Genomic DNA, 72,089 nt, shown 5'->3' with positions numbered 1-72,089 from the left:
TAGAGATTTATTATAGTATAGATTATTATTATTATTATTATAGTATAGATAGAAGAAGATAGATAGTATAATTAAAAGTAGTTTAATTATAGCTTAAACAACTATATCTTTTTGGTTTCTCACGCGATTTTAATGAAATAAGTTCTAGATTCCCTTCTGGATTACAGGCTATCCATCTGTGAAAGTCTGATAAAAATCCATTCGTTAGTTTCCGAGATTATCGATATCATACAGACAAACAGACAAACAGAAAAAAGTGGTGCCGATGGATCCTACGACATTCCAAACGTCATGTACAGTCATTTTTTTTAGAAATCTTGGATGTACAGACACGATTTTCTAGAGATTTATTATAGTATAGATATATAGATAGATATATAGAAGATATATAGATAGATAGATAGATTGTAGGTAAATTTATAGATTTTGGAGCAAATACATTTTGACCGACAACTCAGTTATCGATTAATTCATCGAAATATCACAAAATTCAAATGAAACCTGTGATCTTCCTCTATTGTTTGATGCCCATATTGTACGCATATTTAGAGGTTTTAGGTAACCTCATTTTAACCGATTATCGTAATATGGGAGCGTAAAATAATTTTTTTTTTGGTACGCCACTGTATCTATTCATGAATTTGATTTTTAATTTATATGAAATTGAAAAAAAACTTTGCAAAGGCATTCTTTGATATTTGTTTGGAAACTAAGTGCATTTTCCTTCGTTTTTCAAAAAATAAATACTTAAAAGTAGCTTAATTATAGCTTAAACTACTATATCTTTTTTGTTTCTCACGCGATTTTAATGAAATAAGTTCTAGATTCCCTTCTGGATTACAAGCTATCCATCTGTGAAAGTCTCATAAAAATCCATTCGTTAGTTTCCGAGATTATCGATATCATACAGACAAACAGACAAACCGACAAACAGACAAACAGAAAAAAGTGGTGCCGATGGATTCTACGACATTCCAAACGTCAAGTACACTCATTTTTTTTTAGAAATCTTGGATGTACAGACACGATTTTCTAGAGATTTATTATAGTATAGATTATTATTATTATTATTATAGTATAGATAGAAGAAGATAGATAGTATAATTAAAAGTAGCTTAATTATAGCTTAAACAACTATATCTTTTTTGTTTCTCACGCGATTTTAATGAAATAAGTTCTAGATTCCCTTCTGGATTACAGGCTATCCATCTGTGAAAGTCTCATAAAAATCCATTCGTAAGTTTCCGAGATTATCGATATCATACATACAAACAGACAAACCGACAAACAGACAACCAGAAAAAAGTGGTGCCGATGGATTCTACGATATTCCAAACGTCTAGTACACTCATTTTTTTAGAAATCTTGGATGTACAGACACGATTTTCTAGAGATTTATTATAGTATAGATAGATAGATTGATGGATAGATAGAAGATAGATAGATAGATAGAAGATAGATAGATAGATTGTAGGTAAATTTATAGATTTTGGAGCAAATACATTTTGACCGATAACTCAGTTTACGATTAATTTATCGAAATATCACAAAATTCAAATGAAACCTGTGACCTTCCTCTATTGTTTGATGCCCATATTGTACGCATATTTAGAAGTTTTAGGTAACCTCATTTTAACCGATTATCGTAATATGGGAGCGTAAAATAATTTTTTTTGGTAGGCCACTGTATCTATTCATGAATTTGATTTTTAATTTATATGAAATTGAAAAAAAGCTCTTCAAAGGCATTATTTGATATTTGTTTGGAAACTAGGTGCATTTTCCTTCGTTTTTCAAAAAAAAATTCTTAAAAGTAGCTTAATTATAGCTTAAACAACTATATCTTTTTTGTTTCTCACGCGATCTTAATGAAATAAGTTCTAGATTCCCTTCTGGATTACAGGCTATCCATCTGTGAAAGTCTCATAAAAATGCATTCGTTAGTTTCCGAGATTATCGATATCATACAGACAAACAGACAAACAGAAAAAAGTGGTGCCGATGGATTCTACGACATTCCAAACGTCAAGTACACTCATTTTTTTTTTAGAAATCTTGGATGTACAGACACGATTTTCTAGAGATTTATTATAGTATAGTTATAAGCTCTAGATTCCCTTCTGGATTACAGGCTATCCATCTGTGAAAGTCTCATAAAAATCCATTCGTTAGTTTCCGAGATTATCGATTTCATACAGACAAACAGACAAACAGAAAAAAGTGGCGCTGATGGATTCTACGACATTTCAAACGTCAAGTACACTCATTTTTTTTTAGAAATCTTGGATGTACAGACACGATTTTCTAGAGATTTATTATAGTATAGAAGATAGATTTCCTTCGTTTTTCAAAAAAAAATCTTTAAAAGTAGCTTAATTATAGCTTAAACAACTATATCTTTTTTGTTTCTCACGCGATTTTAATGAAATAAGTTCTAGATTCCCTTCTGGATTACAGGCTATCCATCTGCGAAAGTCTCATAAAAATCCATTCGTAAGTTTCCGAGATTATCGATATCATACAGACAAACAGACAAACCGACAAACAGACAAACAGACAAACAGAAAAAAGTGGTGCCGATGGATTCTACGACATTCCAAACGTCAAGTACACAAATTTTTTTTTTAGAAATCTTGGATGTACAGACACGATTTTCTAGAGATTTATTATAGTATAGATTATTATTATTATTATTATAGTATAGATAGAAGAAGATAGATAGTATAATTAAAAGTAGTTTAATTATAGCTTAAACAACTATATCTTTTTGGTTTCTCACGCGATTTTAATGAAATAAGTTCTAGATTCCCTTCTGGATTACAGGCTATCCACCTGTGAAAGTCTGATAAAAATCCATTCGTTAGTTTCCGAGATTATCGATATCATACAGACAAACAGAAAAAAGTGGTGCCGATGGATCCTACGACATTCCAAACGTCATGTACAGTCATTTTTTTTAGAAATCTTGGATGTACAGACACGATTTTCTAGAGATTTATTATAGTATAGATATATAGATAGATATATAGAAGATATATAGATAGATAGATAGATTGTAGGTAAATTTATAGATTTTGGAGCAAATACATTTTGACCGACAACTCAGTTATCGATTAATTCATCGAAATATCACAAAATTCAAATGAAACCTGTGATTTTCCTCTATTGTTTGATGCCCATATTGTACGCATATTTAGAGGTTTTAGGTAACCTCATTTTAACCGATTATCGTAATATGGGAGCGTAAAATAATTTTTTTTTTGGTACGCCACTGTATCTACTCATGAATTTGATTTTTAATTTATATGAAATTGAAAAAAAACTTTGCAAAGGCATTCTTTGATATTTGTTTGGAAACTAAGTGCATTTTCCTTCGTTTTTCAAAAAATAAATACTTAAAAGTAGCTTAATTATAGCTTAAACTACTATATCTTTTTTGTTTCTCACGCGATTTTAATGAAATAAGTTCTAGATTCCCTTCTGGATTACAAGCTATCCATCTGTGAAAGTCTCATAAAAATCCATTCGTTAGTTTCCGAGATTATCGATATCATACAGACAAACAGACAAACCGACAAACAGACAAACAGAAAAAAGTGGTGCCGATGGATTCTACGACATTCCAAACGTCAAGTACACTCATTTTTTTTTTAGAAATCTTGGATGTACAGACACGATTTTCTAGAGATTTATTATAGTATAGATTATTATTATTATTATTATAGTATAGATAGAAGAAGATAGATAGTATAATTAAAAGTAGCTTAATTATAGCTTAAACAACTATATCTTTTTTGTTTCTCACGCGATTTTAATGAAATAAGTTCTAGATTCCCTTCTGGATTACAGGCTATCCATCTGTGAAAGTCTCATAAAAATCCATTCGTAAGTTTCCGAGATTATCGATATCATACATACAAACAGACAAACCGACAAACAGACAACCAGAAAAAAGTGGTGCCGATGGATTCTACGATATTCCAAACGTCTAGTACACTCATTTTTTTAGAAATCTTGGATGTACAGACACGATTTTCTAGAGATTTATTATAGTATAGATAGATAGATTGATGGGTAGATAGAAGATAGATAGATAGATAGAAGATAGATAGATAGATTGTAGGTAAATTTATAGATTTTGGAGCAAATACATTTTGACCGATAACTCAGTTTACGATTAATTTATCGAAATATCACAAAATTCAAATGAAACCTGTGACCTTCCTCTATTGTTTGATGCCCATATTGTACGCATATTTAGAAGTTTTAGGTAACCTCATTTTAACCGATTATCGTAATATGGGAGCGTAAAATAATTTTTTTTTGGTAGGCCACTGTATCTATTCATGAATTTGATTTTTAATTTATATGAAATTGAAAAAAAGCTCTTCAAAGGCATTCTTTGATATTTGTTTGGAAACTAAGTGCATTTTCCTTCGTTTTTCAAAAAAAAATTCTTAAAAGTAGCTTAATTATAGCTTAAACAACTATATCTTTTTTGTTTCTCACGCGATCTTAATGAAATAAGTTCTAGATTCCCTTCTGGATTACAGGCTATCCATCTGTCAAAGTCTCATAAAAATCCATTCGTTAGTTTCCGAGATTATCGATATCATACAGACAAACAAACAGACAAACCGACAAACAGACAACCAGAAAAAAGTGGTGCCGATGGATTCTACGACATTCCAAACGTCCTTATTATTATTATTATTATTATTGTTATTATTATTATAGTATAGATAGAAGAAGATAGATTTCCTTCGTTTTTCAAAAAAAAAAATCCTTAAAAGCAGCTTAATTATAGCATAAACAACTATATCTTTTTTGTTTCTCACGCAATTTTAATGAAATTAGTTCTAGATTCCCTTCTGGATTACAGGCTATCCATCTGTGAAAGTCTGTTAAAAATCCATTCGTTAGTTTCCGAGATTATCGATATCATACAGACAAACAGACAAACCGACAAACAGAAAAAAGTGATGCCGATGGATTCTACGACATTCCAAACGTCTAGTACACTCATTTTTTTAGAAATCTTGGATGTACAGACACGATTTTCTAGAGATTTATTATAGTATAGATAGATAGATTGATGGGTAGATAGAAGATAGATAGATAGATAGAAGATAGATAGATAGATTGTAGGTAAATTTATAGATTTTGGAGCAAATACATTTTGACCGATACTCAGTTTACGATTAATTTATCGAAATATCACAAAATTCAAATGAAACCTGTGACCTTCCTCTATTGTTTGATGCCCATATTGTACGCATATTTAGAAGTTTTAGGTAACCTCATTTTAACCGATTATCGTAATATGGGAGCGTAAAATAATTTTTTTTTGGTAGGCCACTGTATCTATTCATGAATTTGATTTTTAATTTATATGAAATTGAAAAAAAGCTCTTCAAAGGCATTCTTTGATATTTGTTTGGAAACTAAGTGCATTTTCCTTCGTTTTTCAAAAAAAAATTCTTAAAAGTAGCTTAATTATAGCTTAAACAACTATATCTTTTTTGTTTCTCACGCGATCTTAATGAAATAAGTTCTAGATTCCCTTCTGGATTACAGGCTATCCATCTGTCAAAGTCTCATAAAAATCCATTCGTTAGTTTCCGAGATTATCGATATCATACAGACAAACAGACAAACAGAAAAAAGTGGTGCCGATGGATTCTACGACATTCCAAACGTCAAGTACACTCATTTTTTTTTTAGAAATCTTGGATGTACAGACACGATTTTCTAGAGATTTATTATAGTATAGATTATTATTATTATTATTATAGTATAGATAGAAGAAGATAGATAGTATAATTAAAAGTAGCTTAATTATAGCTTGAACAACTATATCTTTTTTGTTTCTCACGCGATTTTAATGAAATAAGCTCTAGATTCCCTTCTGGATTACAGGCTATCCATCTGTGAAAGTCTCATAAAAATACATTCGTTAGTTTCCGAGATTATCGATATCATACAGACAAACAGACAAACAGACAAACCGACAAACAGACAACCAGAAAAAAATGGTGCCGATGGATTCTACGACATTCCAAACGTCATTATTATTATTATTATTATTATTGTTATTATTATTATAGTATAGATAGAAGAAGATAGATTTCCTTCGTTTTTCAAAAAAAAAATCCTTAAAAGCAGCTTAATTATAGCATAAACAACTATATCTTTTTTGTTTCTCACGCAATTTTAATGAAATTAGTTCTAGATTCCCTTCTGGATTACAGGCTATCCATCTGTGAAAGTCTGTTAAAAATCCATTTGTTAGTTTCCGAGATTATCGATATCATACAGACAAACAGACAAACCGACAAACAGACAAACAGAAAAAAGTGATGCCGATGGATTCTACGACATTCCAAACGTCAAGTACACTCATTTTTTTTTTAGAAATCTTGGATGTACAGACACGATTTTCTAGAGATTTATTATAGTGTAGATAGAAGATAGATTTCCTTCGTTTTTCAAAAAAAAAAAATCCTTAAAAGTAGCTTAATTATAGCTTAAACAACTATATCTTTTTTGTTTCTCACGCGATTTTAATGAAATAAGTTCTAGATTCCCTTCTGGATTACAGGATATCCATCTGTGAAAGTCTCATAAAAATCCATTCGTTAGTTTCCGAGATTATCGATATCATACAGACAAACAGACAAACCGACAAACACACAAACAGACAACCAGAAAAAAGTGGTGCCGATGGATTCTACGACATTCCAAACGTCAAGTACACTCATTTTTTTTTAGAAATCTTGGATGTACAGACACGATTTTCTAGATATTATTATAGTATAGATAGATAGATAGATAGAAGATAGATAGATAGATAGATTTTAGGTAAATTTATAGATTTTGGAGCAAATACATTTTGATCGATAACTCAGTTATCGATTAATTTATCGAAATATCACAAAATTCAAATGAAACCTGTGATGTTGTTGTTGTTGTTGTTGTTGTAGCGATTAGTTACTCCCCGAAGGCTTTGGGGAGTGTTATCGATGTGATGGTCCTTTGTCGGATACAGATCCGATACGCTCCGGTAACACAGCACCATTAAGGTGCTGGCCCGACCATCTCGGGAACGATTTATATGGCCACATTAAATATTCAGGCCATCCCCCCTCCCCACCCCCAAGTTCCATGAGGAGCTTGGGGTCGCCAGAGCCTCGTCTGTTAGTGAAACGGGATTCGCCGCTCGAAGGTGAGGTTGACAATTGGGTTGGAGAAGCTATATATTGCGCTACACAACCCCTTGAATCCCGAAACCTGTGATCTTCCTCTATTGTATGATGCCCATATTGTTCGCATATTTAGAGGTTTTAGGTAACCTCATTTTAACCGATTATCGTAATATGGGAGCGTAAAATATTTTTTTTTGGTACGGCACTGTATCTATTCATAAATTTGATTTTTAATTTATATGAAATCGAAAAAAAACTTTGCAAAGGCATTCTTTGATATTTGTTTGGAAACAAAGTGCATTTTCCTTCGTTTTTCAAAAAAAAATCCTTAAAAGTAGCTCTTAATTATAGCTTAAACAACTATATCTTTTTTGTTTCTCACGCGATTTTAATGAAATAAGTTCTAGATTCCCTTCTGGATTACAGGCTATCCATCTGTGAAAGTCTCATAAAAATCATTCGTTAGTTTCCGAGATTATCGATATCATACAGACAAACAGACAAACCGACAAACAGACAAACAGAAAAAAGTGATGCCGATGGATTCTACGACATTCCAAACGTCAAGTACACTCATTTTTTTTTTAGAAATCTTGGATGTACAGACACGATTTTCTAGAGATTTATTATAGTGTAGATAGAAGATAGATTTCCTTCGTTTTTCAAAAAAAAAATCCTTAAAAGTAGCTTAATTATAGATTAAACAACTATATCTTTTTTGTTTCTCACGCGATTTTAATGAAATAAGTTCTAGATTCCCTTCTGGATTACAGGCTATCCATCTGTGAAAGTCTCATAAAAATCCATTCATTAGTTTCCGAGATTAGCGATATCATACAGACAAACAGACAAACCGACAAACACACAAACAGACAACCAGAAAAAAGTGGTGCCGATGGATTCTACGACATTCCAAACGTCAAGTACACTCATTTTTTTTTAGAAATCTTGGATGTACAGACACGATTTTCTAGATATTATTATAGTATAGATAGATAGATAGATAGAAGATAGATAGATAGATAGATTTTAGGTAAATTTATAGATTTTGGAGCAAATACATTTTGATCGATAACTCAGTTATCGATTAATTTATCGAAATATCACAAAATTCAAATGAAACCTGTGATGTTGTTGTTGTTGTTGTTGTTGTAGCGATTAGTTACTCCCCGAAGGCTTTGGGGAGTGTTATCGATGTGATGGTCCTTTGTCGGATACAGATCCGATACGCTCCGGTAACACAGCACCATTAAGGTGCTGGCCCGACCATCTCGGGAACGATTTATATGGCCACATTAAACATTCAGGCCATCCCCCCTCCCCACCCCCAAGTTCCATGAGGAGCTTGGGGTCGCCAGAGCCTCGTCTGTTAGTGAAACGGGATTCGCCGCTCGAAGGTGAGGTCGACAATTGGGTTGGAGAAGCTATATATTGCGCTACACAACCCCTTGAATCCCGAAACCTGTGATCTTCCTCTATTGTATGATGCCCATATTGTTCGCATATTTAGAGGTTTTAGGTAACCTCATTTTAACCGATTATCGTAATATGGGAGCGTAAAATATTTTTTTTTTGGTACGGCACTGTATCTATTCATAAATTTGATTTTTAATTTATATGAAATTGAAAAAAAACTTTGCAAAGGCATTCTTTGATATTTGTTTGGAAACAAAGTGCATTTTCCTTCGTTTTTCAAAAAAAAATCCTTAAAAGTAGCTCTTAATTATAGCTTAAACAACTATATCTTTTTTGTTTCTCACGCGATTTTTATGAAATAAGTTCTAGATTCCCTTCTGGATTACAGGCTATCCACCTGTGAAAGTCTCATAAAAATCCATTCGTTAGTTTCCGAGATTATCGATATCATACAGACAAACAGACAAACCGACAAACAGACAAACAGAAAAAAGTGGTGCCGATGGATTCTACGACATTCCAAACGTCAAGTACACTCATTTTTTTTTTAGAAATCTTGGATGTACAGACACGATTTTCTAGAGATTTATTATAGTATAGATTATTATTATTATTATTATAGTATAGATAGAAGAAGATAGATAGTATAATTAAAAGTAGCTTAATTATAGCTTAAACAACTATATCTTTTTTGTTTCTCACGCGATTTTAATGAAATAAGCTCTAGATTTCCTTCTGGATTACAGGCTATCCATCTGTGAAAGTCTCATAAAAATCCATTCGTTAGTTTCCGAGATTATCGATATCATACAGACAAACAAACAGACAAACCGACAAACAGACAACCAGAAAAAAGTGGTGCCGATGGATTCTACGACATTCCAAACGTCCTTATTATTATTATTATTATTATTGTTATTATTATTATAGTATAGATAGAAGAAGATAGATTTCCTTCGTTTTTCAAAAAAAAAAAATCCTTAAAAGCAGCTTAATTATAGCATAAACAACTATATCTTTTTTGTTTCTCACGCAATTTTAATGAAATTAGTTCTAGATTCCCTTCTGGATTACAGGCTATCCATCTGTGAAAGTCTGTTAAAAATCCATTCGTTAGTTTCCGAGATTATCGATATCATACAGACAAACAGACAAACCGACAAACAGAAAAAAGTGATGCCGATGGATTCTACGACATTCCAAACGTCAAGTACATTCATTTTTTTTTTAGAAATCTTGGATGTATAGACGCGATTTTCTAGAGATTTGTTATAGTGTAGATAGAAGATAGATTTCCTTCGTTTTTCAAAAAAAAAATCCTTAAAAGTAGCTTAGTTATAGCTTAAACAACTATATCTTTTTTGTTTCTCACGCGATTTTAATGAAATAAGTTCTAGATTCCCTTCTGGATTACAGTCTATCCATCTGTGAAAGTCTCATAAAAATCCATTCGCTAGTTTCCGAGATTATCGATATCATATAGACAAACAGACAAACAAAAAAACCGACAAACAGACAAACAGAAAAAAGTGGTGCCGATGGATTCTACGACATTCCAAACGTCAAGTACACCCATTTTTTTTTAGAAATCTTGGATGTACAGACACGATTTTCTAGAGATTTATTATAGTATAGATAGATAGATAGATAGAAGATAGATAGATAGATTTTAGGTAAATTTATAGATTTTGGAGCAAATACATTTTGATCGATAACTCAGTTATCGATTAATTTATCGAAATATCACAAAATTCAAATGAAACCTGTGATCTTCCTCTATTGTATGATGCCCATATTGTTCGCATATTTAGAGGTTTTATGTAACCTCATTTTAACCGATTATCGTAATATGGGAGCGTAAAATATTTTTTTTTTGGTACGGCACTGTATCTATTCATATTCAGACAAACCGATAAACAGACAAACAGAAAAAAGTGATGCCGATGGATTCTACGACATTCCAAACGTCAAGTACACTCAGTTTTTTTTAGAAATCTTGGATGTACAGACACGATTTTCTAGAGATTTATTATAGTATAGATTGAAGATAGAAGATAGATTTCCTTCGTTTTTCAAAAAAAAATCCTTAAAAGTAGCTTAATTATAACTTAAACAACTATATCTTTTTTGTTTCTCACGCGATTTTAATGAAATAAGTTCTAGATTCCCTTCTGGATTACAGGCTATCCATCTGTGAAAGTCTCATAAAAATCCATTCGTTAGTTTCCGAGATTATCAATATCATACAGACAAACAGACAATCAGACAAACCGACAAAAAGACAAACAGAAAAAAGTGGTGCCGATGGATTCTACGACATTCCAAACGTCAAGCACACACCTTTTTTTTTTAGAAATCTTAGATGTACAGACACGATTTTCTAGAGATTTATTATAGTATAGATTGAAGATAGAAGATAGATTTCCTTCGTTTTTCAAAAAAAAAATCCTTAAAAGTAGCTTAATTATAGCTTAAACAACTATATCTTTTTTGTTTCTCACGCGATTTTAATGAAATAAGTTCTAGATTCCCTTCTGGATTACAGGCTATCCATCTGTGAAAGTCTCATAAAAATCCATTTGTTAGTTTCCGAGATTATCGATATCATACAGACAAACAGACAAACAGACAAACCGACAAACACACAAACAGACAACCAGAAAAAAGTGGTGCCGATGGATTCTACGACATTCCAAACGTCAAGTACAGTCATTTTTTTAGAAATCTTGGATGTACAGACACGATTTTTTAGAGATTTATTATAGTGTAGATAGCAGATAGATTTCCTTCGTTTTTAAAAAAAAAAAATCTTTAAAAGTAACTTAATTATAGCTTAAACAACTATATCTTTTTTGTTTCTCACGCGATTTTAATGAAATAAGTTCTAGATTCCCTTCTGGATTACAGGCTATCCATCTGTGAAAGTCTCATAAAAATCCATTCGTTAGTTTCCGAGATTATCGATATCATACAGACAAACAGACAAACCGACAAACACACAAACAGATAACCAGAAAAAAGTGGTGCCGATGGATTCTACGACATTCCAAACGTCAAGTACACCCATTTTTTTTAGAAATCTTGGATGTACAGACACGATTTTCTAGAGATTTATTATAGTATAGATAGATAGATAGATAGAAGATAGATAGATAGATAGATAGATTGTAGGTAAATTTATAGATTTTGGAGCAAATACATTTTGACCGATAACTCAGTTATCGATTAATTTATCTAAATATCACAAAATTCAAATGAAACCTGTGATCTTCCTCTATTGTTTGATGCCCATGTTGATTTTTAATTTATATGAAATTGAAAAAAAACTTTGCAAAGGCACTCTTTGATATTTGTTTGGAAACTGAGTTCATTTTTCTTCGTTTTTCAAAGAAAAAATCCTTAAAAGTAGCTTAAACAACTATATCTTTTTTGTTTCTCACGCGATTTTAATGAAATAAGTTCTAGATTCCTTTCTGGATTACAGGCTATCCATCTGTGAAAGTCTCATAAAAATCCATTCGTTAGTTTCCGAGATTATCGTTATCATACAGACAAACAGACAATCAGACAAACCGACAAACAGACAAACAGAAAAAAGTGGTGCCGATGGATTCTACGACATTCCAAACGTCAAGTACACTCATTTTTTATTTTAGAAATCTTAGATGAACAGACACGATTTTCTAGAGATTTATTATAGTATGGATTGAAGATTGATGATAGATTTCCTTCGTTTTTCAAAAAAAAAAATCCTTAAAAGTAGCTTAATTATAGCATAAACAACTATATCTTTTTTGTTTTTCACGCGCTTTTAATGAAATAAGTTCTAGATTCCCTTCTGGATTACAGGCTATCCATCTGTGAAAGTCTCATAAAAATCCATTCCTTAATTTCCGAGATTATCGATATCATACAGACAAATAGACAATCAGACAAACCGACAAAAAGACAAACAGAAAAAAGTGGTGCTGATGGATTCTACGACATTCCAAACGTCAAGCACACACCTTTTTTTTTTTAGAAATCTTAGATGTACAGACACGATTTTCTAGAGATTTATTATAGTATAGATTGAAGATAGAAGATAGATTTTCTTCGTTTTTCAAAAAAAAATCCTTAAAAGTAGCTTAATTATAACTTAAACAACTATATCTTTTTTGTTTCTCACGCGATTTTAATGAAATAAGTTCTAGATTCCCTTCTGGATTACAGGCTATCCATCTGTGAAAGTCTCATAAAAATCCATTCGTTAGTTTCCGAGATTATCGATATCATATAGACAAACAGACAAACAAAAAAACCGACAAACAGACAAACAGAAAAAAGTGGTGCCGATGGATTCTACGACATTCCAAACGTCAAGTACACCCATTTTTTTTTAGAAATCTTAGATGTACAGACACGATTTTCTAGAGATTTATTATAGTATAGATTGAAGATAGAAGATAGATTTCCTTCGTTTTTCAAAAAAAAAAATCCTTAAAAGTAGCTTAATTATAGCTTAAACAACTATATCTTTTTTGTTTCTCACGCGATTTTAATGAAATAAGTTCTAGATTCCCTTCTGGATTACAGGCTATCCATCTGTGAAAGTCTCATAAAAATCCATTCGTTAGTTTCCGAGATTATCGATATCATACAGACAAACAGACAAACAGACAAACCGACAAACACACAAACAGACAACCAGAAAAAAGTGGTGCCGATGGATTCTACGACATTCCAAACGTCAAGTACAGTCATTTTTTTAGAAATCTTGGATGTACAGACACGATTTTCTAGAGATTTATTATAGTGTAGATAGAAGATAGATTTCCTTCGTTTTTAAAAAAAAAAAATCTTTAAAAGTAACTTAATTATAGCTTAAACAACTATATCTTTTTTGTTTCTCACGCGATTTTAATGAAATAAGTTCTAGATTCCCTTCTGGATTACAGGCTATCCATCTGTGAAAGTCTCATAAAAATCCATTCGTTAGTTTCCGAGATTATCGATATCATACAGACAAACAGACAAACCGACAAACACACAAACAGATAACCAGAAAAAAGTGGTGCCGATGGATTCTACGACATTCCAAACGTCAAGTACACCCATTTTTTTTAGAAATCTTGGATGTACAGACACGATTTTCTAGAGATTTATTATAGTATAGATAGATAGATAGATAGAAGATAGATAGATAGATAGATAGATTGTAGGTAAATTTATAGATTTTGGAGCAAATACATTTTGACCGATAACTCAGTTATCGATTAATTTATCTAAATATCACAAAATTCAAATGAAACCTGTGATCTTCCTCTATTGTTTGATGCCCATGTTGATTTTTAATTTATATGAAATTGAAAAAAAACTTTGCAAAGGCACTCTTTGATATTTGTTTGGAAACTGAGTTCATTTTTCTTCGTTTTTCAAAGAAAAAATCCTTAAAAGTAGCTTAAACAACTATATCTTTTTTGTTTCTCACGCGATTTTAATGAAATAAGTTCTAGATTCCTTTCTGGATTACAGGCTATCCATCTGTGAAAGTCTCATAAAAATCCATTCGTTAGTTTCCGAGATTATCGTTATCATACAGACAAACAGACAATCAGACAAACCGACAAACAGACAAACAGAAAAAAGTGGTGCCGATGGATTCTACGACATTCCAAACGTCAAGTACACTCATTTTTTATTTTAGAAATCTTAGATGAACAGACACGATTTTCTAGAGATTTATTATAGTATAGATTGAAGATTGATGATAGATTTCCTTCGTTTTTCAAAAAAAAAATCCTTAAAAGTAGCTTAATTATAGCATAAACAACTATATCTTTTTTGTTTTTCACGCGCTTTTAATGAAATAAGTTCTAGATTCCCTTCTGGATTACAGGCTATCCATCTGTGAAAGTCTCATAAAAATCCATTCCTTAGTTTCCGAGATTATCGATATCATACAGACAAATAGACAATCAGACAAACCGACAAAAAGACAAACAGAAAAAAGTGGTGCCGATGGATTCTACGACATTCCAAACGTCAAGCACACACCTTTTTTTTTTTAGAAATCTTAGATGTACAGACACGATTTTCTAGAGATTTATTATAGTATAGATTGAAGATAGAAGATAGATTTTCTTCGTATTTCAAAAAAAAATCCTTAAAAGTAGCTTAATTATAACTTAAACAACTATATCTTTTTTGTTTCTCACGCGATTTTAATGAAATAAGTTCTAGATTCCCTTCTGGATTACAGGCTATCCATCTGTGAAAGTCTCATAAAAATCCATTCGTTAGTTTCCGAGTTTATCGATATCATACAGACAAACAGACAATCAGACAAACCGACAAACAGACAAACAGAAAAAAGTGGTGCCGATGGATTCTACGACATTCCAAACGTCAAGTACACTCATTTTTTTTTTAGAAATCTTAGATGTACAGACACGATTTTCTAGAGATTTATTATAGTATAGATTGAAGATAGAAGATAGATTTCCTTCGTTTTTCAAAAAAAAATCCTTAAAAGTAGCTTAATTATAGCTTAAACAACTATATCTTTTTTGTTTCTCACGCGATTTTAATGAAATAAGTTCTAGATTCCCTTCTGGATTACAGGCTATCCATCTGTGGAAGTCTCATAAAAATCCATTCGTTAGTTTCCGAGATTATCGATATCATATAGACAAACAGACAAACAGAAAAAGGTGGTGCCGATGGATTCTACGACATTCCAAACGTCAAGTACACTCATTTTTTTTTTAGAAATCTTGGATGTACAGACACGATTTTCTAGAGATTTATTATAGTATAGATTATTATTATTATTATTATAGTATAGATAGAAGAAAAAAATTTCCTTCGTTTTTCAAAAAAAAGCCTTAAAAGTAGCTTAATTATAGCTTAAACAACTGTATCTATTTTGTTTTTCACGCGATTTTAATGAAATAAGTTCTAGATTCCCTTCTGAATTACAGGCTATCCATCTGTGGAAGTCTCATAAAAATCCATTCGTTAGTTTCCGAGATTATCGATATCATACAGACAAACAGACAAACAGAAAAAAGTGGTGCCGATGGATTCTACGACATTCCAAACGTCAAGTACACTCATTTTTTTAGAAATCTTGGATGTACAGACACGATTTTCTACAGATTTATTATAGTATAGAAGATAGATTTCCTTCGTTTTTCAAAAAAAGCCTTAAAAGTAGCTTAATTATAGCTTAAACAACTATATCTTTTTTGTTTTTCACGCGATTTTAATGAAATAAGTTCTAGATTCCCTTCTGGATTACAGGCTATCCATCTGTGAAAGTCTCATAAAAATCCATTCGTTAGTTTCCGAGATTAGCGATATCATACAGACAAACCGACAAACAGACAAACAGAAAAAAGTGGTGCCGATGGATTCTACGACATTCCAAACGTCAAGTACACTCATTTTTTTTTAGAAATCTTGGATGTACAGACACGATTTTCTAGAGATTTATTATGGTATGGATAGATAGAAGATAGATAGATAGATTGTAGGTAAATTTATAGATTTTAGAGCAAATACATTTTGACCGATAACTCAGTTATCGGTTAATTTATCTAAATATCACAAAATTCAAATGAAAACTGTGATCTTCCTCTATTGTTTGATGCCCATATTGTACGCATATTTAGAGGTTTTAGGTAATCTCATTTTAACCGATTATCGTAATATGGCAGCGTGAAATAATTTTTTTTTTTGGTACGCCACTGTATCTATTCATGAATTTGATTTTTAAGTTATATGAAATTGAAAAAAAACTTTGCAAAGGCATTCTTTGATATTTGTTTGGAAACTAAGTGCATTTTTCTTCGTTTTTAAAAAAAATCCTTAAAAGTAGCTTAATTATAGCTTAAACAACTATATCTTTTTTGTTTCTCGCGCGATTTTAATGAAATAAGTTCTAGATTCCCTTCTGGATTACAGGCCATCCATCCGTGAAAGTCCCATAAAATCCATTCGTTAGTTTCCGAGATTATCGATATCATACAGACAAACAGACAAACAGAAAAAGTGGTGCCGATGGATTCTACGACATCCCAAACGTCAAGTACACTCATTTTTTTTTAGAAATCTTGGATGTACAGACACGATTTTCTAGAGATTTATTATAGTATAGATAGATAGATAGAAGATAGATAGATAGATTGTAGGTAAATTTATAGATTTTGGAGCAAATACGTTTTGACCGATAACTCAGTTATCGATTAATTTATCTAAATATAACAAAATTCAAATGAAACCTTTGATCTTCCTCTATTGTTCGATGCCCATATTGTACGCATATTTAGAGGTTTTAGGTAACCTCATTTTAACCGATTATCGTAATATGGCAGCGTGAAATAATTTTTTTTTGGTACGCCACTGTATCTATTCATGAATTTGATTTTTAATTTATATGAAATTGAAAAAAAACTTTGCAAAGGTATTCCTTGATATTTGTTTGGAAAATAAGTGCATTTTCCTTCGTTTTTCAAAAAAAAAATCTTATAAGTAGCTTAATTATAGCTTAAGCAACTATATCTTTTATGTTTCTCACGCGATTTTAATGAAATAAGTTCTAGATTCCCTTCTGGAGTACAGGCTATCCATCTGTGAAAGTCTCATAAAAATACATTCGTTAGTTTCCGAGATTATCGATATCATACAGACAAACAGACAAAACGACAAAAACACAAACAGAAAAAAGTGGTGCCGATGGATTCTACGACATTCCAAACGTCAAGTACACTCATTTTTTTTTTTAGAAATCTTGGATGTACAGACACGATTTTCTAGAGATTTATTATAGTGTAGATAGATAGATAGATTGTAGGTAAATTTATAGATTTTGGAGCAAATACATTTTGACCGATAACTCAGTTATCGATTAATTTATCTAAATATCACAAAATTCAAATGAAACCTGTGATCTTCCTCTATTGTTTGATGCCCATATTGTACGCATATTTAGAGGTTTTAGGTAACCTCATTTTAACCGATTATCGTAATATGGCAGCGTGAAATAATTTTTTTGTTACGCCACTGAATCTATTCATGAATTTGATTTTTAATCTATATGAAATTGAAAAAAAACTTTGCAAAGGCATTCTTTGATATTTGTTTGGAAACTGAGTTCATTTTTCTTCGTTTTTCAAAGAAAAAATCCTTAAAGTAGCTAAATTATAGCTTGAACAACTATATCTTTTTTGTTTCTCACGCGATTTTAATGAAATAAATTCTAGATTCCCTTCTGGATTACAGGCTATCCATCTGTGAAAGTCTCATAAAAATCCATTCGTTAGTTTCCGAGATTATCGATATCATACAGACAAACAGACAATCAGACAAACCGACAAACAGACAAACAGAAAAAAGTGGTGCCGATGGATTCTACGACATTCCAAACGTCAATTACACTCGTTTTTTTTTTAGAAATCTTGGATGTACAGACACGATTTTCTAGAGATTTGTTATAGTATAGATAGAAGATAGATTTCCTTCGTTTTTGAAAAAAAAAACCTTAAAAGTAGCTTAATTATAGCTTAAACAACTATATCTTTTTTGTTTCTCACGCGATTTTAATGAAATAAGTTCTAGAATTCCTTATGGATTACAGGCTATCCATCTGTGAAAGTCTTTTAAAAATCCATTCGTTAGTTTCCGAGATTATCGATATCATATAGACAAACAGACAAACAGAAAAAGGTGGTACCGATGGATTCTACGACATTCCAAACGTCAAGTACACTCATTTTTTTTTTAAGAAATCTTGGATGTACAGACACGATTTTCTAGAGATTTATTATAGTATAGATTATTATTATTATTATTATTATTATAGTATAGATAGAAGAAGATAGATTTCCTTCGTTTTTCAAAAAAAATCCTTAAAAGTAGCTTAATTATAGCTTAAACAACTATATCTTTTTTGTTTTTCACGCGATTTTAATGAAATAAGTTCTAGATTCCCTTCTGGATTACAGGCTATCCATCTGTGAAAGTCTCATAAAAATCCATTCGTTAGTTTCCGAGATTATCGATATCATACAGACAAACAGACAAACAGAAAAAAGTGGTGCCGATGGATTCTACGACATTCCAAACGTCAAGTACACTCATTTTTTTTTCGAAATCTTGGATGTACAGACACGATTTTCTAAAGATTTATTATAGTATAGAAGATAGATTTCCTTCGTTTTTCAAAAAAAAAAATCCTTAAAAGTAGCTTAATTATAGCTTAAACAACTATATCTTTTTTGCTTCTCACGCGATTTTAATGAAATAAGTTCTAGATTCCCTTCTGGATTACAGGCTATCCATCTGTGAAAGTCTCATAAAAATCCATTCGTTAGTTTCCGAGATTATCGATATCATACAGACAAACAGACAATCAGACAAACCGACAAACAGACAAACAGAAAAAAGTGGTGCCGATGGATTCTACGACATTCCAAACGTCAAGTACACTCGTTTTTTTTAGAAATCTTGGATGTACAGACACGATTTTCTAGAGATTTATTATAGTATAGATAGAAGATAGAAGATAGAAGATAGATTTCCTTCGTTTTTGAAAAAAAAAACCTTAAAAGTAGCTTAATTATAGCTTAAACAACTATATCTTTTTTGTTTCTCACGCGATTTTAATGAAATAAGTTCTAGAATTCCTTATGGATTACAGGCTATCCATCTGTGAAAGTCTCATAAAAATCCATTCGTTAGTTTCCGAGATTATCGATATCATACAGACAAACAGACAAACCGACAAACAGACAAACAGAAAAAAGTGGTGCCGTTGGATTCTACGACATTCAAACGTCAAGTACACTAATTTTTTTTTTAGAAATCTTGGATGTACAGACATGATTTTCTAGAGATTTATTATGGTATAGATAGATAGAAGATAGATAGATAGATTGTAGGTAAATTTATAGATTTTGGAGCAAATACATTTTGACCGATAACTCAGTTATCGATTAATTTATCTAAATATCACAAAATTCAAATGAAACCTGTGATCTTCCTCTATTGTTTGATGCCCATATTGTACGCATATTTAGAGGTTTTAAGTAACCTCATTTTAACCGATTATCGTAATATGGCAGCGTGAAATAATTTTTTTTTGGTACGCCACTGTATCTATTCATGAATTTGATTTTTAATTTATATAAAATTGAAAAAAAACTTTGCAAAGGCATTCTTTGATATTTGTTTGGAAACTAAGTGCATTTTTCTTCGTTTTTAAAAAAAATCCTTAAAAGTAGCTTAATTATAGCTTAAACAACTATATCTTTTTTGTTTCTCGCGCGATTTTAATGAAATAAGTTCTAGATTCCCTTCTGGATTACAGGCCATCCATCCGTGAAAGTCCCATAAAATCCATTCGTTAGTTTCCGAGATTATCGATATCATACAGACAAACAGACAAACAGAAAAAGTGGTGCCGATGGATTCTACGACATCCCAAACGTCAAGTACACTCATTTTTTTTTAGAAATCTTGGATGTACAGACACGATTTTCTAGAGATTTATTATAGTATAGATAGATAGATAGAAGATAGATAGATAGATTGTAGGTAAATTTATAGATTTTGGAGCAAATACGTTTTGACCGATAACTCAGTTATCGATTAATTTATCTAAATATAACAAAATTCAAATGAAACCTTTGATCTTCCTCTATTGTTCGATGCCCATATTGTACGCATATTTAGAGGTTTTAGGTAACCTCATTTTAACCGATTATCGTAATATGGCAGCGTGAAATAATTTTTTTTTGGTACGCCACTGTATCTATTCATGAATTTGATTTTTAATTTATATGAAATTGAAAAAAAACTTTGCAAAGGTATTCCTTGATATTTGTTTGGAAAATAAGTGCATTTTCCTTCGTTTTTCAAAAAAAAAATCCTTATAAGTAGCTTAATTATAGCTTAAGCAACTATATCTTTTATGTTTCTCACGCGATTTTAATGAAATAAGTTCTAGATTCCCTTCTGGAGTACAGGCTATCCATCTGTGAAAGTCTCATAAAAATACATTCGTTAGTTTCCGAGATTATCGATATCATACAGACAAACAGACAAAACGACAAAAACACAAACAGAAAAAAGTGGTGCCGATGGATTCTACGACATTCCAAACGTCAAGTACACTCATTTTTTTTTTTAGAAATCTTGGATGTACAGACACGATTTTCTAGAGATTTATTATAGTGTAGATAGATAGATAGATTGTAGGTAAATTTATAGATTTTGGAGCAAATACATTTTGACCGATAACTCAGTTATCGATTAATTTATCTAAATATCACAAAATTCAAATGAAACCTGTGATCTTCCTCTATTGTTTGATGCCCATATTGTACGCATATTTAGAGGTTTTAGGTAACCTCATTTTAACCGATTATCGTAATATGGCAGCGTGAAATAATTTTTTTTGTTACGCCACTGAATCTATTCATGAATTTGATTTTTAATCTATATGAAATTGAAAAAAAACTTTGCAAAGGCATTCTTTGATATTTGTTTGGAAACTGAGTTCATTTTTCTTCGTTTTTCAAAGAAAAAATCCTTAAAGTAGCTAAATTATAGCTTGAACAACTATATCTTTTTTGTTTCTCACGCGATTTTAATGAAATAAATTCTAGATTCCCTTCTGGATTACAGGCTATCCATCTGTGAAAGTCTCATAAAAATCCATTCGTTAGTTTCCGAGATTATCGATATCATACAGACAAACAGACAATCAGACAAACCGACAAACAGACAAACAGAAAAAAGTGGTGCCGATGGATTCTACGACATTCCAAACGTCAATTACACTCGTTTTTTTTTTAGAAATCTTGGATGTACAGACACGATTTTCTAGAGATTTGTTATAGTATAGATAGAAGATAGATTTCCTTCGTTTTTGAAAAAAAAAACCTTAAAAGTAGCTTAATTATAGCTTAAACAACTATATCTTTTTTGTTTCTCACGCGATTTTAATGAAATAAGTTCTAGAATTCCTTATGGATTACAGGCTATCCATCTGTGAAAGTCTTTTAAAAATCCATTCGTTAGTTTCCGAGATTATCGATATCATATAGACAAACAGACAAACAGAAAAAGGTGGTACCGATGGATTCTACGACATTCCAAACGTCAAGTACACTCATTTTTTTTTTAAGAAATCTTGGATGTACAGACACGATTTTCTAGAGATTTATTATAGTATAGATTATTATTATTATTATTATTATTATAGTATAGATAGAAGAAGATAGATTTCCTTCGTTTTTCAAAAAAAATCCTTAAAAGTAGCTTAATTATAGCTTAAACAACTATATCTTTTTTGTTTTTCACGCGATTTTAATGAAATAAGTTCTAGATTCCCTTCTGGATTACAGGCTATCCATCTGTGAAAGTCTCGTAAAAATCCATTCGTTAGTTTCCGAGATTATCGATATCATACAGACAAACAGACAAACAGAAAAAAGTGGTGCCGATGGATTCTACGACATTCCAAACGTCAAGTACACTCATTTTTTTTCGAAATCTTGGATGTACAGACACGATTTTCTAAAGATTTATTATAGTATAGAAGATAGATTTCCTTCGTTTTTCAAAAAAAAAAATCCTTAAAAGTAGCTTAATTATAGCTTAAACAACTATATCTTTTTTGCTTCTCACGCGATTTTAATGAAATAAGTTCTAGATTCCCTTCTGGATTACAGGCTATCCATCTGTGAAAGTCTCATAAAAATCCATTCGTTAGTTTCCGAGATTATCGATATCATACAGACAAACAGACAATCAGACAAACCGACAAACAGACAAACAGAAAAAAGTGGTGCCGATGGATTCTACGACATTCCAAACGTCAAGTACACTCGTTTTTTTTAGAAATCTTGGATGTACAGACACGATTTTCTAGAGATTTATTATAGTATAGATAGAAGATAGAAGATAGAAGATAGATTTCCTTCGTTTTTGAAAAAAAAAACCTTAAAAGTAGCTTAATTATAGCTTAAACAACTATATCTTTTTTGTTTCTCACGCGATTTTAATGAAATAAGTTCTAGAATTCCTTATGGATTACAGGCTATCCATCTGTGAAAGTCTCATAAAAATCCATTCGTTAGTTTCCGAGATTATCGATATCATACAGACAAACAGACAAACCGACAAACAGACAAACAGAAAAAAGTGGTGCCGTTGGATTCTACGACATTCCAAACGTCAAGTACACTAATTTTTTTTTTAGAAATCTTGGATGTACAGACACGATTTTCTAGAGATTTATTATGGTATAGATAGATAGAAGATAGATAGATAGATTGTAGGTAAATTTATAGATTTTGGAGCAAATACATTTTGACCGATAACTCAGTTATCGATTAATTTATCTAAATATCACAAAATTCAAATGAAACCTGTGATCTTCCTCTATTGTTTGATGCCCATATTGTACGCATATTTAGAGGTTTTAAGTAACCTCATTTTAACCGATTATCGTAATATGGCAGCGTGAAATAATTTTTTTTTGGTACGCCACTGTATCTATTCATGAATTTGATTTTTAATTTATATAAAATTGAAAAAAAACTTTGCAAAGGCATTCTTTGATATTTGTTTGGAAACTAAGTGCATTTTTCTTCGTTTAAACAAAAAAATCCTTAAAAGTAGCTTAATTATAGCTTAAACAACTATATCTTTTTTGTTTCTCGCGCGATTTTAATGAAATAAGTTCTAGATTCCCTTCTGGATTACAGGCCATCCATCCGTGAAAGTCCCATAAAAATCCATTCGTTAGTTTCCGAGATTATCGATATCATACAGACAAAAGGACAAACAGAAAAAAGTGGTGCCGATGGATTCTACGACATCCCAAACGTCAAGTACACTCGTTTTTTTTTAGAAATCTTGGATGTACAGACACGATATTCTAGAGATTTATTATAGTATAGATAGATAGATAGAAGATAGATAGATAGATTGTAGGTAAATTTATAGATTTTGGAGCAAATACGTTTTGACCGATAACTCAGTTTTCGATTAATTTATCTAAATATAACAAAATTCAAATGAAACCTTTGATCTTCCTCTATTGTTCGATGCCCATATTGTACGCATATTTAGAGGTTTTAGGTAACCTCATTTTAACCGATTATCGTAATATGCCAGCGTGAAATAATTTTTTTTTGGTTCGCCACTGTATCTATTCATGAATTTGATTTTTAATTTATATGAAATTGAAAAAAAACTTTGCAAAGGCATTCCTTGATATTTGTTTGGAAAATAGGTGCATTTTCCTTCGTTTTTCAAAAAAAAATATCCTTAAAAGTAGCTTAATTATAGCTTAAACAACTATAACTTTTATGTTTCTCACGCGATTTTAATGAAATAAGTTCTAGATTCCCTTCTGGAGTACAGGCTATCCATCTGTGAAAGTCTTATAAAAATCCATTCGTTAGTTTCCGAGATTATCGATATTATACAGACAAACAGAAAAACAGACAAACAGAAAAAAGTGGTGCCGATGGATTCTACGACATTCCAAACGTCAAGTACACTCATTTTTTTAGAAATCTTGGATGTACATACACGATTTTCTAGAGATTTATTATAGTATAGATAGATAGATAGATAGATAGAAGATAGATAGATAGATAGAAGATAGATATACAGATTTTATAGATTTTGGAGCAAATACATTTTGACCGATAACTCAGTTATCGATTAATTTATCGAAATATCACAAAATTCAAATGAAACCTGTGATCTTCCTCTTGTTTGATGCCCATATTATACGCATATTTAGAGGTTTTAGGTAACCTCATTTTAACCGATTATCGTAATATGGGAGCGTAAAATAATTTTTTTTTGGTACGCCACTGTATCTGTTCATGAATTTGATTTTTAATTTATATGAAATTGAAAAAAAAAACTTTGCAAAGGCATTCTTTGATATTTGTTTGGAAACTAACTGCATTTTCCTTCGTTTTTCAAAAAAAATCCTTAAAAGTAGCTTAATTATAGCTTAAACAACGATATCTTTTTTGTTTCTCACGCGATTTTAATGAAATAAGTTCTAGATTCCCTTCTGGATTACAGGCTATACATCTGTGAAAGTCTCATAAAAATTCATTCGTTAGTTTCTGAGATTATCGATATCATACAGACAGACAAACAGAAAAAAGTGGTGCCGATGGATTCTACGATATTCCAAACGTCAAGTACACTCATTTTTTTTTAGAAATCTTGGATGTACAGACACGATTTTCTAGAGATTTATTTTAGTATAGATAGATAGAAGATAGATAGCTAGATAGATTGTAGGTAAATTTATAGATTTTGGAGCAAATACATTTTGAACGATAACTCAGTTATCGATTAGTTTATCTAAATATCACAAAATTCAAATGAAACCTGTGATCTTCCTCTATTGTTTGATGCACATATTGTACGCATATTTAGAGGTTTTAGGTAACCTCATTTTAACCGGTTATCGTAATATGCCAGCGTGAAAGAATTTTTTTTTGGTACGCCACTGTATCTATTCATGAATTTGATTTTTAATTTATATGAAATTGAAAAAAAACTTTGCAAAGGCATTCTTTGATATTTGTTTGGAAACTAAGTGCATTTTCCTTCGTTTTAAAAAAAAAAAAATCCTTAAAAGTAGCTTAATTATAGCTTAAACAACTATATCTTTTTTGTTTCTCACGCGATTTTAATGAAATAAGTTCTAGATTCCCTTCTGGATTACAGGCTATCCATCTGTGAGAGTCTCATAAAAAACCATTCGTTAGTTTCCGAGATTATCGATATCATACAGACAAACAGACAAACCGACAAACAACAAACAGAAAAAAAGTGGTGCCGATTGATTCTACGACATTCCAAACGTCAAGTACACTCATTTTTTTTTTAGAAATCTTGGATGTACAGACACGATTTTCTAGAGATTTATTATAGTATAGATTATTATTATTATTGTAATTGATATTAGAGAAAAATTGTAAGTTTACAAACGGCGATGGTTACTAGGACATGTTTCTGAATTTCACTTCTTCATCAGCTAGCTTTTCGGGAGCTGAGCGTTGAACTCGAATCTCCAACATTCATATCAGTGCAAGCCTGTTTTAGCTGATTCACCATGTAGGCACATACACTCTTTATGTAGTTTATTCCTAATGGTGTGGATATGATTTTTAGGCGCGCTTTTGAAAGCTTAGTAACATTTGTTCGGATTTTTACAGTATTTGTTTTTAATACTTCCGCTGTTACTATTATATCAATAAGATCATATGTATTTAATTAGCGAGCTTTGCTCATATTGCTTTATACAATGGTTTTTGTAATTGATATTAGAGAAAAATTGTAGATAGATAGATAGATAGACTGTAGGTAAATTTATAGATTTTGGAGCAAATAAATTTTGACCGATAACTTAGTTATCGATTAATTTATCTAAATATCACAAAATTCGAATGAAACCTGTGATCTTCCTCTATTGTTTGATGCCCATATTGTACGCTTATTTAGGGGTTTTAGGTAACCTCATTTTAACAGATTATCGTAATATGGCAGCGTGAAATAATTTTTTTTTGGTACGCCACTGTATCTATTCATGAATTTGATTTTTAATTTATATGAAATTGGAAAAAAAAAACTTTGCAAAGGCATTCTTTGATATTTGGTAGGAAACTAAGTGCATTTTTCTTCGTTTTTCAAAAAAAAAAAAATCCTTAAAAGTAGCTTAATTATAGATTAAACAACTATATATTTTTTGTTTCTCACGCGATTTTAATGAAATAAGTTCTAGATTTCCTTCTGGATTACAGGCTGTCCATCTGTGAAAGTCTCATAAAAATCCATTCGTTAGTTTCCGAGATTATCGATATCATACAGACAAACAGAAAAAAGTGGTGCCGATGGATTCTACGACATTCCAAACGTCAAGTACACTCATTTTTTTTTTTAGAAATCTTGGATGTACAGACATGATTTTCTAGAGATTTATTATAGTATAGATAGATAGATAGATAAAAGATAGATAGATAGATAGGTAGATAGATAGATTGTAGGTAAATTTATAGATTTTGGAGCAAATACATTTTGACCGATAACTCAGTTATCGATTAATTTATCGAAATATCACAAAATTCAAATTAAACCTGTGATCTTCCTCTATTGTCTGATGCCCATATTGTACGCATATTTAGAGGTTTTAGGTAACCTAATTTATCCCATTATCGTAATATGCGAGCGTAAAATAATTTTTTTTTGGTACGCCACTGTATCTATTCATGAATTTGATTTTTAATTTATATGAAATTGAAAAAAAACTTTGCAAAGGCATTCTTTGATATTTGTTTGGAAACTAAGTGCATTTTCCTTCGTTTTTCAAAAAAAAAAAATCCTTAAAAGTAGTTTAAGTATAGCTTAAACAACTATATATTTTTTGTTTCTCACGCGATTTTAATGAAATAAGTTCTAGATTCCCTTCTAGATTACAGGCTATCCACCTGTGAAAGTCTCATAAAAATCCATTCGTTAGTTTCCGAGATTATCGATATCATACAGACAAACAGACAATCAGACAAACCGACAAACAGACAAACAGAAAAAAGTGGTGCCGATGGATTCTACGACATTCCAAACGTCAAGTACACTCATTTTTTTTTTAGAAATCTTAGATGTATAGACACGATTTTCTAGAGATTTATTATAGTATAGATTGAAGATAGAAGATAGATTTCCTTCGTTTTTCAAAAAAAAATCCTTAAAAGTAGCTTAATTATAGCTAAAACAACTATATCTTTTTTGTTTCTCACGCGATTTTAATGAAATAAGTTCTAGATTCCCTTCTGGATTACAGGCTATCCATCTGTGGAAGTCTCATAAAAATCCATTCGTTAGTTTCCGAGATTATCGATATCATACAGACAAACAGACAAACAGAAAAAAGTGGTGCCGATGGATTCTACGACATTCCAAATGTCAAGTACACTCATTTTTTTTAGAAATCTTGGATGTACAGACACGATTTTCTAGAGATTTATTATAGTATAGAAGATAGATTTCCTTCGTTTTTCAAAAAAAGCCTTAAAAGTAGCTTAATTATAGCTTAAACAACAATATCTTTTTTGTTTTTCACGCGATTTTAATGAAATAAGTTCTAGATTCCCTTCTGGATTACAGGCTATCCATCTGTGAAAGTCTCATAAAAATCCATTCGTTAGTTTCCGAGATTAGCGATATCATACAGACAAACCGACAAACAGACAAACAGAAAAAAGTGGTGCCGATGGATTCTACGACATTCCAAACGTCAAGTACACTCATTTTTTTTTTAGAAATCTTGGATGTACAGACACGATTTTCTAGAGATTTATTATAGCATAGATTATTATTATTATTATTATAGTATAGATAGAAGAAAAAAATGTCCTTCGTTTTTCAAAAAAAAGCCTTAAAAGTAGCTTAATTATAGCTTAAACAACTATATATTTTTTGTTTCTCACGCGATTTTAATGAAATAAGTTCTAGATTCCCTTATAGATTACAGGCTATCCACCTGTGAAAGTCTCATACAAATCCATTCGTTAGTTTCCGAGATTATAGATATCATATAGACAAACAGACAAACAGAAAAAGGTGGTGCCGATGGATTCTACGACATTCCAAACGTCAAGTACACTCATTTTTTTTTTGGAAATCTTGGATGTACAGACACGATTTTCTAGAGATTTATTATATCATAGATTATTATTATTATTATTATAGTATAGATAGAAGAAAAAAATTTCCTTCGTTTTTCAAAAAAAAGCCTTAAAAGTAGCTTAATTATAGCTTAAACAACTATATCTTTTTTGTTTTTCACGCGATTTTAATGAAATAAGTTCTAGATTCCCTTCTGGATTACAGGCTATCCATCTGTGGAAGTCTCATAAAAATCCATTCGTTAGTTTCCGAGATTATCGATATCATACAGACAAACAGACAAACAGAAAAAAGTGGTGCCGATGGATTCTACGACATTCCAAATGTCAAGTACACTCATTTTTTTTAGAAATCTTGGATGTACAGACACGATTTTCTAGAGATTTATTATAGTATAGAAGATAGATTTCCTTCGTTTTTCAAAAAAAGCCTTAAAAGTAGCTTAATTATAGCTTAAACAACAATATCTTTTTTGTTTTTCACGCGATTTTAATGAAATAAGTTCTAGATTCCCTTCTGGATTACAGGCTATCCATCTGTGAAAGTCTCATAAAAATCCATTCGTTAGTTTCCGAGATTAGCGATATCATACAGACAAACCGACAAACAGACAAACAGAAAAAAGTGGTGCCGATGGATTCTACGACATTCCAAACGTCAAGTACACTCATTTTTTTTTTAGAAATCTTGGATGTACAGACACGATTTTCTAGAGATTTATTATGGTATGGATAGATAGAAGATAGATAGATAGATTGTAGGTAAATTTATAGATTTTAGAGCAAATACATTTTGACCGATAACTCAGTTATCGGTTAATTTATCTAAATATCACAAAATTCAAATGAAACCTGTGATCTTCCTCCATTGTTTGATGCCCATATTGTACGCATATTTAGAGGTTTTAGGTAACCTCATTTTAACCGATTATCGTAATATGGCAGCGTGAAATAATTTTTTTTTGGTACGCCACTGTATCTATTCATGAATTTGATTTTTAATTTATATGAAATTGAAAAAAAACTTTGCAAAGGCATTCTTCGATATTTGTTTGGAAACTAAGTGCATTTTTCTTCGTTTTTAAAAAAAATCCTTAAAAGTAGCTTAATTATAGCTTAAACAACTATATCTTTTTTGTTTCTCGCGCGATTTTAATGAAATAAGTTCTAGATTCCCTTCTGGATTACAGGCCATCCATCCGTGAAAGTCCCATAAAATCCATTCGTTAGTTTCTGAGATTATCGATATCATACAGACAAACAGACAAACAGAAAAAGTGGTGCCGATGGATTCTACGACATCCCAAACGTCAAGTACACTCATTTTTTTTTAGAAATCTTGGATGTACAGACACGATTTTCTAGAGATTTATTATAGTATAGATAGATAGATAGAAGATAGATAGATAGATTGTAGGTAAATTTATAGATTTTGGAGCAAATACGTTTTGACCGATAACTCAGTTATCGATTAATTTATCTAAATATAACAAAATTCAAATGAAACCTTTGATCTTCCTCTATTGTTCGATGCCCATATTGTACGCATATTTAGAGGTTTTAGGTAATCTCATTTTAACCGATTATCGTAATATGGCAGCGTGAAATAATTTTTTTTTGGTACGCCACTGTATCTATTCATGAATTTGATTTTTAATTTATATGAAATTGAAAAAAAACTTTGCAAAGGCATTCCTTGATATTTGTTTGGAAAATAAGTGCATTTTCCTTCGTTTTTCAAAAAAAAAAAATCCTTATAAGTAGCTTAATTATAGCTTAAACAACTATATCTTTTATGTTTCTCACGCGATTTTAATGAAATAAGTTCTAGATTCCCTTCTGGAGTACAGGCTATCCATCTGTGAAAGTCTCATAAAAATACATTCGTTAGTTTCCGAGATTATCGATATCATACAGACAAACAGACAATCAGACAAAACGACAAAAAGACAAACAGAAAAAAGTGGTGCCGATGGATTCTACGACATTCCAAACGTCAAGTACACTCATTTTTTTTTTAGAAATCTTGGATGTACAGACACGATTTTCTAGAGATTTATTATAGTGTAGATAGATAGATAGATTGTAGGTAAATTTATAGATTTTGGAGCAAATACATTTTGACCGATAACTCAGTTATCGATTAATTTATCTAAATATCACAAAATTCAAATGAAACCTGTGATCTTCCTCTATTGTTTGATGCCCATATTGTACGCATATTTAGAGGTTTTAGGTAACCTCATTTTAACCGATTATCGTAATATGGCAGCGTGAAATAATTTTTTTTGTTACGCCACTGAATCTATTCATGAATTTGATTTTTAATCTATATGAAATTGAAAAAAAAAAACTTTGCAAAGGCATTCTTTGATATTTGTTTGGAAACTGAGTTCATTTTTCTTCGTTTTTCAAAGAAAAAATCCTTCAAAGTAGCTAAATTATAGCTTGAACAACTATATCTTTTTTGTTTCTCACGCGATTTTAATGAAATAAATTCTAGATTCCCTTCTGGATTACAGGCTATCCATCTGTGAAAGTCTCATAAAAATCCATTCGTTAGTTTCCGAGATTATCGATATCATACAGACAAACAGACAATCAGACAAACCGACAAACAGACAAACAGAAAAAAGTGGTGCCGATGGATTCTACGACATTCCAAACGTCAAGTACACTCGTTTTTTTTTTAGAAATCTTGGATGTACAGACACGATTTTCTAGAGATTTGTTATAGTATAGATAGAAGATAGATTTCCTTCGTTTTTCAAAAAAAAGCCTTAAAAGTAGCTTAATTATAGCTTAAACAACTATATCTTTTTCGTTTTTCACGCGATTTTAATGAAATAAGTTCTAGATTCCCTTCTGGATTACAGGCTATCCATCTGTGAAAGTCTCATAAAAATCCATTCGTTAGTTTCCGAGATTATCGATATCATACAGACAAACAGACAAACAGAAAAAAGTGGTGCCGATGGATTCTACGACATTCCAAACGTCAAGTACACTCGTTTTTTTTTTAGAAATCTTGGATGTACAGACACGATTTTCTAGAGATTTATTATAGTATAGATAGAAGATAGAATATAGATTTCCTTCGTTTTTGAAAAAAAAAACCTTAAAAGTAGCTTAATTATAGCTTAAACAACTATATCTTTTTTGTTTCTCACGCGATTTTAATGAAATAAGTTCTAGAATTCCTTATGGATTACAGGCTATCCATCTGTGAAAGTCTCATAAAAATCCATTCGTTAGTTTCCGAGATTATCGATATCATACAGACAAACAGACAATCAGACAAACCGACAAAGAGACAAACAGAAAAAGTGGTGCCGATGGATTCTACGACATTCCAAACGTCAAGTACACTCGTTTTTTTTTTAGAAATCTTGGATGTACAGACACGATTTTCTAGAGATTTATTATAGTATAGATAGAAGATAGAAGATAGATTTCCTTCGTTTTTCAAAAAAAAAATCCTTAAAAGTAGCTTAATTATAGCTAAACAACTATATCTTTTTTGCTTCTCACGCGATTTTAATGAAATAAGTTCTAGATTCCCTTCTGGATTACAGGCTATCCATCTGTGAAAGTCTCATAAAAATCCATTCGTTAGTTTCCGAGATTATCGATATCATACAGACAAACAGACAATCAGACAAACCGACAAAGAGACAAACAGAAAAAGTGGTGCCGATGGATTCTACGACATTCCAAACGTCAAGTACACTCGTTTTTTTTTTAGAAATCTTGGATGTACAGACACGATTTTCTAGAGATTTATTATAGTATAGATAGAAGATAGAATATAGATTTCCTTCGTTTTTGAAAAAAAAAACCTTAAAAGTAGCTTAATTATAGCTTAAACAACTATATCTTTTTTGTTTCTCACGCGATTTTAATGAAATAAGTTCTAGAATTCCTTATGGATTACAGGCTGTCCATCTGTGAAAGTCTCATAAAAATCCATTCGTTAGTTTCCGAGATTATCGATATCATACAGACAAATAGACAAACCGACAAACAGACAAACAGAAAAAAGTGGTGCCGTTGGATTCTACGACATTCCAAACGTCAAGTACACTCATTTTTTTTTTTAGAAATCTTGGATGTACAGACACGATTTTCTAGAGATTTATTATGGTATAGATAGATAGAAGATAGATAGATAGATTGTAGGTAAATTTATAGATTTTGGAGCAAATACGTTTTGACCGATAACTCAGTTATCGATTAATTTATCTAAATATAACAAAATTCAAATGAAACCTTTGATCTTCCTCTATTGTTCGATGCCCATATTGTACGCATATTTAGAGGTTTTAGGTAATCTCATTTTAACCGATTATCGTAATATGGCAGCGTGAAATAATTTTTTTTTGGTACGCCACTGTATCTATTCATGAATTTGATTTTTAATTTATATGAAATTGAAAAAAAACTTTGCAAAGGCATTCCTTGATATTTGTTTGGAAAATAAGTGCATTTTCCTTCGTTTTTCAAAAAAAAAAATCCTTATAAGTAGCTTAATTATAGCTTAAACAACTATATCTTTTATGATTCTCACGCGATTTTAATGAAATAAGTTCTAGATTCCCTTCTGGAGTACAGGCTATCCATCTGTGAAAGTCTCATAAAAATACATTCGTTAGTTTCCGAGATTATCGATATCATACAGACAAACAGACAATCAGACAAAACGACAAAAAGACAAACAGAAAAAAGTGGTGCCGATGGATTCTACGACATTCCAAACGTCAAGTACACTCATTTTTTTTTTAGAAATCTTGGATGTACAGACACGATTTTCTAGAGATTTATTATAGTGTAGATAGATAGATAGATTGTAGGTAAATTTATAGATTTTGGAGCAAATACATTTTGACCGATAACTCAGTTATCGATTAATTTATCTAAATATCACAAAATTCAAATGAAACCTGTGATCTTCCTCTATTGTTTGATGCCCATATTGTACGCATATTTAGAGGTTTTAGGTAACCTCATTTTAACCGATTATCGTAATATGGCAGCGTGAAATAATTTTTTTTGTTACGCCACTGAATCTATTCATGAATTTGATTTTTAATCTATATGAAATTGAAAAAAAAAAACTTTGCAAAGGCATTCTTTGATATTTGTTTGGAAACTGAGTTCATTTTTCTTCGTTTTTCAAAGAAAAAATCCTTCAAAGTAGCTAAATTATAGCTTGAACAACTATATCTTTTTTGTTTCTCACGCGATTTTAATGAAATAAATTCTAGATTCCCTTCTGGATTACAGGCTATCCATCTGTGAAAGTCTCATAAAAATCCATTCGTTAGTTTCCGAGATTATCGATATCATACAGACAAACAGACAATCAGACAAACCGACAAACAGACAAACAGAAAAAAGTGGTGCCGATGGATTCTACGACATTCCAAACGTCAAGTACACTCGTTTTTTTTTTAGAAATCTTGGATGTACAGACACGATTTTCTAGAGATTTGTTATAGTATAGATAGAAGATAGATTTCCTTCGTTTTTGAAAAAAAAACCTTAAAAGTAGCTTAATTATAGCTTAAACAACTATATCTTTTTTGTTTCTCACGCGATTTTAATGAAATAAGTTCTAGAATTCCTTATGGATTACAGGCTATCCATCTGTGAAAGTCTTTTAAAAATCCATTCGTTAGTTTCCGAGATTATCGATATCATATAGACAAACAGACAAACAGAAAAAGGTGGTGCCGATGGATTCTACGACATTCCAAACGTCAAGTACACTCATTTTTTTTTTTTTAGAAATCTTGGATGTACAGACACGATTTTCTAGAGATTTATTATAGTATAGATTATTATTATTATTATAGTATAGATAGAAGAAGATAGATTTCCTTCGTTTTTCAAAAAAAAGCCTTAAAAGTAGCTTAATTATAGCTTAAACAACTATATCTTTTTCGTTTTTCACGCGATTTTAATGAAATAAGTTCTAGATTCCCTTCTGGATTACAGGCTATCCATCTGTGAAAGTCTCATAAAAATCCATTCGTTAGTTTCCGAGATTATCGATATCATACAGACAAACAGACAAACAGAAAAAAGTGGTGCCGATGGATTCTACGACATTCCAAACGTCAAGTACACTCGTTTTTTTTTTAGAAATCTTGGATGTACAGACACGATTTTCTAGAGATTTATTATAGTATAGATAGAAGATAGAATATAGATTTCCTTCGTTTTTGAAAAAAAAAAACCTTAAAAGTAGCTTAATTATAGCTTAAACAACTATATCTTTTTTGTTTCTCACGCGATTTTAATGAAATAAGTTCTAGAATTCCTTATGGATTACAGGCTATCCATCTGTGAAAGTCTCATAAAAATCCATTCGTTAGTTTCCGAGATTATCGATATCATACAGACAAACAGACAATCAGACAAACCGACAAAGAGACAAACAGAAAAAGTGGTGCCGATGGATTCTACGACATTCCAAACGTCAAGTACACTCGTTTTTTTTTTAGAAATCTTGGATGTACAGACACGATTTTCTAGAGATTTATTATAGTATAGATAGAAGATAGAAGATAGATTTCCTTCGTTTTTCAAAAAAAAAATCCTTAAAAGTAGCTTAATTATAGCTAAACAACTATATCTTTTTTGCTTCTCACGCGATTTTAATGAAATAAGTTCTAGATTCCCTTCTGGATTACAGGCTATCCATCTGTGAAAGTCTCATAAAAATCCATTCGTTAGTTTCCGAGATTATCGATATCATACAGACAAACAGACAATCAGACAAACCGACAAAGAGACAAACAGAAAAAGTGGTGCCGATGGATTCTACGACATTCCAAACGTCAAGTACACTCGTTTTTTTTTTAGAAATCTTGGATGTACAGACACGATTTTCTAGAGATTTATTATAGTATAGATAGAAGATAGAATATAGATTTCCTTCGTTTTTGAAAAAAAAAACCTTAAAAGTAGCTTAATTATAGCTTAAACAACTATATCTTTTTTGTTTCTCACGCGATTTTAATGAAATAAGTTCTAGAATTCCTTATGGATTACAGGCTGTCCATCTGTGAAAGTCTCATAAAAATCCATTCGTTAGTTTCCGAGATTATCGATATCATACAGACAAATAGACAAACCGACAAACAGACAAACAGAAAAAAGTGGTGCCGTTGGATTCTACGACATTCCAAACGTCAAGTACACTCATTTTTTTTTTAGAAATCTTGGATGTACAGACACGATTTTCTAGAGATTTATTATGGTATAGATAGATAGAAGATAGATAGATAGATTGTAGGTAAATTTATAGATTTTGGAGCAAATACATTTTGACCGATAACTCAGTTATCGATTAATTTATCTAAATATCACAAAATTCAAATGAAACCTGTGATCTTCCTCTATTGTTTGATGCCCATATTGTACGCATATTTAGAGGTTTTAGGTAACCTCATTTTAACCGATTATCGTAATATGGCAGCGTGAAATAATTTTTTTTTGGTACGCCACTGTATCTATTCATGAATTTGATTTTTAATTTATATAAAATTGAAAAAAAACTTTGCAAAGGCATTCTTTGATATTTGTTTGGAAACTAAGTGCATTTTTCTTCGTTTAAAAAAAAAAATCCTTAAAAGTAGCTTAATTATAGCTTAAACAACTATATCTTTTTTGTTTCTCGCGCGATTTTAATGAAATAAGTTCTAGATTCCCTTCTGGATTACAGGCCATCCATCCGTGAAAGTCCCATAAAAATCCATTCGTTAGTTTCCGAGATTATCGATATCATACAGAAAAAAGGACAAACAGAAAAAAGTGGTGCCGATGGATTCTACGACATCCCAAACGTCAAGTACACTCGTTTTTTTTTTAGAAATCTTGGATGTACAGACACGATTTTCTAGAGATTTATTATAGTATAGATAGATAGATAGATTGTAGGTAAATTTATAGATTTTGGAGCAAATACGTTTTGACCGATAACTCAGTTATCGATTAATTTATCTAAATATAACAAAATTCAAATGAAACCTTTGATCTTCCTCTATTGTTCGATGCCCATATTGTACGCATATGTAGAGGTTTTAGGTAACCTCATTTTAACCGATTATCGTAATATGGCAGCGTGAAATAATTTTTTTTTGGTACGCCACTGTATCTATTCATGAATTTGATTTTTAATTTATATGAAATTAAAAAAAAACTTTGCAAAGGCATTCCTTGATATTTGTTTGGAAAATAAGTGCATTTTCCTTCGTTTTTCAAAAAAAAAAATCCTTATAAGTAGCTTAATTATAGCTTAAACAACTATATCTTTTATGTTTCTCACGCGATTTTAATGAAATAAGTTCTAGATTCCCTTCTGGAGTACAGGCTATCCATCTGTGAAAGTCTCATAAAAATACATTCGTTAGTTTCCGAGATTATCGATATCATACAGACAAACAGACAATCAGACAAAACGACAAAAAGACAAACAGAAAAAAGTGGTGCAGATGGATTCTACGACATTCCAAACGTCAAGTACACTCATTTTTTTTTTAGAAATCTTGGATGTACAGACACGATTTTCTAGAGATTTATTATAGTGTAGATAGATAGATAGATTGTAGGTAAATTTATAGATTTTGGAGCAAATACATTTTGACCGATAACTCAGTTATCGATTAATTTATCTAAATATCACAAAATTCAAATGAAACCTGTGATCTTCCTCTATTGTTTGATGCCCATATTGTACGCATATTTAGAGGTTTTAGGTAACCTCATTTTAACCGATTATCGTAATATGGCAGCGTGAAATAATTTTTTTTGTTACGCCACTGAATCTATTCATGAATTTGATTTTTAATCTATATGAAATTGAAAAAAAAAAACTTTGCAAAGGCATTCTTTGATATTTGTTTGGAAACTGAGTTCATTTTTCTTCGTTTTTCAAAGAAAAAATCCTTCAAAGTAGCTAAATTATAGCTTGAACAACTATATCTTTTTTGTTTCTCACGCGATTTTAATGAAATAAATTCTAGATTCCCTTCTGGATTACAGGCTATCCATCTGTGAAAGTCTCATAAAAATCCATTCGTTAGTTTCCGAGATTATCGATATCATACAGACAAACAGACAATCAGACAAACCGACAAACAGACAAACAGAAAAAAGTGGTGCCGATGGATTCTACGACATTCCAAACGTCAAGTACACTCGTTTTTTTTTTAGAAATCTTGGATGTACAGACACGATTTTCTAGAGATTTGTTATAGTATAGATAGAAGATAGATTTCCTTCGTTTTTGAAAAAAAAACCTTAAAAGTAGCTTAATTATAGCTTAAACAACTATATCTTTTTTGTTTCTCACGCGATTTTAATGAAATAAGTTCTAGAATTCCTTATGGATTACAGGCTATCCATCTGTGAAAGTCTTTTAAAAATCCATTCGTTAGTTTCCGAGATTATCGATATCATATAGACAAACAGACAAACAGAAAAAGGTGGTGCCGATGGATTCTACGACATTCCAAACGTCAAGTACACTCATTTTTTTTTTTTTAGAAATCTTGGATGTACAGACACGATTTTCTAGAGATTTATTATAGTATAGATTATTATTATTATTATAGTATAGATAGAAGAAGATAGATTTCCTTCGTTTTTCAAAAAAAAGCCTTAAAAGTAGCTTAATTATAGCTTAAACAACTATATCTTTTTCGTTTTTCACGCGATTTTAATGAAATAAGTTCTAGATTCCCTTCTGGATTACAGGCTATCCATCTGTGAAAGTCTCATAAAAATCCATTCGTTAGTTTCCGAGGTTATCGATATCATACAGACAAACAGACAAACAGAAAAAAGTGGTGCCGATGGATTCTACGACATTCCAAACGTCAAGTACACTCGTTTTTTTTTTAGAAATCTTGGATGTACAGACACGATTTTCTAGAGATTTATTATAGTATAGATAGAAGATAGAATATAGATTTCCTTCGTTTTTGAAAAAAAAAACCTTAAAAGTAGCTTAATTATAGCTTAAACAACTATATCTTTTTTGTTTCTCACGCGATTTTAATGAAATAAGTTCTAGAATTCCTTATGGATTACAGGCTATCCATCTGTGAAAGTCTCATAAAAATCCATTCGTTAGTTTCCGAGATTATCGATATCATACAGACAAACAGACAATCAGACAAACCGACAAAGAGACAAACAGAAAAAGTGGTGCCGATGGATTCTACGACATTCCAAACGTCAAGTACACTCGTTTTTTTTTTAGAAATCTTGGATGTACAGACACGATTTTCTAGAGATTTATTATAGTATAGATAGAAGATAGAAGATAGATTTCCTTCGTTTTTCAAAAAAAAAATCCTTAAAAGTAGCTTAATTATAGCTAAACAACTATATCTTTTTTGCTTCTCACGCGATTTTAATGAAATAAGTTCTAGATTCCCTTCTGGATTACAGGCTATCCATAAAAATCCATTCGTTAGTTTCCGAGATTATCGATATCATACAGACAAACAGACAATCAGACAAACCGACAAAGAGACAAACAGAAAAAGTGGTGCCGATGGATTCTACGACATTCCAAACGTCAAGTACACTCGTTTTTTTTTTAGAAATCTTGGATGTACAGACACGATTTTCTAGAGATTTATTATAGTATAGATAGAAGATAGAATATAGATTTCCTTCGTTTTTGAAAAAAAAAACCTTAAAAGTAGCTTAATTATAGCTTAAACAACTATATCTTTTTTGTTTCTCACGCGATTTTAATGAAATAAGTTCTAGAATTCCTTATGGATTACAGGCTGTCCATCTGTGAAAGTCTCATAAAAATCCATTCGTTAGTTTCCGAGATTATCGATATCATACAGACAAATAGACAAACCGACAAACAGACAAACAGAAAAAAGTGGTGCCGTTGGATTCTACGACATTCCAAACGTCAAGTACACTCATTTTTTTTTTAGAAATCTTGGATGTACAGACACGATTTTCTAGAGATTTATTATGGTATAGATAGATAGAAGATAGATAGATAGATTGTAGGTAAATTTATAGATTTTGGAGCAAATACATTTTGACCGATAACTCAGTTATCGATTAATTTATCTAAATATCACAAAATTCAAATGAAACCTGTGATCTTCCTCTATTGTTTGATGCCCATATTGTACGCATATTTAGAGGTTTTAGGTAACCTCATTTTAACCGATTATCGTAATATGGCAGCGTGAAATAATTTTTTTTTGGTACGCCACTGTATCTATTCATGAATTTGATTTTTAATTTATATAAAATTGAAAAAAAACTTTGCAAAGGCATTCTTTGATATTTGTTTGGAAACTAAGTGCATTTTTCTTCGTTTAAAAAAAAAAAATCCTTAAAAGTAGCTTAATTATAGCTTAAACAACTATATCTTTTTTGTTTCTCGCGCGATTTTAATGAAATAAGTTCTAGATTCCCTTCTGGATTACAGGCCATCCATCCGTGAAAGTCCCATAAAAATCCATTCGTTAGTTTCCGAGATTATCGATATCATACAGAAAAAAGGACAAACAGAAAAAAGTGGTGCCGATGGATTCTACGACATCCCAAACGTCAAGTACACTCGTTTTTTTTTTAGAAATCTTGGATGTACAGACACGATTTTCTAGAGATTTATTATAGTATAGATAGATAGATAGATTGTAGGTAAATTTATAGATTTTGGAGCAAATACGTTTTGACCGATAACTCAGTTATCGATTAATTTATCTAAATATAACAAAATTCAAATGAAACCTTTGATCTTCCTCTATTGTTCGATGCCCATATTGTACGCATATGTAGAGGTTTTAGGTAACCTCATTTTAACCGATTATCGTAATATGGCAGCGTGAAATAATTTTTTTTTGGTACGCCACTGTATCTATTCATGAATTTGATTTTTAATTTATATGAAATTAAAAAAAAACTTTGCAAAGGCATTCCTTGATATTTGTTTGGAAAATAAGTGCATTTTCCTTCGTTTTTCAAAAAAAAAAATCCTTATAAGTAGCTTAATTATAGCTTAAACAACTATATCTTTTATGTTTCTCACGCGATTTTAATGAAATAAGTTCTAGATTCCCTTCTGGAGTACAGGCTATCCATCTGTGAAAGTCTCATAAAAATACATTCGTTAGTTTCCGAGATTATCGATATCATACAGACAAACAGACAATCAGACAAAACGACAAAAAGACAAACAGAAAAAAGTGGTGCAGATGGATTCTACGACATTCCAAACGTCAAGTACACTCATTTTTTTTTTAGAAATCTTGGATGTACAGACACGATTTTCTAGAGATTTATTATAGTGTAGATAGATAGATAGATTGTAGGTAAATTTATAGATTTTGGAGCAAATACATTTTGACCGATAACTCAGTTATCGATTAATTTATCTAAATATCACAAAATTCAAATGAAACCTGTGATCTTCCTCTATTGTTTGATGCCCATATTGTACGCATATTTAGAGGTTTTAGGTAACCTCATTTTAACCGATTATCGTAATATGGCAGCGTGAAATAATTTTTTTTGTTACGCCACTGAATCTATTCATGAATTTGATTTTTAATCTATATGGAATTGAAAAAAAAAACTTTGCAAAGGCATTCTTTGATATTTGTTTGGAAACTGAGTTAATTTTTCTTCGTTTTTCAAAGAAAAAATCCTTCAAAGTAGCTAAATTATAGCTTGAACAACTATATCTTTTTTGTTTCTCACGCGATTTTAATGAAATAAATTCTAGATTCCCTTCTGGATTACAGGCTATCCATCTGTGAAAGTCTCATAAAAATCCATTAGTTTGTTTCCGAGATTATCGATATCATACAGACAAACAGACAATCAGACAAACCGACAAACAGACAAACAGAAAAAAGTGGTGCCGATGGATTCTACGACATTCCAAACGTCAAGTACACTCGTTTTTTTTTTAGAAATCTTGGATGTACAGACACGATTTTCTAGAGATTTGTTATAGTATAGATAGAAGATAGATTTCCTTCGTTTTTGAAAAAAAAAACCTTAAAAGTAGCTTAATTATAGCTTAAACAACTATATCTTTTTTGTTTCTCACGCGATTTTAATGAAATAAGTTCTAGAATTCCTTATGGATTACAGGCTATCCATCTGTGAAAGTCTTTTAACAATCCATTCGTTAGTTTCCGAGATTATCGATATCATATAGACAAACAGACAAACAGAAAAAGGTGGTGCCGATGGATTCTACGACATTCCAAACGTCAAGTACACTCATTTTTTTTTTTTTAGAAATCTTGGATGTACAGACACGATTTTCTAGAGATTTATTATAGTATAGATTATTTTTATTATTATTATTATTATAGTATAGATAGAAGAAGATAGATTTCCTTCGTTTTTCAAAAAAAAGCCTTAAAAGTAGCTTAATTATAGCTTAAACAACTATATCTTTTTTGTTTTTCACGCGATTTTAATGAAATAAGTTCTAGATTCCCTTCTGGATTACAGGCTATCCATCTGTGAAAGTCTCATAAAAATCCATTCGTTAGTTTGCGAGATTATCGATATCATACAGACAAACAGACAAACAGAAAAAAGTGGTGCCGATGGATTCTACGACATTCCAAACGTCAAGTACACTCATTTTTTTTTTTTTAGAAATCTTGGATGTACAGACACGATTTTCTAGAGATTTATTATAGTATAGATTATTATTATTATTATTATTATTATAGTATAGATAGAAGAAGATAGATTTCCTTCGTTTTTGAAAAAAAAACCTTAAAAGTAGCTTAATTATAGCTTAAACAACTATATCTTTTTTGTTTCTCACGCGATTTTAATGAAATAAGTTCTAGAATTCCTTATGGATTACAGGCTGTCCATCTGTGAAAGTCTCATAAAAATCCATTCTTTAGTTTCCGAGATTATCGATATCATACAGACAAACAGACAAACCGACAAACAGACAAACAGAAAAAAGTGGTGCCGTTGGATTCTACGACATTCCAAACGTCAAGTACACTAATTTTTTTTTAGAAATCTTGGATGTACAGACACGATTTTCTAGAGATTTATTATGGTACAGATAGATAGAAGATAGATAGATAGATTGTAGGTAAATTTATAGATTTGGGAGCAAATACATTTTGACCGATAACTCAGTTATCGATTAATTTATCTAAATATCACAAAATTCAAATGAAACCTGTGATCTTCCTCTATTGTTTGATGCCCATATTGTACGCATATTTAGAGGTTTTAGGTAACCTCATTTTAACCGATTATCGTAATATGGCAGCGTGAAATAATTTTTTTTTGGTACGCCACTGTATCTATTCATGAATTTGATTTTTAATTTATATAAAATTGAAAAAAAACTTTGCAAAGGCATTCTTTGATTTTTTTTTGGAAACTAAGTGCATTTTTCTTCGTTTAAAAAAAAAATCCTTAAAAGTAGCTTAATTATAGCTTAAACAACTATATCTTTTTTGTTTCTCGCGCGATTTTAATGAAATAAGTTCTAGATTCTCTTCTGGATTACAGGCCATCCATCCGTGAAAGTCCCATAAAAATCCATTCGTTAGTTTCCGAGATTATCGATATCATACAGACAAAGGGACAAACAGAAAAAAGTGGTGCCGATGGATTCTACGACATCCCAAACGTCAAGTACACTCGTTTTTTTTTTAGAAATCTTGGATGTACAGACACGATTTTCTAGAGATTTATTATAGTATAGATAGATAGATAGAAGATAGATAGATAGATTGTAGGTAAATTTATAGATTTTGGAGCAAATACGTTTTGACCGATAACTCAGTTATCGATTAATTTATCTAAATATAACAAAATTCAAATGAAACCTTTGATCTTCCTCTATTGTTCGATGCCCATATTGTACGCATATTTAGAGGTTTTAGGCAACCTCATTTTAACCGATTATCGTAATATGCCAGCGTGAAATAATTTTTTTTTGGTTCGCCACTGTATCTATTCATGAATTTGATTTTTAATTTATATGAAATTGAAAAAAAACTTTGCAAAGGCATTCCTTGATATTTGTTTGGAAAATAGGTGCATTTTCCTTCGTTTTTCAAAAAAAAAAATCCTTAAAAGTAGCTTAATTATAGCTTAAACAACTATAACTTTTATGTTTCTCACGCGATTTTAATGAAATAAGTTCTAGATTCCCTTCTGGAGTACAGGCTATCCATCTGTGAAAGTCTCATAAAAATTCATTCGTTAGTTTCTGAGATTATCGATATCATACAGACAGACAAACAGAAAAAAGTGGTGCCGATGGATTCTACGACATTCCAAACGTCAAGTACACTCATTTTTTTTTAGAAATCTTGGATGTACAGACACGATTTTCTAGAGATTTATTTTAGTATAGATAGATAGAAGATAGATAGCTAGATAGATTGTAGGTAAATTTATAGATTTTGGAGCAAATACATTTTGAACGATAACTCAGTTATCGATTAGTTTATCTAAATATCACAAAATTCAAATGAAACCTGTGATCTTCCTCTATTGTTTGATGCACATATTGTACGCATATTTAGAGGTTTTAGGTAACCTCATTTTAACCGGTTATCGTAATATGCCAGCGTGAAATAATTTTTTTTTGGTACGCCACTGTATCTATTCATGAATTTGATTTTTAATTTATATGAAATTGAAAAAAAACTTTGCAAAGGCATTCTTTGATATTTGTTTGGAAACTAAGTGCATTTTCCTTCGTTTTAAAAAAAAAAAAATCCTTAAAAGTAGCTTAATTATAGCTTAAACAACTATATCTTTTTTGTTTCTCACGCGATTTTAATGAAATAAGTTCTAGATTCCCTTCTGGATTACAGGCTATCCATCTGTGAGAGTCTCATAAAAAACCATTCGTTAGTTTCCGAGATTATCGATATCATACAGACAAACAGACAAACCGACAAACAACAAACAGAAAAAAAGTGGTGCCGATTGATTCTACGACATTCCAAACGTCAAGTACACTCATTTTTTTTTTTAGAAATCTTGGATGTACAGACACGATTTTCTAGAGATTTATTATAGTATAGATTATTATTATTATTGTAATTGATATCAGAGAAAAATTGTAAGTTTACAAACGGCGATGGTTACTAGGACATGTTTCTGAATTTCACTTCTTCATCAGCTAGCTTTTCGGGAGCTGAGCGTTGAACTCGAATCTCCAACATTCATATCAGTGCAAGCCTGTTTTAGCTGATTCACCATGTAGGCACATACACTCTGTATGTAGTTTATTCCTAATGGTGTGGATATGATTTTTAGGCGCGCTTTTGAAAGCTTAGTAATATTTGTTCGGATTTTTACAGTATTTGTTTTTAATACTTCCGCTGTTACTATTATATCAATAAGGTCATATGTATTTAATTAGCGAGCTTTGCTCATATTGCTTTATACAATGGTTTTTGTAATTGATATTAGAGAAAAATTGTAGATAGATAGATAGATAGACTGTAGGTAAATTTATAGATTTTGGAGCAAATAAATTTTGACCGATAACTTAGTTATCGATTAATTTATTTAAATATCACAAAATTCGAATGAAACCTGTGATCTTCCTCTATTGTTTGATGCCCATATTGTACGCTTATTTAGAGGTTTTAGGTAACCTCATTTTAACAGATTATCGTAATATGGCAGCGTGAAATAATTTTTTTTTGGTACGCCACTGTATCTATTCATGAATTTGATTTTTAATTTATATGAAATTGGAAAAAAAAAACTTTGCAAAGGTATTCTTTGATATTTGGTAGGAAACTAAGTGCATTTTTCTTCGTTTTTCAAAAAAAAAAAATCCTTAAAAGTAGCTTAATTATAGATTAAACAACTATATCTTTTTTGTTTCTCACGCGATTTTAATGAAATAAGTTCTAGATCCCCTTCTGGATTACAGGCTATCCATCTGTGAAAGTCTCATAAAAATCCATTCGTTAGTTTCCGAGATTATCGATATCATACAGACAAACAGAAAAAAGTGGTGCCGATGGATTCTACGACATTCCAAACGTCAAGTACACTCATTTTTTTTTTAGAAATCTTGGATGTACAGACATGATTTTCTAGAGATTTATTATAGTATAGATAGATAGATAGATAAAAGATAGATAGATAGATAGGTAGATAGATAGATTGTAGGTAAATTTATAGATTTTGGAGCAAATACATTTTGACCGATAACTCAGTTATCGATTAATTTATCGAAATATCACAAAATTCAAATTAAACCTGTGATCTTCCTCTATTGTTTGATGCCCATATTGTACGCATATTTAGAGGTTTTAGGTAACCTAATTTATCCGATTATCGTAATATGGGAGCGTAAAATATATTTTTTTTTTGGTACGCCACTGTATCTATTCATGAATTTGATTTTTAATTTATATGAAATTGAAAAAAAACTTTGCAAAGGCATTCTTTGATATTTGTTTGGAAACTAAGTGCATTTTCCTTCGTTTTTCAAAAAAAAAAATCCTTAAAAGTAGCTTAATTATAGCTTAAACAACTATATTTTTTTTTTCTCACATGATTTTAATGAAATAAATTCTAGATTCCCTTCTGGATTACAGGCTATCCATCTGTGAAAGTCTCATAAAAATCCATTCGTTAGTTTCCGAGATTACAGATATCATACAGACAAACAGACAAACAGACAAACCGACAAACAGAAAAAAGTGGTGCTGATGGATTCTACGACATTCCAAACGTCAAGTACACTCATTTTTTTTTAGAAATCTAGAGATTTATTATAGTATAGAAGATAGATTTCCTTCGTTTTTCAAAAAAAAGCCTTAAAGGTAGCTTAATTATAGCTTAAACAACTATATCTTTTTTGTTTTTCTCGCGATTTTAATGAAATAAGTTCTAGATTCCCTTCTGGATTGCAGGCTATCCATCTGTGAAAGTCCCATAAAAATCCATTCGTTAGTTTCCGAGGTTACCGATATCATACAGACAAACAGACAATCAGATATCATATAGACAAACAGAAAAAAGTGGTGCCGATGGATTCTACGACATTCCAAACGTCAAGTACACTCATTTTTTTTTTAGAAATCTTGGATGTACAGACACGATTTTGTAGAGATTTATTATAGTATAGATAGAAGATAGATTTCCTTCGTTTTTGAAAAAAAAACCTTAAAAGTAGCTTAATTATAGCTTAAACAACTATATCTTTTTTGTTTCTCACGCGATTTTAATGAAATAAGTTCTAGACTTCCTTATGGATTACAGGCTATCCATCTGTGAAAGTCTCATAAAAATCCATTCGTTAGTTTCCGAGATTATCGATATCATACAGACAAACAGACAATCAGATATCATATAGACAAACAGAAAAAAGTGGTGCCGATGGATTCTACGACATTCCAAACGTCAAGTACACTCATTTTTTTTTTAGAAATCTTGGATGTACAGACACGATTTTGTAGAGATTTATTATAGTATAGATAGAAGATAGAGTTCCTTCGTTTTTGAAAAAAAAAAACCTTAAAAGTAGCTTAATTATAGCTTAAACAACTATATCTTTTTTGTTTCTCACGCGATTTTAATGAAATAAGTTCTAGAATTCCTTATGGATTACAGGCTATCCATCTGTGAAAGTCTCATAAAAATCCATTCGTTAGTTTCCGAGATTATCGATATCATACAGACAAACAGACAAACCGACAAACAGACAAACAGAAAAAAGTGGTGCCGATGGATTCTACGACATTCCAAACGTCAAGTACACTCATTTTTTTTTTTAGAAATCTTGGATGTACAGACACGATTTTCTAGAGATTTATTATAGTATAGATAGATAGAAGATAGATAGATAGATAAAAGATAGGTTGGTAAATTTATAGATTTTGGAGCAAATACATTTTGACCGACAACTCAGTTATCGATTAATTTATCGAAATATCACAAAATTCAAATGAAACCTATGATCTTCCTCTATTGTTTGATGCCCATATTGTGTGCATATTTAGAGGTTTTAGGTAACCTCATCTTAACCGATTATCGTAATATGGGAGCGTAAAATAATTTTTCTTTTGGTACGCCACTGTATCTATTCATGAATTTGATTTTTAATTTATATGAAATTGAAAAAAAACTTTGCAAAGGCATTCTTTGATATTTGTTTGGAAACTAAGTGCATTTTTCTTCGCTTTTCAAAAAAAAAAAAAAATCCTTAGAAGTAGCTTAATTATAGCTTAAACAACTATATATTTTTTATTTCTCACGCGATTTTAATGAAATAAGTTCTAGATTCCCTTATAGATTACAGGCTATCCACCTGTGAAAGTCTCATAAAAATCCATTCGTTAGTTTCCGAGATTATCGATATCATACAGACAAACAGACAAACAGGAAAAAGTGGTGCCGATGGATTCTACGACATTCCAAACGTCAAGTACACTCATTTTTTTTTTTTAGAAATCTTGGATGTACAGACACGATTTTCTAGAGATTTATTATAGTATAGATAGATAGAAGATAGATAGATAGATTGTAGGTAAATTTATAGATTTTGGAGCAAGTACATTTTGACCGATAACTCAGTTATCGATTAATTTATCGAAATATCCCAAAATTCAAATGAAACCTGTGATCTTCCTCTATTGTTTGAGGCACATATTGTACGCATATTTAGAGGTTTTAGGTAACCTCATTTTAACCGATTATCGTAATATGGGAGCGTCAAATAATTTTTTTTTTGGTACGCCACTGTATCTATTCATGAATTATTATTTTTAATTTATATGAAATTGAAAAAAAACTTTGCAAAGGCATTCTTTGATATTTGTTTGGAAACTAAGTGCATTTTCCTTCGTTTTTCAAAAAAAAAATCCTTAAAAGTAGCTTAATTATAGCTTAAACAAATATATCTTTTTTGTTTCTCACGCGATTTTAATGAAATAAGTTCTAGATTCCCTTCTGGAGTACAGGCTATCCATCTGTGAAAGTCTCATAAAAATTCATTCGTTAGTTTCCGAGATTATAGATATCATACAGACAAACAGAAAAAAGTGGTGCCGATGGATTCTACGACATTCCAAACGTCAAGTACACTCCTTTTTTTTTAGAAATATTGGATGTACAGACACGATTTTCTAGAGATTTATTATAGTATAGATTGTGATAACAACTTATTTAAGAAAAGATTATATTCTCATGCGAAATCAATGAATATAAAATAAATATTACGATTCGAATGAATTTGTGTTACATGTTTCAAATTCAAAGTCATGTTTCAAATTCAAATACTAATTTAAGTTCAATTTCATACATAGTACATATTGTTAATTAATGGAATAACGCTTTTAAGAGTTGATCTAGGCTCTAAGAGTAGTAATAAATAAATAAATAAATATGTAAATAATAATGAGATTCGCTTTGCAGAAGCATCTAGATCGGGGACGAGACTGTACTTGAATCCTACGGGGTAGGCTGATATCAAGTGATATCTCTAGCGTATGGTGAAGAGGGTCTTCTGGCAGGGATAAAGGTGGGATTTGTGTAAGGGCAGTACCCACCGAGCCATCCACAAATACTAAATCCAGCATTTTATTTCCACTATTTGGAACATTGTTAATCTGTAAAAGAGATGACTCTAACAGGCAATTGAGAAACTCATGTTGAGCAGTGGGAGTTAAAAAGTTTGAATCACTTATAGTAACCCAACTAACTGCTGGCGAGTTAAAGTCACCAACAACAACAAGTCGATCCTTATCTCCTAACTGCCAATGCAAATCGCAGATGGTCGAGCTATGACTAGCATAAACATAGGGTAGATGTACCAGTAACCGGCCACTTAACTTTTTTTTTGTTTTGGAACCCTTCTTGGTTACATTTTATAAGTGATATTAAAAAACTTTGAATTTTCAAATGACTATTGCTTAATTTTAAATCTAATAAAATCAGTCACTTCGAAAGAAAACGCTCTATTTTTTTGTAAAAATTATTGCTTTGGTACAAGTCAGAATTGTCAGTAACCGGACAATTTTTTCAGAAACCGGACAGTAAAATTCCAGTTACCGGACGCTTATGATCTAAAATAAAAATAATTGTTTTGTAATGTTTTACAACGTTTATTTTTATTTAATATTTAAACCAAATAAATACAACAACAAAAAATAAACTTTTTCGCATTCTTCATTAATTTCATTGACTTGCATAGGTACTTATTATTTAAACATTCAGAAAAACAAACGAAAACATTCTTTCGTTTTCAGTTAAAATATACTTTGATAAAAAAGAAAAACAAAAAACTCCCATAAATAAGAAATTAAAATATAAATATTTCATTAATTTCAATACATTTTAGCTGAAAACATACCTACGTAGTAATTAAACATTATACAAATGCCACAGTCAGAGACTGCTTCGCAACTTCGCTCATCTTCTTCCCGGTGAAAACTGGAGTCTCAGCGTTAGCTCCCTTTAGTATCATCGATTAAGCTGGCGTCTATTCTTTATCTCCCTTGTCCCTTCTCAAGCCATTATTGTCTTCCTCTTCCTGTATTACAGCTTTTGAGGTAAATGGCTTTCCAGTACTTATATTTCCCTCTTCGAACCGAATTTTTAGGTTTGGTTCCTGTCATTCCGGCTAGGTTAGGTTAGGTTAGAGTGGCTGCCTCCGCTGTCCGAGCGGAGACTCACATAGGCCGTTGTGGCCCGTTGTGCTACCACGCGGGGGCCCCTATTTCCTGTTACCCTACTTTCGAAGAAGAAGAAAGTTTAGACCCCAGTGAGTCTAAACCAGCGCGTTTGCCTAATGAAACGCAAGATGTCGTTTGGGTTTATAGATTCAAGCTCCGCAAGGCACCCAAAAGAGTGTCTGTGGAGGCATTGGTACCTGGTTTTTGACAGTGCCGGACAGTGGCACAGATAGTGCTCAACACTTTCTATCTCCTCCTCGTCCCTACAGCTGCGGCAGAAGTCATTTGTCTGCAGGCCCATATAGGCACCGTGAGTGCCCATGAGACAGTGACCTGTAAGAAGGCCTACTAGTGGGCTTATAGAGATACGGTTTAACAATATTACCGATCGCGATCTCTTTTCATCCAGCTTAGGCCAGATTTGCTTGGACATACTACATGTAGGTTCCCTTGCCCACCTGGCGTTTGCCGGATCCGTGAAAAGAGATCGCAGGTGGTATTTGCAAGTGTTTAGAGGAGGGCTGGCCCAACCAGCGGAGATTATTGTTTGCAAGTTGGTGCCTTCCCTAGCTAGCTCATCCGCGGCGCAGTTTCCTGTGATGGCACAGTGGCCAGGAACCCATATTATGCTGTTGTAATCTTCAGATAGTTTGTTGAGGGTTTCTCTGCACTTCAATGCCACTAGTGACGAGGTGTTACTGCATTGCAGGGATTTTGTGGCAGCTTGGCTGTCAGAGAAAATTGAAATAGAATTGGTTACCTGCAGGTTAGCAAGATAGTGGGCTGCTTCCCAGATAGCTATGAGTTCAGCCTGAAAAACACTGCAGTGATCGGGATAGGCGAAAACCCTGGCTTAGATTGAGCTTCTCCGAGAATATTCCGCTGCCGACTCTGTTGTTTAGTTTAGAACCATCTGTAAAAACGGAGATTTCGTGTGATCCCGGCTCCACGCCGTTTGCCCACTCGTTCCGCTCTGGGATTCTTGTGGAAAATTTGTTGTCCCAGCAAGAGGTCGATGTTGTATGGTCCAATTTCAAGAAGGTTTCGGGGACTTGCTTCAGGATCCGGGTGTGACCAAACCTGCAGTCCCTCCATGGTTCGATAGCGTTGAGCCTTGCCGCGTTGCAGGAGGCACAGTATCTACAATAAAGATCAGTTGGGAGAAGGAATAATATGGTTTCAAGAGCTTTGGTGGGAGTGGAGGTAAGGGCACCGCTGGTGAGCATTGCCGCCATCCTCTGCACTCTCGTTACTTTACTCTTGTTAGATTCGATATCGAGTGCCGTCCACCATACGGTGACGGCGTAGAAGAGTATGGGTCTCCCCACTGCCGTATAGATCCAATGGACTATGCGGGGCTGGAGACCCCACCTTTTTCCGATTGCCGACTTACAAGCGTAGAGAGCCATTGTGGCTTTCCTGGATCGTTCCTCCACATTTCGCTTCCAGTCAAGCTTCCTCTCTTGAATAACTCCGAGATATTTAACCTCGGTAGATAGTTCGATTTCCTTCCCGTTTAGGGACGGGAGGGTAAATTCCGGTATACTGCGTTTGCGGGTAAAAAGCACCATCTCAGTTTTTTCACTGCTGATGCTGAGTCCGCATTCCATAGACCAAGTGTTTGTTAGATTAAGAGCATTTTGCAAGAGTTCGCCAAGCACCGGAAGGTGTTTGCCGGTAACTTTCAAGGCTATGTCGTCGGCATATGCAATGACTTGGCATCCGGTGGGCTGTAGTATAGATAACAGAGCGTTCACCGTCAGGTTCCATAGTAGAGGAGAAAGAACGCCCCCTGGGCGGTTCCTCTGTTGGTATACCTTATTAACGATGAGCTGCCCAGCTCAGAGGTAATGATTCTCTTGTTTAAAAGGAGCTCGACGAATTTTACAAGAGGCTCTTCCACCCCTAGTGAACGTAGAGATTTTGTGACCGCTGCTGGGAGAACGTTGTTGAAGGCTCCTTCTATGACGAGAAAGATACCCAGCGTAAATTCTTTAAAGGCAAAACCCTTCTCTATCTTAGCAGTGATAGCATGTAGAGCTGTCTCTACGGATTTGCCCTTAGAGTAGGAGTGTTGGCTGTTGGAGATTAGTGCCTTATTTGCCGATCGTCTAATGTAGGCGTCCAGCAATCGTTCTAGAACCTTTAGGAGGAAGGAGGTCAGACTTATTGGTCTGAAATCCTTTGGACTGTTGCCCGATATCCTGCCTCCTTTGGGTATGAAGACTACGTTTGCCTTGTTCCATTCCGTGGGGATATAGACCAGGTTGAGGCAAGCCTTGTAGATTTTAGCTAGCAGCGGGCTTATAAGATCGCTTGCAGCTTGCAATTCAGCGGGAAATATTCCATCCGTTCGCGGAGATTTGAAGGGTTTAAAAGACTTGATTGCCCAGATAACTCCTTTTTCGCTTACAATGTGGTCCAGGAATTGAAATTGCCCTGGGTTAGATTGCGTGTTTAAGATGTATGTTTGAGATCTGCAGCCTGGAAAGTGAGTGCTGATCAGGGTTTCCAGAATTTCCGTACTAGAAGTGGCCCATTCTCCGTTCGTTGTGCGAATGCAGCTTGGAGGTATGTGGTTTTTGGAGAGGACCTTTCGTAGACGATTGGCCTCTGAGACTTCTTCGATGTCATTGGTGAAGTTCTTCCAGGAGTCCCTTTTGGCCTTCTGTATTAACTTCTTAAAAGATTTTAAGGCATCGCTATAATGAGACTAGATTCCCGTGCGCTTAGCCTCGTTAAAGAGTTTTCTGCTATTTTTCCTCTGCTCGGAGATTTCTTGGTTCCACAAATAGGGTTTATTTTTACCCCTCACCTTAATCCCCGGGCAGGCTACTGTGAAGGCAGCGTTACAAGATTTGGTGATAAGATCTACTGCCTTTCTATTTTTGACGATGAGTCTAGCTCACCGAGAGAAGTAAATATTGTGTCTAAAGGAGGCGCTTCATCAGTTGTTAGCGGTAGACTCGGCCTACCGTGAGAAGCGTTCTTTAGGAGAGTAGAGGTTGGACTTTTTTATAAAGGTTCCAGTCCGTACGTCTCCTATTCCTGTAAGCCACCCCAGGCGGTGTACGCAAGAGCAGAGTGAAAATGATATACATATGATCAGAGTAGGAGTTTTCGTTGGAAACTCTCCAATTTTTGACAAGGTCAGAGAATGCCCCAGAAACTAGAGTAACATCTAGAACCTCCTTCCTGTTTGAGGTGATGAAAGTTGGTTTGTCTCCAGAGTTGCATATACTTAGATTGTTACTTATAATAGAATCAAAAAGAGACTCACCCCTACTGTTAATATCGCTAGAGCCCCAAGCAGTGTGATGTGCATTGGCATCGGGCCCAATTATTATCGGGAACCCTTTACTGTGGGCCTCCCGTACCGCTTCGCAGAGCCGGTCCTGCACAGAAGTTGGGCGATCGTGCGAGAGATATGCGGACATCAGCCAGATTGTTTGATCCTCGTCGCTGAAAAGAGATAGTAAAATAAATACTAGATTTTTCTTTACTAGAATACAAGATCTGATTCTACCTATCACGGGCGGTGTCACCAGCCGGCAACAACCCTAGGCTCCTGGACAAGAACGACGTCCTCATACGTTGTGCTGAGGCGTAAGATTGGGTCAGCCGAGGCTGCCTTAGAGTGGTGCAGGTTTATCTGCAGTAACTGCGCGCCCGTTACGGTTCGGTTGCGGCATCGACGTCCATCCTCTGCTGATCCGCATCGTGGGATGCCTCCTCTACGATAGTATCGTCGAATTCGGCATCCGATGTGTCGGATTCCAGCAGAAAATGCTCGTCCATGCCCGTAAGGAACTGGCCCCCAAACTGAAATACCGAGAGTGTATCGCTCTCGGCATCCGGAGTGCTGCGTGCCAGTTCGATATCGGCCCCATGTCCACTCAAGGTGTTGCATGGGTCCGTGAGATTCGTTGTGGTGGTTGCGAGTTCGCTCGAGGCGGTATCCCCAATCACCAGATCCTCCGGCGCGGTGGCGGTCACTTCCCCAGTGCCATGGGCAGCAGATCCACTCGGGGTGTTTCTGTCTGACCCCTCGCCCTGAGGTACAGGCTCACCCTCGTCCGGTGTTTCCTCCTTCCTTAAGAGTCCACCACATTCGTCAAGCCAAGGGAGAGAAGCCTCGTTTATGATGAAGCCAACATAACGCTGCTTCGCCCTTGTCTCGCCGACCCGGACTATCCTCCAATCGCTCGAAGGTAGCCCCTGATTCGACTCCGCGATAGTATCCAGGATCTCGCCAGGATCCGCTATGCCGTCTGAGACCAAGGTCCAGGCTCTCGGTCTGTTCGGAATTTCTTCCACACCGACTGCATTCCAACCTGGCCCCAGGCCACAGCTGTCCTATCGAAGCTATGGCGAGTTTGTAGAGCTTGCACGAGCGTTCATCGGCGCAGGAAACAAGCTTAACCCTACCATGGTACCAGCCGGCATCACGGATAGTGGGAGCCGGCCCCGGATACTTGGTCATGATGTCCTTAAAGATCTTGAGAAGGCCGTTAAGGACATCCTTCCAGTTATCCGGGGTCATGTTCCCATACGGGTGACCGCGATTCAAAACCGCCAGTGTTAAGTTGGCCTCAGCCACCTCGCTGAAGGTCTTGGTCAGGGCAGGGGGAGTAGAGGTCGAAGGCCGGTGCCTTTTGGGATCGCTCGAGGCATTTCCCATAGACCTTTGTCTCTTAAGGTCCGACATCTTCGGGTCAGAAGGCAGTTTGGTGGCAGAAGAGGAAGAGGGGATGGGGTTGTTGTTGCTGCTCTTCTTGGCAGCAATAATCTTCCTGGCCCAGGCCAGAGAACTTTTTTGCTCTGCCGTCAACTTGTCGTTGGGAGAGTTGCCAAGTTTTCAACGATTTTGACGGCATTGCGAATGTTCCGCTGGTTGCGGACCGAAGTCGGGGTTCGCTTATTTGCCTTGGAACCCTCAAGGGGTTCAGCCGGCTTGCGAGGTAGCTTTGCAGCGGTGGAGGCAGTACTTTTGTCCGTGGAGGATTTAGTGCTGTTATCAGCCACCTGCTGACAAGAGGTGCCCGGTACGGGCGTGGGACGGGCCTCCTGTGCTTGCTCAGTCGGACGTTGATTTCCCTCTTTGGGGCTAGCTTTGCCGGCTGCTGCGGAATTGGACTTGCCCTTAAGGGGTTTAGTTGTTCCACTAGCTTGCACAGGTGGCCGAAGATTTGATTGTTGCCGTGAAGGAGTGGTCGGCGCCGTCTGTGCGGTTCCCGACGAATTGTGGACTTTTTAATGCCTAGTCCAAGGGCGGCATTTTTACCCGTGCAGGGATCCGAGGCCAGGTTTTTGTTATTCATTTATATCTGGTTCGTCAGCTGCCTACTAAGGTGAGACCGTCCGGCAGCCCGAAAGTTAAGGGATAGGGGAAACAATGATTAGGGGTGGACCACTTTTTCAACTGCGCGTGGTCCAGTTCCCACCTTGAGGCCACGTTTAAAAATCATTTCCATATGCCTGAGATATTAAAGAGCTAGGGCACAAATGGAAATTATTCCTAAACTTAGCTAGCACTCCCCTGGAAGGGGAAACTGTTGTGCATATTACCAGCCGGCACCCTCTGGGAGGGTTCAGCCCAAGGATTTGTGCCAGCCATTCCGACTAATTCACCTCCCGGTTTTTTGGAGTGGAGCGTTTACCCTCCCCCATAGGCCCCTTAAAAGCATGCTTATCAGTTTCAGTCGATCGCTGCCTCTTGAATCTAGGGGTTTCTTCCTCTTCGATGCGGTTGCAAAATTGAGGGTTATTCGCAGCAAAGCTTTCTTCTGTGAATTGTCTTCGACATTTTTCCACTGTCTCACGGGCCCATGCCAAGCGATCGCTCTCATCGTTGGTTGGGTGAACGACAGGGCCCAAGCGGTGCATAATTCTTAATGCAGCCCGATATTTTGAGAGGGTTATCTTAAGCTCCCTATCCCGATGTTCCCGCTCTAACCTTAATTCTTTGTCCAAACTAGTATGCCGCTTCTTTATCGAGCGCACTCACTGCACATTATCATCGCTACCTGCATCCTAGTCATCGCTGATAGCGATTTCCTCTTTTCCGGCTTGCAACGCCTTCGCTTTTTCCTTCGTATCCTTACTTTCTCTTAAAATTTTTGAGTTCATCTTGGTCATACGACCACCTGTCCACAACGCGGGATCAGCGGTCTAATGTTAAAAAATTTGGATAAAAACCGTCCGCCACAACTGCGTCCCTTGGTGTGGTAAGGCCATCATTACTTCCCGATTCGGCCCGGTATTGGGAAGGCTCCATTCAAATACAGCCGAATATATCCCCTGGTTGCAAATCGTCCAATAGGCACGGTCCGTATAACACCCTGGATTAGGGATTATCACACATAGGTTAGGTTAGGTTTAACTAGTCGGTCCATGAGGACCTCACATAGACTGAATGAGACCGTAGTGTTATCAGAAACTTGTTTTAAGGACCACACTAAAAAACCCTATCAAAAACCAGGACCTATGTTATAAAATAACTCCATCCTCTTGGCAAATACTAGAAGATTCCTATGATTTAAGCAACTTGCTGCTTCTAGATCTGGCAGCTATGTCACTCCTATTAGCTGGAGTCTTAGCCTGGCAAGCGCAGGGCACGAGCACAGAACGTGCTCGATCGTTTCCTCCTCCAACCCGCACTTCCTATATCTGATATCACTGACCAAGCCTAATTTAAAGCCATGTGACGCCAGAAGGTCTAGTCAGAATACCCGTCATGAGTCTACAGTTTTATTAGCGACTTTATTAGTCTAAGGTTGTAATACCTACACATAATCTTCGACTCTTTACAGCCCCGCGCTTGAACCCACGCCTTTCCTGCTTGGTCGATCATGTGCACTTCTCGCCTTCACTTAATCTCGCCCAGGCTAATTGGGATTATCACGCATACTACAATTAGTTTTAATATAAACAAATATTATAAAAAAAAAGCGCTAAAAAACAACATGTCTGGATACTATAATTGTGCGTTTGTTAACTATTTCTAGTAACCGGACACTTTGTCCGGACTCTGGAAAATACAATTATTTTTATTCCAGTATCCGGACAAGTGTATTTACATGTACATATTTTCACTAATTTTAAACTTTTATCACGTATTTTTATCAATTATTAATAGAATAACAGTCATTTGAAACACTTTTGTCACGAAATTATTAGTAAAAACTCTCCTGATAGAATTGAAGTACATCTAGCAAAAAAATTTAAAAGTGCACGTCTTCACAATTCACTTCATACACGTAAACTAAAAGTGAAAAAACAAAGCTTCATTTGAAAATAAAGCAAAAGGGAAATTGCGAAACCGTTATAAATGAGTGGCTTCTTCCAATGAATTTTTCGAATTTTAAAATAAGTCAACGGTTTGCTTATTTCAAACGATTGAAGTGAAAAATGTCCGGTTACTGGTACATCTACCTACATATCCGAACGAGGTGGTATGTACGAACAGCAAACAATTCCGCTATAGCTACCGAATGAAAACCTAAGGCTAAGTTTATGATCGAGCGTAATAGCATCGCGCGATGCGACGAGAAACGCTCATCGCACAGTGTTTTGTGTAGAACAAGCTAGCTGGACAAAATTATTTTATGAGATTTTCTGTTTCATATGCAGTCATTTATTACAACTACGTCATTTTTTTCAGTCATATGTTCTTTTTTTTATTTTTTTCCAAAATTTTCCTTCATATGCATACATTTGCTTATTTCATATACAGTAACTCATGTGAATAAGTGACATAGATCCTTAGAAATTTAAAGGACTTAAGAATATTACTTTAAGTTAGAGTTTTTTATGAAAATTCGTCGAATTTTTCAAACATTTTTTAAATATTATTTAGTTTTTGTTATAGATCGTGACAAATTTTCTTATTGGAAATTAGTTAAAATAAATTTGCGAAAGCGAAATTTGTAAGAATTGTCCAAAAAGGGGTGTCTACATATTTATGTGAGTGACTGTACATATGTACATACATATTTTGTATTTATTTGAGTATTTATCCTCGCACTAAAATTTTTACAAAATTATTTTATAGTACCAGTCAGGAATGTAAAAGTGAATTACAATAATAATAATAACAATGCAAATAATTAAATTAATTATGTGAAAATTACTTATTACAAAAACTTAAAAGCAAAGTATCAAATAAAGTAGAAAAGACAATAAATTTAAATTAAATAAAACCTGATCCAACAAAAAGTTATAGGGTAGGTTATCTTTTATAATTATGTTATTATTCGCTATCATCACTTTCATTCGATGAGTCACTTGTGGAATAGTCATGAGCATCAGCAACACTACTGTGAAAGCTTGAAACAACTGGGGTATTTATTGGCTCCTCAACATTATCGGGGGACAGTAAATTTAAGACTTCTGAAGTCAGACTTTTAAATTTTGTCTTAGGTATCTCCCTAAACCTGTTAACTAAAGGATCCGATGTTATAAGCAACATATTCATAAGATCTATATTCGTGGCTTCACGCGACTGCTTTTGTGTGTTATCATCCCTGAATCGTCTCAAATCTTTGTTACGGGCTTCCTGTGCTTCCTCAGAAAGTTGACCAATAGGTAAAATTGCTGATTTTATAATATCAGTGCTATGCACTAAGATTTTATGAACTGTAACAGGCATATTAAACCATGGATAGAGTTCTATGTATAGTTTTTTAGTCTCGACCGCGAATTTTTCAAATCTTTGGATATTTATATTGTAATGCGCGAAGGAGAGTGTCGAATCTTTTGATGAGCGTTACATCCAATCCCGTAATATCAGCACTGGCCTCAGAATTTTCGAAAAACCTACGATCAGGTTTGCCGTCATTGGTATTGCCGAAACCTGGTTTTGGTTTATCTACTATCAATCGAAGTACACTTTTAAATTTATTCTGGATTACGTTGGAACGTAGCTGTATCCTCTCTTTATCTGCCTCATGTCTAAGCTGCAACTTTTTTACTTCGAGGCGATAACTTATGTGAAGCAATCATTCAAAACATCTTATCCATGCATGGAGAGTAGGCAAACCAAAACCAAGATTATATCGGTTAGGCGTAAAGTCCCATAACTCATTATTCATATCTTTTGGAGTGGCACCACAAATATAACACTTTTTTGCGGAAGAAGTTTCAGTCAAAGCATTGCAAACTTTTCCCTCAATCATTTTTAGAAGCCTATTGTAATTTACGGAAACTTCGTATTCTTCGAGCATGTACTTTGTTGGCAACAACGCATTTATCTCCTCTAAAACTTTGTTCGTTTCAAAAACAATAAAATCTTTTGTTTCTTTGATTCAAGGTTCGATTCGAACTCAAGGCCAGAACAATAATTTTTTTCTAATGATAATTATTGCTATTTTTTAATTTTTCTAAATTTGAAAAATTGTATTTTGTTTTGGGAATAGTAAGTAGAAAATTTTTCAGACAACCTGCCATAGTTGCACAGATAGATCCATTTCGAAGGGTGCTAAGCCGTCATCATCAGTACGCTTTAGGCACGCTACGCTAACTATTTAGCTATACAGCGGTGGTTTGTTTGACTGGCAAATTTGCTACTTCTATTCCTTTTAACAAATATATTTCTTCAGTGTTGCGTCATCTGGTGCAAATCACTGATATTGCTGGATTTTTGTTTATTGTTAATTACTTTGTTTGACATTCCCAAGTGCTCATGGTTTATTAACAATTGTTTTAGTTTTTATCTGCCTATTGATAAATGATTCAAGGTTTTCGATTCGAGCTCAAGGCCAGAACAATAATTTTTTCTAATGATAATTATGGTTATTTTTTAATTTTTCTAAATTTGAAAAATTGTATTTTGTTTTTGGAATAGTAAGTAGAAAATGTTTCAGACAACCTGCCATAGCTGCGCAGATAGATCCATTTCGAAGGGTGTAAAACCTTCATCATCACAACGCTTTAGGCACGCTGCGCTAACCATTTAGCTATACAGCGGTGGTTTGTTTTACTGGCAAATTTGCTTCTTCTATTCCTTTTACCAACTATATTTATTCAGTGATGCGCCATCTGGTGCAAATCACTGATAATGCTGGATTTTTGTTTATTGTCAATTACTTTGTTTGACATTCCCAAGTGCTCATGGTTTATTAACAATTGTTTTTGTTTTTACCGTTAGCGCAACCCGCATACAAGTGTATAGATGTACTTTGGCAACAGTTGACAATGTCATTTATAAAAATAGTAAATAAAATGGAGCCTAGGATAGAACCTTGAGGCACACCAGAAGATACTACGCTCCGTTGCTAGATGTTATTGCCACACACAGTCTGTTGTAACCTATCTGAAAGATAACCCCTAATTAATTTTATAGATGTTGTGTCGAATCCAAAATAATGTTGTAATTTAAGTAATAAATCTTATGGTTGTCAGTGTCGAACGCTTTCGAAAAATCTAAGAGGGCTAAGATCGTTACCATTTTATTTTCAAAAGCAGGACGGATATCATCTGTTACTTTAAGTAGTGCAGTGGAGCAGCTGTGCCCAGACCTAAAGCCAGATTGGTACTCAGATAAAAGGTTATACTTCTTAAGGTGCAACACTACTTGGCATGAGATTAACTTTTCAAAGACTTTCGACAGTGATGACAAGATACTGATAGGTCTGTAATTTCCTAGGGAGTCATACGCATTTCCTTTTGCGGTCGGAGTGACATTTGATACTTTCCACTGTGAAGGAAAGGTAGATGACGTTAAAATAAAATTAAAAATATGCGTAAGTGAGGAAAGCGCACAAGGCAGAATTAGCTTTAAAAAGCGTAGATTAATACCGTCCACACCAACAGCGTTTGATTTGATGGCGTAAAGGCACCTAACTACATCCTCTTCGGTTACTGAATTAAAAGTAAACTCTACAGAACGATCGCATACGAGATCTTCATTTATTTCATACAATGACTCGTGTCCATGCGTCCTATTCATCCCGATAAAGTAACAGTTCATATCGTCTGCGTCAATCGTACATGTTACTCTGTCTTTTACGCCAACTCCTAGTGACTTAAGGTTTTTCCACAAGTTTTCAGTGGAAATACCATCAGCAAATTTGTTCTTAAAATATAACGATTTAGCTTGGCGAATTTTCGTCGTTGTCTTGTTTCGCAAACTATTATATGCGCTCCACCGTTCCCGAGTAGGATTACGCTTCCAGTACTTGTACGCTTTTTCTCGATCCTTAATGAGGTTTAAAATGGGTTTAGTGAACCACCGCTTTCTGCTATCGGTGATTCTTATACACCGAGTAGGTACATATTTTTCGAATAAGCTTGTAACCAGTGTTGTGAAATAACTTATTTTTTCATCAACACTTGGGAGGAACCAGCAGAAAGTCCAATCCATTGTACTAGCTACACTTACTAAGGCAGGCATATTTATATTCTTAAAATCACGAAAAGTCAAGTTGGTCATTTGACGCGCCTTATTAAACATATTATCGTAACACAAAAAAATATCAATTCATGATCTGAAACACCTGCCAAAGGAAATTGATCAATGTGGTTTACTTTATCAACATCACTGACACCAAAAATATCTAACGTGGATGGTTTGTTTTGATATGCAAAACGGGTAGCATATTTATTCACGATCGAAATGCCTACACTATTTAAGCTATTTTGTAGACTTTTGGATTTATTATCCTCATTTAAAATATTAATGTTAAAATCTCCGCATACAATGAAATGAACATAATTAACACATAGCTCATTAATTTTTGCAAATATTGATATTAAGTCATTAGACTTATGCGGGTTGTAAATACAAGCAACTGTGCACTTATAAGTATTATCGCTGAATTCAACGAACACACATTCAACAACATCAGTACAAGTGGACACATGTAAAACTTTACACTTTAGCTTGGACTTAAAATAAATAGCTATACCGCCACCACATTTTAACAGGTAGAAGCTTCAAATTTCACCAAATGGTTACTTATATAGAATATATTCTTTTCTGAAAAAATTATAGAGATCAGTGGTATATATAGTATATATCTCATACAACCGATAGTTCAGATAAGATACTTTTCGCCATTTCTTCCCTATTTTAACAACCAGAAGCTTCAAATTTCACCATATGGATACTTATATAGCGTATATTGTTGTCTGACAAAATCATAGAGATCGGTGGTATATATTGTATATATCTCAAACAACCGATTGTTCAGATAAGAAACTTTTCGCAATTTCTGCCCCATTTTAACAGCTAGAAGCTTCAAATTTCACCAAATGCTTGCCTATGTGGCATATTATGTTGTCTGAAAAAATCATAGAGATCGGTGGTATATATAGTATATATCTCATACAACCGATTGTCTAGATAAGAAACTTTTCGCAATTTCTACCCCATTTTAACAGCAAAAAGCCTAAAATTTCACCAAATGCCTACGTATATAGTACATATTGTTGTCTGAAAGAAACCTGGAGATCAGTGGTATATATAGTATATATCTCATAAAACCGATAGTTCATATAAGATACTTTTCGCAATTTTTTCCCCATTTTAATAGCTAGAAGCTTCAAATTTTACCAAATCGTTACTTATATAACATATATTGTTTTCTGAAAAAATTATAGAGATCGGTGGTATATATAGTATATATCTTCTTACGTGGCTGACTGCTTTGGTGGTGAGGAGCACCATAAAGGTGGACCAGGGGTGAGCCCAGAATGTGTTTGTACGATATGGGTATCAAATTAAAGGTGTTAATGATTATTTAAAAGGGAGTGGGCCTTAGTTCTATAGGTGGACGCCTTTTCGAGATATCGCCATAGAGGTGGACCAGGGGTGACTCAGGTTTTGTTTGTACGATATGGGTATCAAATGTAAGGTGCAAGTGAGTATTTTAAAAGGGCGTGGGCCTTAGTTCTATAGGTGGACGCCTTTTCGAGATATCGCCATAAAGGTGGACCAGGGGTGACTCTAGATTGTGTATGTACGACATGGGAATCATTAGAAAGGTGTTAATGAGTATTTTAAAAAGGAGTGTGTCGTAGTTCTATAGGTGGACGCATTTTCGAGATAACGCCATAAAGGTGGACCAGGGGTGACTCTAGAATGCGTTTGTACGATATGGGTATCAAATGAAAGGTGTTAATGATTATTTAAAAGGGAGTGGGCCTCAGTTCTATAGGTGGACGCCTTTTCGAGATATCGCCATAAAGGTGGACCAGGGGTGACTCTAAAATGTTTTTGTACGATACGGGTATCAAAATAAAGGTATTGATGAGATTTTTAAAAGGGAGTGGCTCTTAGTTGTATATGTGAAGGCGTTTTCGAGATATCGACCAAAATATGGACCAGGGTGACCCAGAACATCATCTGTCGGGTACAGCTAATTTATTTATATATGTAATACCACGAACAGTATTCCTGCCAAGATTCCAGGGGCTTTTGATTTTGCCCTGCAGAACTTTTTCATTTTCTTCTACTTAATATGGTAGGTGTCACACCCATTTTACAAATTTTTTTCTAATGTTATATTTTGCGTCAATAAACCAATCCAATTACCATATTTCATCCCTTTTTCGTATTTGATATAGAATTATGGCATTTTTTTAGTTTTTCGTAATTTTCGATATCGAAAAAGTGGGCGTGGTCATAGTCAGATTTCGGCCATTTTTTATACCAAGATAAAGACAGTTCAGATAAGTACTGTAACGACAGCCTTATTATCTGTATGTATGTTGTGTGTGTTTATGTTATCCCCAAATCAACCGTCTGGGTGAAAGCGTGTGTATACATAGATGTATGTGTAAGCGTGGATTGGTAGCTCGACGCGCAGGTGTAGTTACGAAATTAGCTGGCAGTTTGAGTGAACTACATCGCGACACCAGGCGGTGTGATCGCCGATAACCATCGGCTCCTGAGAGCCATCGGAAGCAAAAAGTATTTAGTGTCAAGGTGTCCACAATTTAATGCGGTTCGGTGTGCGCGTCGCAAACAAAAATAAAAATAAGCAAAAGTGTAGTGAAAGAGAAAAAAACTGTAATAAGATTTACAGTAGGAAAAAAAATTTACTAAGAAAAAAAATCAGAGTTGTAAAGTGACAATAAGAAAAAAGAAAAAATCATATACTTTCTATAAAATGAAATTGTTACAGTGCAACAAATAAACGGTGAACGGACCGATACGTTAAAGCCAACAAAGGGTCAACAGCTTACCGGAACCAGAAAAACTTTCAACAACATGTATTTTTTTCCAGCAATATCCCGCCAAAGAAAAATCGAGGTAAGTTTTTTTCTATAAAGTGACTTCCTGCTAATTAAAAATAAAGTGTAAATTCAAGTGTAGGTAATTGTAAAATAAAAAAATAATAAAAATTGCTAGGAATGTTGATTAGAATGATAGAAAAGGAAAGAAAAATAAACACAAATTTCAAGCATACGCGGTTCTGGCAAGATAGCATAGAGGTGAAATTTAAGTTAGTGAAAATTGGCCAAATCCAAATTTATTTGCGAATTCGAAAATATCACAAATTTTAAACATGCGCGGTTTTGGCATGATAGCATAGAAGTGAAATTTAAATTAGTGAAAATTAGCTAAATCGAAATTTATTTTCAAATTCGAAAATATCACAAATTTTAAATAAAATCTAACCACACTTGAAAATGCATGATGTAGACATACATACATATGCATTCGAATGTGTTTAAGCTATACCTGAAATATATGTACATACGCATATGCATTTCACTCTATTTAACTTGCATTGTTTGTGCATTTGTTTATTTCGCAGATTCCTGTCAGCGGGAGGCAAAAAGGCTGAATCTCGGTTTGTTTAAAAAACTTGGATTTACCACCAATCCGAGAATAACAGCAACAACCCCAGCATACATAGCGGCGCCCACAACCAATAAATATGCAAACGAACCGTGTTGTACCCAGCAACAACAACAACACCCAAACTGTAGATTTTTTTATGTAGGCCAACGGTCTACCGGCATAGGGTATTAGCTGGCCATATAAGCTACCGTCAACAGCTGTTTCCGTGGTTGAACCGGAAAGAGGTCGGTGACCTAAATTGCATTAACAGAAGCAAAGAAATAGAAAATACATAATAAGGCAGAAACGGCGGAACATTTGCATCGCTTAGACAGAGCTGACCAAGTAACAAATACGGAGAGAGCTTCGGAGAGATAGTGCTGCTGTGCGAGAGTGGATATGACCGAGAGCAGCAGCTGAGAAAGACAACGCAGGCGATCACATCGTGTCTTTTTCAGTGTTGCCAGGTTAGTATTTTCGAGGCTAGATTTGGCCTTTTTTTTTGCCTTTAGCCTCGAAATTTTGGGTTTAGCTTCTTGACTTTTTTCTAGCCTTTTTTACTCCGAATGTATTTTTAAAAATTTCTCAAATAAAATAATTTCAATAGTTCCTGTGAACACCTAATACCTAATAATATGAGTTCTCGACAAAAGATTAATTCTTTTTCTGCTGAAAATTCGTTGAAAATTTCAAAGCCAGATGTATTTTCTTACTTTGAAAAAGAGAAGTACAGTTATTCTTCAAGTGAAATAGCATTAATAGAGCTGCAGTGGCGAAAACTTATAACTATACAATGGAAAAATGTACACTCCACCATGGAATTTTGGTCGGAAGTCCGAGAACATAAAAATGCATTAAACGAACCTCCTTTTTTAGAACTTGTCGAATTAATATTTAGTTTTTTAGTATCACCACTCAGTAACGCGGAAGTTGAAAGAATTTTTGGTGGCATGAAAATTCTGAAAACTAAATTAAAGAACAAACTAAAAATTAAAATGCTTAATGCGCTGCTTAATATTAGATGCTCGTTAAAACGCTTATCTAAATGTTGTAATGACTTTGAAATTACCGATGATCTCATATCTATGGTAAATAGCCAAACTTTATACCCAGACTTAAGCTCTTCTGATTCTTCAGACGGGGAATATTTTATATAAATAATTAGTTTGTAATATTTTTTTATGTATATACACATATGCAATCATTTAAAGTAATTCCATGTGCTAGTCAAGGAAAATGTGCCTGATATGTTTTGAAACAGGAAGTTATGCTTAAGTTATGTTTATAAGTTTTTATTTAGAAATGTGTAAACTAAAATATAAAAAATTTAATGAATTAACCAAAAAATTTCTGGCCTTTTTTAGCTTCTTTTTTTTTACTAAATTTAGCCTTTTCTAACCTTTTTTTTTTTGCCAATCTAGCTTCTTTTTTTGCATCACCTAGCAACACTGGTATTTTTGTTCAATTTGTTCACCAACTAGCATTAACTACTCTGTAAAGATTAGAGTTTTTTTCTCTTATTACTACATATTTTTTTATTGTTTTATCGACTTGCCTAAGTCGCTTTGTTTCTTAAGCATTTTGCATAATTTTTTATTTTGCATTCTTTTGCGTTCCTCTCTCATTTTTTTGCGATCTTATTGTTTTGTTTTGACACACTGCACTAAGCTGTGTGTATATGCTGGTATGATTGCATAATATGTATATATGTACATACGTATATGCATACCGGCCTACATATGTAAATGAACTTAAGTAAGTTTCGTGAACATTAGGTTTTGAATGTTAGTTAGGGTTTTTGTTGTTTCCGTTTGGTATCGCCTAGAAGGAAGGCAAACGGGCACACAAATATCTATGAGATTCTTTTTAGGCTTATTTCTCCACCCCCACCCTTGGTTTCCTCATTGTATGCTGGCGCCAACATCAACGATAAAGCCAACAGGTGAGTGAATGTTAATTAATAAACATATCCACGTATATTTGTATACATGTACATGCGTTCGGTCTTAATTTTATTATAGCATGCGATTTTTTCTGCTTTGGCTGAATACCTTAGGGATCCAATCATTTTTTTTTTTTTTGAGATTAGAGTTAGGGGGAGGGGGTAAATATTTTTGTTAGCAGATGCGCTTCCAGCTATCCAGGCTCAGGCAAAGTAAGATGAAGTAGCGCACTGTGTTTAATGGGGGATTTAACTGACGTCGACTTTGAAAGGACTGAAGGACAATTGGACAGGGGATCAACACTCTGGTCATACACCACCGGAGAATAACACCCGGTGTCCTCCAAAATATATATTCATTGTACGTTTTTCAAAAATCAATTGCCCGCTTTTGAAAAAAAGGCATATCTGATTTTAATCAATTTCTGTTTTTTCGATATTGTTTCCTTCTGTTCTCTGATTAGCAAAGAAAGCTGAAGTGAAGAAAAGAAAAAACAACATTATTACACATTATTACTATTGTGTTTTTGCCTTTTCATTGCCATTTTATCTTTTTTTTCCATTTTTTTACTTGAAGTGATTAATTTAAGTTTTAAATAATTTTTGTTGGGCGTGAAGCTTCTTTGAATTCAAACAAAATTTTCTAATTTTATTTAGAGTTTTTTTGGTCAGTGTCATCGTTTGCAGTTCATTTTATGACATTTTTTATTTATCATTATCTTTTTATATATTTTTTATTATACAAATGCCTACACATTTACATACACATACACATTTATATAAATATATATACATACATTTACCTTTCAGCATAAACACGTTTATTTATTGAATTATATTGTGTTGACTTGGTTAAGGGTTTTATTAATTTTGGTTATTTACGCGTTAATTTAAAGAAGTTTTTTGTTGGATCTACCTTTTTCTGAATTCCTTTGCTTTTTATCAAATTATGAATTCCTTGATACAATTTTAAATACTTTTTCTTATATTTTCCGTTTAATCACGTTTCTTTCAATATAAATTATAAGTTTTTTATAATATTAATTTGGGTTAAATTGAGTTATATTGAAGTTCTTGCACTCAGTTTAAACTCTTACATTCATTTTAAATTCTTAATTTTTATCGTTTTGGCTTAATCTTTTTTTTTTTTTGTTATCAGTGACTTACATTTTGGAAGGTGAATTTTCTATAATTTTATATTTCGGTTATGTTTTTTTTTTTTTTTTGTTATCAGTGACTTACATTTTGGAAGGTGAGTTTTCTATAATTTTATATTTCGGTTATGTTAAATATCACTTAATCATCCTTTTAATTTCTGGTTAAAGGTTTACATCTTAATTTTGCTTTTGTGATTTTTCCTTGAATTACGTTTTGCTCATAAAATACTTTGAATTCCTTTTCTTAATTTTAATTTCGTTCATTTTTACTTTTAAAAATGTTTGTTTTCAAACATTTTTTTATATTAATTTGAAGTTAGATACTTTGAAGGCGAATATCTATTTCTCCAACTTCCAATCGTTTAACGTCGGTTTATGAATTTGATCTTTGTATTACCTTCGATTCTTTTTTTTTTTGGTACTTCAATTTCGTTTCCAATTCCTTTTGAGGTTGAAATTAATAGTCGATGGACATTCCCACCGGCTCTGAAGGACAGCGGTTTGGTTTAGGGATAATACCATCGAGTAGGAGAGTTACACGTGCGCTGGCGAGAGCGCTCGAAAACCAAGTGGTAGGATCGTTGCTCACTCAAATTGACACTGGAATTGAGCAGCCCATAGATTTTTTACCCACGGATTTTTTTAATCGTTGTTCGGCTAGAGTTTTTGGTCGTTTGAACTCGACGGAGCTGCCGCCACGAACCGACGATTCGTTTAATAGGTTCCTAAGTTTCTCGAGTAAGCTTGACAGGATTTTAGAAATGCCAGAATAGGGAGAAGCAAACTCGCCGCAAGGAGCTGTCGGAGCACCACCAACTGCACCCCCGCCGGTATCGAACCGCATGGAACAATTAGGGAAGATGATGGAGACAATGATGCGGCAGAATAACGTGATGGCTGAGTTCATGGAAGAATTCAGGAAGGTGCGAGAGGACATGTCCCACCTAAGTAACAGAGTTGCAGGGGTGGATGCCTCCATACAGGCATTACCAACTCGCGCACCACCACGAACGACATCAACGCCCGGAAATACTAACCAGCAGCCCCCTAGGAACAATCAAAGCAGGTTTGATAGGCAAATGTATCGGAAGAAAATAGAACTTGAGAAATGGCACCTGAAGTTCTACGGTACTACAAAAAATATGACGGTGGAAAATTTTGTGTTTCGTGTGGAAAGAATGCGCGAACAACATGTGGTCTCTTATGAACAACTATTAGCGGACTTCCACTGCCTCGTAACCGGAGCCGCGCTGAAATGGTATTCGCAAGTCCTGGAGGATTACGCCGAGGACCGAGACTTCAATTTCCTCCAGCTGAAGGCGGAGTTGCTAAACCAATTTAGAAGCGCGGAGTTCGATTACGAGGTAATCCGCGAGATAATGGAGAGGAAGTAGGGAGGCCAAGAAACTTTCGAAGATTTTTATGCAGAAATACACGATCTTACTTTTAGGCTTAAAGAGAAAATACCCGAAGCAGAACTTGTTAAGATTATAAAGGGTAATTTAAAGCCGTACTTGGCGAATCTTACGTTCGCATCTAAGATTGATACGCTAGCCGATCTGAAGATAGAATGCAAAAGAGCCGAAAAATTAATAAAAGAGAATAGGTCATGAAACAAGACCGTTAGCGAAATAGATGTTAGCGCTAGAGAAGTAGAAGAGGCGATTAGTATAGGGATAGACGCGATAGGCAAAGATGATAGCGGCAAAATAACGTTTTCCAGGCCCGGTCCTCCTAACGTAAAACCAAGTGATCCTTCAAAATACAATCCCAAATCCTTTAATCCCAGCACTTATAATTGTAATACGTCAGCCCCCAATAGTAACGTCCAAAGTGGAGTGTTTTGTCCGTCACCCGTGGATTTCTTTACGAAAGACCCACAAGCAGCGGCAAAACATAGTCCTTGTAAATCGTCCTTCCATTGTATGAAGTGTTTTATGTGGGGTAGTGATGCATCCTACTGTGTGTTTACGCCGGGTACGGAAAACAGGCAGCTCGCAGAGATGTCCGGGCACTCTGTGCAGAGCCAGGAGTCCCCGGGGTATTAGTTTTAAGAGATCAGAGAGTGGGAGTACAAATTTTAAAACGTGTAGGTAGGCAGGGAATGGGAGCGACCAATAACAATGAAGTTTTAAGAAAGAGTTTACACAAAAGGAAACGGAGGTACGAAGAAGTTAGGAGAAGGATTTTCATGGAAGAGATTGAAACCAGAAAGAAAGATAGAAAATATAAGAAGATTTTTAAAATGGGGGAAAAGCATCGTACCCTAAAGAGAATACGACTAAAAATAGTCGTAACCATCGTAACATTGAAGGGAGATAATCGATTATTCGCGCGTGCAGTGATTGGAGGGCACGACACTCTCGCCTAGTTAGATTCAGGTGCCTGTTCCAGTTGCCTGGGCAAAGGAGCCATGAAATTCCTAGAGGGGAAAGAAAAGAAAATAACCCGATTATTAGGGCAAAAGGTTCGCACCGCGAATGGAGGAGAAACCCCGGTGGAGGGAGTGGTTTCTTTACCTGTGACTTGGGATGGGGAAACCAGGGATCTGGAATTTCTAATTGTCCCCGAGCTTACTCAAGAAGTGTACTTAGGGATCGAATTCTGGCGTGTTTTTCAATAAATGTTGTGTTATCCACGGTGAAGATAGCTCAATATTTACTCAAGTTATCGTGTTAACGGACAGACGGACGGACGGAAGGACGTGGCTCAATGAAATTTTTTTTCGATACTGATGATTTTGATATATGGAAGTCTATATCTATCTCGATTCCTTTATACCTGTACAACCAACCGTTACCCAATCAAAGTTAATATACTCTGTGTGCAAAGCACTCTGAGTATTAAAAGATAAAAAAATTAAGAGATGACTGCAGGAATCCCTGGATGACTTCAGAACTTGCTAACATGATTAGAGATAAAAATAAGTATTATAAAATGAAAATAAAGTATAAGAACAATCTCTTTTTTGAAAGTCAGTACAACTCACTAAAAATTATAGTTCGAAACATGACCAACTATTTGAAAACACAATATTTTGGTAATAAAATAACAGAAAACATACATTCTGGAAATAAAACGTGGTCAATTATAAAGGAAATTATTAATGGAAAGAAGGTTGAAAATGTTACTGATATCAGCCAAATTATACACAAAAATAAAACAATTACAAATAGCATTGAGATTGCTAATAGTCTCAATGAATACTTACTTTATCACAGTTGTTGAAATGCCAGACACAATCAACTTCATAGATAATCCAGTAAATAATATAAGATATCCGTTCACCTTAGCAGAGTGTAATACCCTAGAAGTTACAAAAGCGATAGTTAGTTTGAATGTAAAGTCCGCCAATAGCCCAGATGGAATCTCTGCGAAATTTATAAAAAAATATAGAGATGATCCAGCTGATCCCATCAGCAAATTCATAAACGATTGTTTTCGGTCAGGTCAGTACCCGGATGAGCTTAATATTGGCTCAGTGGTTCCTGTGCATAAAGAAGGAACTAAGTAATTGTGTTCAAACTACCGGCCCATAACCAAGCTTAGCACCATCGATAAAATATTTGAAAGCATACTACTTAGGCGGCCACCGTGGTGTGATAGTAGCGTGCTCCGCCTACCACTCCGTATGCCCTGGGTTCACACCCTACGCAAAGCAACATCAAAATTTTAGAAATAAGGTTTTTCAATTAGAAGAACATTTTTCTAAGCGGGGTCGCCCCTCGGCAGTGTCTGGCAAGCGCTCCGAGTGTATTTCTGCCATGAACAGCTCTCAGTGAAAACTCATCTGCCTTGCAGATGCCGTTCGGAGTCGGCATAAAACATGTAGGCCCCGTCCGGCCAATTTGAAGGGAAAATCAAGAGGAGCACAACGCAAATTGGAAGAGAAGCTCGGCCTTAGATCTCTTCGGAGGTTATCGCGCCTTAAATTGTTTTTTTATATACTACTTAGGCCCGGGTTTTCAGTACAAGTTCAAACCAGTTTGTCAGTTAAACTGCGCTTATACTAATTCTGCAATTTTTCAGTCTACTTTAACTGAAGTTTAAGCTAAGCTTAAGCGGCCGATCTGCCAGGCTTAAACTCTAGCTAACCTATCAGTAATTTCCGTTCGGACGAAATGGCGTCGAATATACCCAACAAACATTTGAGCTTGAGTAC

Source organism: Eurosta solidaginis, chromosome 1 (genome assembly GCF_040869045.1).
Source record: "Eurosta solidaginis isolate ZX-2024a chromosome 1, ASM4086904v1, whole genome shotgun sequence".
Taxonomy (NCBI): Eukaryota; Metazoa; Arthropoda; class Insecta; order Diptera; family Tephritidae; genus Eurosta; species Eurosta solidaginis.
The sequence above is the reverse complement of the archived record's forward strand: the minus strand, read 5'-3'. Positions refer to the sequence as shown.